A 72,089-nucleotide genomic window follows, 5' to 3' on the forward strand; every position below is an offset into this window, starting at 1 on the left:
CTTGTTTGCCTTTATGTTGATAATATTTTGATTCTTGATCCTGATCTTGGTTTAATCAATGACATCACAAATTTTCTATCACATCATTTTGATATAAAAGACTTAGGTGAAGCTAATCTAATTCTTGATATGAAGACCATTCATACCACTAATTCAATCTGTTTATCCTAATCTCACTATACTCAAATAGTTATTAATAAATTCAGATACTCTGATTACTCTTTTATGTCTACTTTTTATAATCCATCCATCTATCTATTAAAAAACACAGAAAAATCTATGAATCAAAAGATGTATGCTTAAATCATTGATTCTTTAATGTATTTATCTAATCAAACTAAATTTGATATTATTTATGTTATTTTCAGACTCAGTAGATATATTAGTAATCCTGAAGTTCATTGGACTACTTTAGAGAGAGTATTCTAGTATCTTAAAGGTACTATTGATTTTTTTCCTATATTTTATGGATAATCCAGATGTACTTGAGAGATATTGTAATTCTAATTGGATCTCTAATATATTAGACATTAAATCAATTTCTGGCTATATTTTTTTTCTTGGTGGAGTATTGCTTCTTGGCAATCTTTTTTTTTCTTTGATAAGGGTTTCTTGGCAATCTTTCAAATAAACTATTTTAGTTAAAAATACTTTGGAAGCAAAATTTATTGCCCTTTATTCTATTTATTCTAAAGCTGAATGGCTAAAAAAATTTCTATCAAAGATTCCTTTAGTGTCTTCCCCTATTCCTCCCATATACGTTTACTATGATTCAAGAGTGGCAATAGATTTTTATAAAAGAAACTTATGAATATTAAAATAAATAGATATATTGAACTAAAGCAAAAGTCTATAAAAAAATAAAGAAAAACTTCAAATTATTTTTTTGAATTATGTTGCAACTAATTTTAATCTTGATGATTGCCTTACTTTAGGCTTAAATAGGACTAAGATCCTAGAGTCATCAAAAGAGATAGGTCTTAGCCTATAAAAGACCTTCCAGCAGTAGGAATCTAATCTCAATGATTCGAGATATAAAAGACCTTCCAGCAGTAGGAATCTAATCTCAATGATTCGAGATTCCTTGAAGGAGGTTCAATATAGTAATAATAAGCTGATTGGTTGATCAGAGAGCAAATATAGTTTATCTGATATAGAAGTCATAAATTCTAATCCATCTCTATAGTGATTAATGCTCTTATGTAGTAGTTAGAAAAAATTTTTCTCTAAATAAGATCCAATAAATATTCCTCAAGATGTGACACTACACACATCTTTAGAGGGGCTTACCTATATGAGAATATCCATATTTAGTTATAGCTATAGACATAAGTAATCTCTAAAAACTCTCATAAAATAATTAAGATACCTGCATACAGCCATTAATGTGCAAGCATACGATATAAGCTTCTATATTGTGGGTGTAATAAAAATCTGAGACAAAAAAAATATAGTTCAAGACCTAATTTATTCTATTTCCTTCATATTGATACTATTAGTACTAAGTAAAGTTAAGTCATAAAAGATATTTCACCTATTGCATAGTATATATATCTAGCAAAAAATTATTTCATATTATTAAATTTTTAAATTTTAATTATTTCAAAAATTTTAAATTTTGAGGGAGATTGTTTGTGTTTTAGAAGAAATTGAAAAACTCAAAAATTTCCTCCAACCAATTCTCAATCTTTCATTTAGTCTCATATTGGATTGGAAAAAACTTGAGAAGGGGTTTATAATGAAAATTCTTCTCTTGGATTTTATCAAAAGTTGAGTAATTTTGGGCCAAACCGCATGAGCGTGCATGCAGCCTAGCTTGACCTAGCTCACACACAATGTGGCAGGGCCCACATTTTATTTTTTCTTAATTTATTTTTTTAATAAATATTATCATTCCTTATTTATTTGCAAATAAATACTATGTTTTAACATTGCTTAATGTTAATCATTCGATTAATATTTTATCCATTGGTTTTCTATCCATTAGCCAATTAAATATGCTTTTAATATTTTGACCATTGGATTAGTCCAAAGACTAGTTCTTGGGCCTATAAATTAAGCCCTTGGTACGAGTTGGAACATGCAAAAAAAATTTGCACTCTCCTCTCCTAATCTAATGTCTTTCTTTTATTCTTCTAAATCCTCTTCTTGTCTCCTACATTCTCTTCTTCCAAATTTTTTTGATTGATTTTTTTGCTGCTTGGTTGAAGCTCTGTCATCCTCTCCATAGGCATACCCGTATGAATGGTCTTCAGTTGTATCTTGGGATAGAGTTCTCGAGATTGATACCGCACAAGTGTTGGAAATCATCTTAAGATAGTACACTGCATGCCTTCAAAAAATTGTATTCCCTGATCTTTTGTAAGGTTTTAATTGACTTTAATATAAATTTGATAATACAATCTAGTTATTTGTTCGATTAAATTGCAAACGACTGTCGTGGGAAATAAATTTATATTATACATTCCCAACAGTAATTTCCAAAAGCAAATATACAAGCCTCTTGGTAAAGAAAAAAATTGTATAAATTTCTTTATTTTGTATATTATTAAATTAATAAAATCTTCAAAGTCATATATATAAGTCATAGGATGCGAGCTCTAAAGAATGTAGTGCCACTTTAGCATATGACACCTGTCTAGTAAAATCCAGGATGCCTTTTGACTATATCATTTAATAAAATTAAATGAATTCTTTTATTCAAACATACTTATTCAGTAGTTACATAAAAAATTACACAAGAAAAGTCCTATTTGGCATTGCTTTTATAAACTTATTTTGTATTTCAAAAATAAAATTATAAAAATTAAGATAAAAATTTTATTTTTATTATATTATTTTTATTTTTATTTTTTAAAAATTATTATTATTATTTTATTAAAATAAAAATAAAAAATTTTTATATTTAATATTTAAAAAATAAGAAACTCATTTTTTTTCTATCACCATCAACACACCTCCATTACTACTGCCACTATCTATACCACCACTGTTGTTGCTGCTACTGCTTCCCTTATTGCCATTGCTATCGCCATACTATTTCTATCATCATCAGTACCTCCACCATACTACCGCTATCAATATCATCACTTCTGTAATATTGTTGATAACTTCACTACCTCTACTATTGCTACCAAAATTACTACCATTATCATCTACTCAGCCACTGTCATTGCTATTGTCTATCTTTATTATACAATTGCTAGACCCACCACTAATACCATCATTGCCTTCACTACCATTGTATACCTTCTCCACCATTATTGCCATGTTTGTTTAAAATATTAATATATTAAATATTTATTTTTTAAAAAATAAAAAATTAAAAGTGATGCCAAACAATACCTAAGCAACTATCTCTCTATAACATGATGTTTACTTTGGGGATAATTGACAAAATAAATATTATTTGGTGTTTGCTTAAGAAAAGCATTTCTATGGCTTTAGAGAAAAGAAACACGATATACATACATACATACTACATACATACATACATACATACATACATACATACATACATATATATATATAAGCATCCATGTATGTATATGTATGTATATATGTATATATGTATTTAAATGGTAAAATCATATATATTATTTTGTGTTATTTATTATTGCCTAGAGTTACAACTCAAGGAGGGAGGTGAACTAGATTTTCAAAAACTTTCACTAATTTAAATAAGAATATACTGAACTTGAGTGTGTATGCGTGGATGCAATGAATTAATATGTAAAAATATGAATGTTGAAAGTAAATAACTTAAGAACAAGATCATACACACAAACAAAGAGATTTATAGTAGCTCAGTGTCAATCTTCAACACTTGCATTCACTCTCCAAGCAGCCTTCTTGAAAAAATTTACTATAATCAACTGATTATAGTAAGATTATTTTCTGGGATTATAATATGAATCTAGTTGGTTTTATAGGATCACCAATCAAAATCTATCCCCAAGCCAATTCTAGATTTATACAAATCCAATTCAAGGCTTGGATGAGCCTATCCCTCAAGTTTCAAATCTTATTAAAACTTGAAATACAAATAGTAAGTGCAGAAATTTAAATACAAACACAAACTTCTTTAATGAGTTGATGTGAGATTTTGATATGTAAGATGAGAGGTTGGAGGGCTTTTGCAATGAATGCTCCCTTTCTTCACTTGAGAATAATTTGAATGCATATCTGGTTGAGTGGTTGCATGGAGTAAAAATTCTTTAAAGCTCACTTGAAGGCTGAATAGAATTTTTAAATGTATCTCGGTCCTTTCTTGTGTGTATGTTTGTTTTCTTGAATTTTCTTGCTTTAATAATGGCTTAAGCACCCTCTAATCTAGGTTAATTTTACTAAAACTGAGTTTGTAGCCATTGGAGTATGAGAAGTAGCCATTTGAAGCTTTCTAGATCAATTCTATAGTTTTCTAGAAACTAGCCATTAGAGCTGTCAGAACCTGTTGAGTCGACTTATCCAATTCTTGAGTCGGCTTAAGCAATAGGATTCAGAAATAGCTTCTCTGTACCATTTGTTGACTCTGGCATAGGGTGAGTCGGCTCAAACAGTAGGATTCAAAAATAGCTTTTCTATACCAGTGTCGGTCTGCATATTTGAGTTGACTCATCTTATGCCAGAGTCGACTCAAGGTCTGTGCCAGATGTTGAATGCATGCCAGAGTTGACTCAAAATCCTCCTGAGTCAGCTCAAGATCCTATATTTTTGAAAAATACTTGGCTTAACCTCTTTAAATCTTTCTTCTTTGAATCTTTCATTCAAAATCATTGAGCTTCACTGAGACAGGGCCTTAGTTTCTTAAAACTTCTTTTTAAATACTTAAATAATTTATTAGTACCAAATATATACACTCAAAGATTTTGTTATTCATCAAAATCAAAACTAAGGTCAACATTTATACTATCCATTTTTGACCACTTGTGCATAGGCTAAGAGTATCAAAATCATATGATTTTAGTATATAAGTAATTTAGAAATAATAAATCACATCCAACGACTCAAATTATCTATATGGTACCTTCATCATCTAATTCAAAGAAGTTATAACTCTATACAATTTACATTAGATCTAACTCGAACTTAACCTTGCATAAGTCAAGAGTAAGTTATACCTTAAGTAACTTCATGAGTTATATCTCTTTTTGAAGTAGATAATAAGGATCTTATATCGATGATCCAAGCAGTTGGTTTGATCTACTATCTTTAACTACCTAGAGACCCCTAGCCTATTTATAAAGTGGTCAAAAAATATGTATTAATTGTTTTGTGTTATTTAAACTATCTAATTTTTGACCTATTGATGCATCAGCTAAATATCTCCAAATCATATGATTTATGGTGTATAAGTAGTTTACGGATATCTAATAAGTTGCTCTTCAAATAGACTCAAGATACTTTTGTAATGTATTATAATAATTATATTTTATAATATTCTTGTTCGGAGAACTAACTTTGTTTCTTAAAAATAACTAGCTTGCCTTGTTTAATAGAAATGAATTTAGAGTGGACAAACTTTCTTGTTTAAAAAATATTAATAATTTTTCTTTAAAAAAATATACTATATTTATCTTTTATCAACACATCATTGTTAACAACAACAATAATAGTAAAGATTAAAAACATCGAAGCTACATGTTAAGAGTAATAAGAGTAATAATCCTATCTCATCTTTTGATGATAACTACTTCACAATCATCACATGAATGGATCAAAAGAAACACAATGGGCCTTTTGTTGGGTGACATTTGTTGCATCAGAAAAGTTACGGTCTTTGCTGCCAACCTCTTGATTGGATTGTTCTAAAGACTTCTTCTTCTTCACTTTTCTAGTCCATTGTTATGTCTCACCAACTTGGATTTGAGTTTTCGTGGTTTTATAAATGAGAAACTATAACTACCTTGATGTTGGAGCAAGTCTAGCATGAGCTGATGGACCAATCCAATCACGAAGCAATACGTATAAATATTTGTGTATTATGCTATTTCTGTCTCTATATGTATTGCTTTATAATTGGATCGGTCCGTTGGCTCAGCAATGGATCTAGTCTGACTAAAAATTAGTCTTGCTGTTGCCCTTCCAATAAAAAAAAGAGCAAAAAAAAAAAAAAAAAAAATCAAAGCATTCTATCAGGTTATCAGTAGATATTCCTATTGTTTTACATCCTTTCATCCCGTATGGGAGTAATCGCTTGCTATAAAGGTCCCAACAGAACTAATTCAGTAGGATCAACTGTCCACAAACCATATACTAACTAAGAAGCTAGCAATATTCTTGTCATAAAATTTCAGATATGAATGCTTTTGAAATTAAGCTCTAGTTTAGCTCGACTGAGTGGGTGTATGTTTTGCACCACAGAGAACTGTATAGTTTTGAATAACCACTATGTAGTATTCGTCTTAAAGAATGATAGGTAACATTCAATACATGATGCATCATGCTTGCTACCAAACATGCCCTACCTTTGGTTTTGAAGATGAATGACGACCGTCCATCTTCAAGATGGATCATGGATGTGGTGGCTATTTGAGGCTGTATGCTATTCTAGATACAAAGTTATACACTGCAAAAGATCCGAACCTCTGGCTTGAACCCCTACGAGGCCATGTATTTTTTTGGTTTTTGTAAAGACTTGCCGACCACGGAACATTAGACTTTTTAAAAGCGTAATTATTATAGTGAGGCAAGAACTTCAAAGCACCCCAGTGAGGAATTTTTTTCTCTCTGCCGAAAAGTCATTGGTGTTTGGTATCAAGCTTTGGCAACCCGCGTGGTCCTCAACTACCCTGAATCTAGCAACCTTCGAACGCTGAACGTTCGCTGCTCCTCTTCATCATTTACGTGAGCTAACCACGAGGTCAGACAAAGCCTATTATAATATATGTTACCTTGTTTGAAGATCCTTAGTTTTAGCCTCTTCTTCTCATCAGTTCCAATTAACTATTAGGATCCTTTTCCCATGGGAATGTGCTACCACTACGACTCTAGAATGGGTGCCCTGACTCGTGCAAAAGAAGCCAACATGTTTAGATGTAACCATTTTAATTTTTTTTCTCTCGATCGTTTGGGGGGTTATAACCTGGTAGTCGAGCTGATATGTCATAAATTTAGGTCCATATAACCAATGCTTGGTGATAAGATGGTGATGGACATGCAAAGAATACAAGAGAAAAGTGTGAATTAAATTGCTTTACAACCATCAATAAGACGATGTGTGTGGTAGTGAAATACTTGTACCCAAGTGGAAGGAATTGGGATGACAGATGCTCTGGTGGTTTCAAAGGCAAGACAGAAACGTTCCACAAGGATGAAAGCCGTTGAACGTAATATTGTTGTTCTGCTTCCCATTGGTGATTTTTGTGGTCAACGGTCACATCGCCGTATTTATACCGTTGCCGGAACGGATTAAAGAACTGATAGAAGCGACAGGTAGTAGCACTGTTGACAGATATTGTCATAATTATAACGTCTGAAAATGACGATATTTGCATAAAAAAATCATTTAAAAAATGGAGATTCAAAAAAGAACAAATTTGCAAGTATAAAGAGAGGAAAATATTCAACATGCTTATAAGATACCAACAACCATACAATACCTAACATCATAAGAAAAGTGTTTTTAGGGCTCGATGCTTCGTTGCTTGGTCTATGGGACGACTTCGATCTAATAGGTGGGCATGCATCATTTAATCATTTGTTTGTATACGGAGTGAGAAGGCCGCAGACAATTCAACTAGGGGAAGCACATGGAGACCAACGCTAAGTCAAAGTTAGTGATTTTTAAGTAAAATTCTACTTAGATTTTATAATCATGTACGAGAAATTCCCCATGATTGACATCAAATCGTGTGCAACTTCTTGCACCCATATACTGGTATAGGAACCATGAGACATTGACCATCTTATGCTCCACCACCTAGAAATAGCTTATGCATGGAAAATAGACTTGGTAATTACATCCAATCCAAATGGATCCCGATCCGATTCGATCCTAATGAGTCGGGTTGGTCAACGTATTGACTGAATTTTGATCCGATCTGATTTAAATTCGATAGATTTATATTTCAGATCAGATCGGATTCAGATAGTGGCCATCCCAACCTATTATCCGATTCAAATCTAAGTCGATCTTATGTATATATATTGTTCAAATGTGGATTGATTGTATGAAATGTGGATTTTATGATCTTTAAGCTTGATTAAGACCCCAAGGACTGAAGAGTGATGGTAGACTATTGTTCAATGCTTATATTTTCATTTAGAAAATCTCATTTAAGCCGGATGAATATTCGATCGGATATAATCCGATATCCGATTGAATCGGATATGGATAAAAAAAGTGTTGATCTATCAGATCATGGATCATATTTAAATTAAAATATTAAGATATTGGATCGGACTTAGATCGATCCAAATTCATATTTGATCTGATCTGACTTGATCTATTGCCAAATCTAATGAAAAGTGCATACTGTTTATGAATCTTCGATCCGGTCTGCTTCAACTTGGGCTCATTTACGTGGTCAACCTCTAAAGCACGCATAGTGAGGGGAGATCTGAAGATAGTGCGCGTAGAAAATTCAATAGGATCCACCTTGGTCCAACTACGCAACCAAAATGCCAAATTTACACTGCTCACACGTCTCTTATTAAGTTCAATAAAAATGATTTTTCTTGGGTATTATTAGAAAAAAGCAACAAAAGTTTTATAACGAAAGCACATGGAAATAAATGCATAATTTGGAGCATTAATGGCTACTAAAACTTGAATTCTCCCTAGCCAGTAGGTCTGACATGCTTCTATTCTTTCAACCATTGTGAGAAGAAAAACAAACATTAAGCTCAAAAGATTTTTGGCCGTATCTGGTGCATCAATTCTGTGCAGCTGCAAGGGGTTAATGGTGTGGCACCGGAGGGACAGGTGGTGTCAGTTGGAAACGTGAGTACCATTAAGCCTCACTAGATAGGTTCAGTAATTGAACTGAAAAGGGCTATATACTAGGAAATAATATCAAAGGAACCATTTCAACATATACATTATATGGAGATAAAAAATTAAAAATGAAAATATTAATAAAATGTAGGAAACTCCCTTTCATTAGAGTTGGCAATCACAAAAACCGCTTTCCATGGACAGGCACGGATCATGTCCAGTTCTGTGAGGGAAAAATGATGCACTGTGGCCCGATGAGTCGAATGGTTTGATCAAACCGGACAACCCACAAATATTAGAAGGATTTAGAGGGAGAAGCCCTTCTACTTTATCCAGTTTTACCGTCTCTTCTTCTCTTTTTTTTCTTCACCACCTTCTTAGTTAACTCCTATCTGGCATCCTGCAATCTTCCATTCTCATGCATTTGGTGTGGATGATCAACAAAAAATCAAAAATAATATAGATGGAGTTATGAGATCATTATATTTTATAGTACCATCATGAATCTACGTGACAATGATCTCATATCATCTTCATTCTTTAAATTACCATTCAATACAGTAATAAAATATCCACCCTTAAAGTTAAAAATCTAAGATCACTCTCGGACATTGATCCTCAGCTTAAAGACAAAAATACCACTCAATCTAGTAAAAAAAATTGATATATCAATATCATTAATATTTTATATATATATAAATATTATATATATATATATTTTTTTGGTATTATATGTATTAATATTATATATTATATGTATGATACAATAAATTATAATACATTATTGATCATATTATTGGCATATTATAATTCAGTGATAATTTTAAATTAGAGTATAAATATCTTATTATATTTTATATTTATATAATAAAATTATTTAATATATTATTTTTATTTATCTTATTTTTATAATTAAAATTTATTAGTATATAAATAACATATTATAAATAAAAATAAAAATATTAATTTTATGATAATAATTAATATATTTTTATAGTATTAATAATTTATAGGACTAAATTTATTTTTATAGAATATATTGATGATTAATATATTAACAAATATATTAATATTTTATTATAATATATTTTATAATTAATAATATATTTTTATGAAATATATTATAGATTTATTTAGTATTATATGATCAGTGATTTGAGATTTTTATGAAATACTAAATAGATTACTCATAAAAATTTAGAGATTTTAATTACCGGATCATGACCTATCAAGCATAGTAATTTTTGAACATTAAGTTCATATCGTCTCAAATTTTAGATCATCAATGATTTTAGAGTATCATGACCATCCTATTTAGGTCATCAAATACGACCCTGCCTTCTGCTGCAACTGACATCTTTTCAATGTACAGAAGACTCCGGCCAATAATTCACCGTGTGGAGAGAGCACTGGAAAACCATAAACTTGAAAATCTTAAGAGCATTGCTCTTGCCTAAAGCATACAGCTATAAAAGCTTGTTTAATAGCCACCGCCCTTTGCTTCTAATAAAATCAAATTTTCAACCAGAAGAAAGATTGATAACATATCTTTCAGGAAAATATGATCAATATTGTTAGAATCTTTCCTTAAGGATTACATACGATTGAGAATCCATTTGCAATTGAATTTTTTTCTTAAATTCAAGAGTCTTCTGGGTTTACAAATAGCAGAGGGAGATGAGAAGAGAAGAGAGGAGATTATTCCGATGACCTCTCTCATTTTTAGATCCCTTTTTATTTTGAAAAGCTTATGAAAATTATAATAACTACTCCAAGTAATTATCACCGTTTATTAACTCCAACATAAATCTGGGCTTGAATCGAGTTTAGGCATGCCCTCGTCAGCTTCCAACCTTAATTTCCAACAATTTCGCACGTTCATTAGTTTCAAAGAGATGATAGATAGGACTAAGAGATTGGAAAATATTTTGAGGGAGGAGGGGCTTAAAATAAGGGATAGGAATCACTCTTGTTGCGGCCAATCCCCTCATCGCCTAGTCGTCGGAAATGAGCGCCTGCAAAAGAAAGTCCACACTGACCGGAGGTGGCTCAGGCGGGGACCCTCCGACGGTCAAGTCAAAGAGGAGACTAGGCAACAGTGAAAAAAAAACAAGGAGCTCAACGAGAGAGAGAGGAGGGGTTCAGGGGGTTTCGAATCGACCTCTAGCACTGTTGCCTTCCCCGATATATATAGTGGAGCATGGTATGGCGCTGTCATTAATGGCGCGGACAATTGAAGAATTGCCAACTCACTGAAGACTGTCAGAGTCACCGTGAGGGTGTCAAATCACCGTGAGACTGTCAAATCGCCGTGGGGCTGTCAAATCGCTAGGATTGACCCATGCCTTAGGTGGGATAATGCCCCTAGGCGGCAGTGCCGCATGCCGTTGTTAGGGCTGACAGTTTCTGACAGCCGTACGGCATTTGGGGGAGCCGATCGACTATAGGTCGGCGGCTGGTTGAGGGACGTCGGATGGAAACTCGGGGCCCCTTCGACAGTCAGTCGGGCGCGTTGCCAAAGTCGGGTGTCGGACTCCATAGTGCAGCCGATCAAAAGAGAGAAGAAGGTCCGCCCGACCGATGCATCCTTGGTCGGTCGGCAGCCGTCGGTCGGCGGCGGCGGCCGTCGGTCGGTCGGCAGAGTCGGGCGCCGGTCATGTAAGCCCGACGATGAGTCGGCATGAGTGGGGTCGGTCGGTATCCCCCAACAGTTGCCCCCCTCCACTCCTGAGTCGGACGGTGCGCTGGCCAATGTCTTTGTTTGGGCGGCAGCGTCGAACGAAAGGAGTGGATTCTCACCGTATTAAGTTCTGATTCTGACGACCGTACCGTGGGCTGATATGGTGCCATGCGCCTCATGAATGCCAGGCGATTCGCCGGCGTCAGATGTCCCGTCGGTGTCCCATCGGTGTCAGACGTACTGTCGGTGTCAGGTGTCCTGTCGGTGTTAGGTGTCCTATCCCATTAGTGTCAGACGTCCTGTCGGTGTCAGGTGTCCTGTCTCATTGGCGTCAGACGTTCCGCCTCTTTGGGAATGGAAACCGTCGTTCCTGCCGCCCCTTCGGGGATACAAAACATCACGGCCTCTGCGCCACATGGCAGGTTGCTGTTGGGCCGGGTTTGTTCGAGCGGATGGAGGTGATGTGGCTCGATCTGAGGATGGGTGCGTCGAACCATCGAGCCGACAGACGGCCCGGATGATGCCACATGGCACGATCTGAGAATCCCTCGTTGGCCGTGCCTTCATCTCGACCGTCGGGGGGTACTATATATACAGGGTTGCCCATATCCAGATTTCTACCCCGCCCATTTTGTCGTCGAGACTCTGCCCGTGTGGTCCCCTATTCCAGGTACTCATCTCTATTTTCCTTCTTCTTAGGAGTTCTCTCTTTTTCTTCTGAGGGCATTCATCATCTTCATCGTCTTCTCCCTTGTCTTCTCACAGTCTCTTCCTTTTTCTTTATTTCCTGTCTTCTGTTTTAGTCCATGGCCAGAACATCTCCAAGAGGAGGTCGGTCGGGAGATTCGACTGACGACCCTCGATCGACCCCGGAGGTAGAGGCCTCTTCGCTTTCGGGGCCGAACGTCGATCGGCTCCAGGAGCAATATTGCATCCCGGAGCAATTTCAGCTGTTCGCCCCTGGTGCCAATGGTCGGGTCAATAGCCCGCCTGAGGGCCAGGTGGCCTTCTACGTTGAGGACCTCCGGACCGGCCTTCGCTTTCGGTTCCGTAGTTCGTCCGAAACGTACTTGACTATTACGGGCTATGCCCGGCGCAACTCGCGCCGAACTCGGTTCGGCTAATAGTCAGTTTTACTCTGTTGTGTCAGCTTTTGCCGACTGACCATCGGATTTCCCTCTTTCGAGCCTTCTTCATCCTCCGACCCCACCCTAAAGCCCGAGGGTGGTGGTACTTTAATCCTTGGAAGGGACTTTCTTTCATCACCGGTCTTCCATCGTCAATCAATGGATGGAAGAACCAATTCTTCTTTGTTTCCTCTTCCATCCCTTGGGGGTTCCCTGCCCGTTGGGAGAATCCCCGAACCCAACCGAACGAGAACAGTCGGGTGGAAGCCGAGGACCGGAAAGACTTCCACCGTCTGAAAGATATTTTGGTGCCGAAGCAGAGGGAGCTCGTCACCGAGCAGGCACTGTATGACGTCGGTCTCAGCCCGGTCCCTCGCTTAGGTCGGTTTTCTGTCTTCCTTGTCCTTCCTTCTTTCCTTTCTTTTATAATGCTAACCGTGTGTCATCGTTTGCAGATATGCCACCGAGGTCGAGACTGACGGCAGCCGACGTATGGCAGTACGCCGTACGGAAGAGGCCGGCACAAGGGGCCGGGCCGTCACGGCCTCCCAAGAGGCCCCAAGTAGCTCTGTCGGGCAAGCCGACTGGGTCAGAGGCAGAGCCCGTCATCGCACTATCGGCGCCGACGGTGCTTGTCGAAGTTCCATCCGAGGGATCGTCGGGCGAGGGCGCAGCCTCGCCCGAGAGAAGGGCGGCCGACGATGCACCGGCTACTCAGTCGGCAGAGGAGGATCGGGAGGAGGTGCGCGAGCCCGAGCAACCTGCACCTGCTGCTGCCGCACCTTCGGGGGAAACTCGGTCGAGCTCAAGCTTGCCGTCAACCTCCGACATCAGGGCCTGGGTGTCCAGCCGAGGGAAGGCCCCCATGACGTCCGGCGACGAAGGAAGGTCGGCTCGTAGTGGGGGGTCGACCGACTTCCCACTCCCCGAAGGTGCGTCAGGCCTGGTCAACCATGACTTGGCCAGAAAGCTGTGCCAAGCGCTCCTTCTCCCGGCTGACATTGAGGCTATGAAGAACCAGTGGATCTCCGATATGCTGTCTTCATTTTACCCGATGATGATCCGGGTGAGTTTCTCTCTTCTTTGTTTTCATTATTGTTTCTGTGAGTTCGGTCTTCTGACGGTCGGTCTTGTTTTGTGCAGCTGGTTTACAACATATCCGAGCTAAAGGCCGGATATCGAAAATTCGATGATCTGTGCGCGGCCTGGAGAGACAAGATCACGGCTGCTGAAGCCGACAGGGTCATTCTGGTGGACCAGCTGCAACAGTCAATCGACCGGGAGGGCCGACTTGAGGGGGAGGTCTCCCGACTCACAGAGGAGGTCTCCTGACTCACGGGCGCCTTGGCGACTTCAAAGTCCGAGCTGCAGTCGACTCAGGACGACGTCAAGAAGAAGTCCCGAACCATCCGTCGGCTTCGGCACGAGAGGGACAGCTTCGCCAAGGAGCTGAAGGCCGAACGCGAGCAGCTCCGAGTAAGTCTCGGGAACCTCGCTAAGGCCGAAGAAGGTCTGTCCGTCGCCCAGGCCGATGCAGACATCGCGAGGGCGAAAGCGGAGTCGACGAAGGAGGCCATGGGTCGGGCCATAGAAGACTTCCGCGACTCGAAAGAGTACCGGGAGGAACTTCTGGAGAGCGGCTTCCTCTCGTACCGAGTGGGGTACGAGGATGCTCGGGAAGCCGTTCGAAGCTTGTACCCGGAGCTTGACCTCGGCAGCATCGTTCTGCCAGAGCCGGAGGCCCCAGCTACGGAGGAGACGGCCGACCCATCACCAGGAGGTCTCACCACCAGGGCGGAAGCCGAAGCAGACATGGAGCAAGCCACCGAAGGTCAAGCGGCCCCGACTTCTGAAGCCCGAGTGGGTTCGTCGACCGTCCCTAGCCGTCATCCAGTGGAAGAGGCCGACTCTGAGGACTAGTCAGTTTTTCATTTTTTCTTTACTTCTGCTTGTCATACTTGTATTCGGGCTTCGGTCCAGTTTTGTAAACTTGACTGAACTTCAATGAAATCAAAGTCAAAGTCTTTTGGACTTGAACTTTTCTCCTTTGTATGTCTCTTCTTCTTTCATGTGTCGTGGAATGCTTTTGATCACATAAGTCGCTAGCCCGATAGATTAGTTAGGACGTTCGACAATGCGTGCCGCCACGAAGGCATAGCAAATCCCGACTTTGGACCAGCCTCCCGACCGTCGTGTAATCCGACGATCGAAGGCTTTAAGTCGGACGTCCGTCGCTCGGTTGTGAGTCGGGCGGATTCGTCGAGTCGAAAGCCGACCGACCACCGGGCAAGACTCGACAGTCGGATATCTTTCGACGCGTTCAGTCGAATGGCGTCCGGTGTGTTTAGTCGGGGAAGCGATGATAAGTTGGATCCCGATACCCTTATGTCGGGTACTTACGTCGCACCGCGTGATAGATGGTGGTAAGCCGAATATCCTTCGACCGACCGTAGTGCGGTCAGTGAGTCATGAACGTGACAGTGGTCGCGTCGTGCGATAGATGGTGGTAAGCCGAATATCCTTCGACCGGCCGTAGCTCGGTCGGTAAGTCGCGAATGCGACAGCGGTCGCATCGACGTTTTGCCTTTCTTGGTCGGGGCTGAGTCGGCGAGTTAGTCGATCGTTTGGCCCATAAGTTCGACCGTAGAAGGAGTGTGACTCCCGTGGTCATGGATGCATCGGCCCTTGTAAGCATCCGGTGCATCGTCGGCGATCGGATCGTCGGTTCCGAGCAGGACGTTAAGTCCGAGTCGGGACATAGGGCCTCGTACTCCTTGGCGAGCGCCGACCAATAGTCGAAGAGTCGAGATTCCAGACTCCAAAATTTGAAGCTGAACTTGTATTCCGAGTGAACAGGTACAAAGTTCATTGGTGATACAACTTTAGGTTGTCGGCGTTCCAGGTCCGGGGAATGGGGTTTCCTTCCAGGGTCTCCAGTCCTTAAGCCCTCGGCCCGTAGGTGTCTGCTACCATGTAGGGCCCTTCCCAATTCGGAGCTAGCTTCCCTTGGTCTAGGGGCTTCGAGACTTCTGCCTTTCTTAGGACTAGATCCCCAGGCCTGAAAAGTTTTGGCTTGACCTTGGCGTTGTAATATCGGGCTACTTTCTGTCGGTAAGAAGCCATGCGAAGTTGAGCCTCGCTCCAAAGCTCGGGGAGGAGGTCTAGGTCGGCTCTCCGGCACTCGGAGTTGTTCGGCTCTTGATACTGCTCGACCCTAGTTGATGGCAGCCCGATCTCGAGCGGTATCATTGCCTCCGTCCCATAGGCCAAACTGAATGGTGACTCTCCAGTTGGCACACGGGGGGTCGTTCGGTAAGCCCACAGGACGGAGTTCAACTCTTCGACCCAGAGGCCTTTGGCTTCATTCAGTCGGGTTTTGAGCCCGTGTAGTATGGTCCGGTTGGTCACCTCGACTTCATCGTTGGACTGTGGGTGCCCGATCGAAGTCAGTCGGTGCGTGATGTGAAACCTCGCACAGAAGTCTCTGAAGTCCTGATTGTCGAACTGTCGCCCATTGTCGGTGATAATGGTATGTGGCAATTCGAACCTGAAGATGATGGACTTCTGGATGAAGTCCTCCATCTTTCGCTCGGTAATCTACGCCAGGGGCTCGGCCTCCACCCACTTGGTCAAGTAGTCGATGACGACGACTATGAACTTTCTTTGGCCAGATGCCGGAGGGAAAGGACCGAGAAAGTCGACCCCCCACTGGGCGAAGGGCCATGGGGCGACAATAGGAGCGATTTGGCTGGCTGGCTGGTGTTGTACGTTGGCGTACTTTTGGCATGGTTCACACTTTCGAACCAGCTCAGCCGCATCCTTCCTCATGGTGGGCCAGTAGTAACCCTGCCGCAGGACCTATAGGCCATGGATTTGCCCCCCAAGTGACTCCCGCAGATCCCTTCCTGCACTTCTTTGAGTGCGTAGTCTGCATCGGTCGGTCCCAAGTACCTGAGCAAGGGAAGGGAGAACGACCTTTTGTAGAGTCGGCCATCCATTATCACATATTGGGAGGCCGACCATCGGAGCCGCCTGGCCTCCGCGGGATCTTCAGGACTGATCCCGTCGGTCAGGTACCAAACAATCGGATCCATCCAGCTTGGTTCGGCCGTCAGTTGTAGCACCTCATCGACCTTGTCTATGCTCGACTGCTCGAGATTCTCCACGAGCGTCCGGCCCAAAGCGTCGTAAGCTGAAGTCACCAGTCTGGAGAGTGCGTCGGCCTAGGCGTTCTCCGACCTGGAGATATGGGAGATCTCAAAATATCCGAGGCGTGCCACAAGATCCTTCACTTTCTGGAGATACTTTGCCATAGTTGGATCTCGTGCCTCGAATTCACCTTTGACCTGCCCCACGATTAGCTGAGAATCGAAGAATACCCGGAGGCTATCGATCCCAAGTTCCTTCATCATCCTCAAGCCGGCGAGGAGCGCTTCATACTCGGCCTGATTATTGGAGGCTTTGAAGTCGAATCGGAGAGCGTACTCAGTGACTACCCCTTCCGAATTGGTGAGCAGGAACCCGGCCCCGCTCCCCTGAGCGTTTGAAGCTCCGTCGATGTGCAGTACCTAGGTGGACCCAAGGTCAAGCTCAGAGACCGCAGCTCCTCAGGGGTTCTCGCCTTCCGATCCTTGGTCGGTCGTCGGGCACTCTGCGATGAAGTCAGCCGGACCTGGGCCTTTAAGGCAGGTCTCGGTCGGTACTGTATGTCGAACTCGCTGAGCTTCATCACCCACTTCGCCAGTCATCCCGATGTGTCGGGTCGGTACAATATCACCCTCAGAGGCTGGTTGGTGAGGACCACAATGGCATGCGCCTGGAAGTATGGGTGGAGTCATTGTGTGGAGACGGTCAGGGCGAAAATCATCTTTTCTGTCTCCGAGTATCGAGCTTCAGCATCGTGGAACACTTTGCTGGTATAGTATATAGGTTGATGAATTTGGCTCTCGTTCTTTCGGATGAGCACCGAACTAACCACCTCGGAGGAAGTGGCCAAATAGAGGTACAGCGTCTCCCCAACCTCTGGCTTCACAAGCAGCGGCGGAGAAGCCAGGTACTCCTTCAAATCCTCGAAGGCCCGTCGGCACTCGTCCGACCAAGAGAAACCCTTCACCTGCCTCAGGGTCTTGAAGAATGGGAGGCATCTTTCAGCTGACCGAGAGATGAACCGACTGAGGGCGATGATTTTTTTATTCAGCTGCTGGACCTCCTTCTTGGTGTTCGGGTGGCGCATGTCGATGATTGCTTTGATTTTCTCGGGGTTGGCCTCGATTCCTCGTTGTGAAACGAGGAACCCGAGAAACTTCTCCGAGGTTACTCCAAAAGCGCACTTAGTCGGATTCAACTTCATTCGATATTGTCGTAGAGTGTGAAAAGCTTCTTTGAGATCTCGAACATGATCTGCAGCCTGCGCACTTTTTACCAGCATGTCATCCACATATACCTCCATATTGTGCCCGATCTAGTCTTTGAAGACCTTAAGTCGTTGGTAGGTAGCTCCAGCGTTCTTCAGTCCAAAGGGCATCACTCTGTAGCAGTAGAGGCCCTTGGGGGTCACGAAGGCAATGTGCTCCTCATCTTCAGGCACCATCCGGATCTGGTTGTACCCGACGAAGGCGTCCATGAAGCTAAGCAGTCGAAATCCGGACGTCGCATCCGCCAACTGATCGATTTTTGGAAGTGAAAAGCTGTCTTTCGGACAGGCCCGATTCAAGTCAGTGTAGTCGATGCAAATCCTCCACTTCCCGTTGGCTTTCTTCACTATGACGACATTGGCGAGCCAATCGGGATATGTAGTTTCTTTGATGAAGCCTGCCTCGAGTAGCTTGTCCACTTCTTCGTCGATGGCCTTCTGTCTTTCAGGAGCAAAAGACCTTTTCTTCTGCCTCACCGGCCTCATCGTTGGGTCGATGTTGAGTCGATGCGTTATTGTCTCCGAGGGGATGCCCGACATATCCGCTGCCGACCAAGCGAATATGTCGGCGTTGGCCTTCAGCAACTCCGCCAACTGTCGTCGTTCTGGGTCGGGTAGTTGAGACCCAACCCATACCTTTCGGTCGGGGTTCTCCGCTATCAAGATGGGAATGAGCCGTTCGGCCGGTTTACCCCGTTCTTCCTCCTCCCGTTGGTCTAGCTTGTCGATCGTCAGGGAGCCCTTCAACTCCTCGCCTTGAGTGGAGATCTGGAAGCATCGGCGAGCGAGTTGTTGGTCTCCGCGCATCTCCCCAACTCTATTTTTGGTCAGAAATCGAAGCAGGAGATGATACGTCGAAACTATCGCCCTGAGGGTGTTTAGTCCGGGCCTTCCAAGTATGGCGTTGTAAGCCGAAGACACTTGGACGACCGCAAAAGTCAAATGGACTATGCTCTGTCGTGGTTCGGTGCCAACCGTCATGGGCAAAGTAACTTCTCCTTCCGTCGTGACAGCGTCTCCAGCAAAGCCTATCAAGGGTGTAGAGACCCTCTTGAGTCGGTTGGTCGATAGTCGCATCCGGGAAAAGGTCGAGTAAAACAAAACGTTCGTTGAACTTCCATTATCTACAAAAATTCTTTTTACATCATAGTTCGCTATTGTTGCCGAGACAACAACAGCGTCGTCGTGGGGAGTTTGGATGCCCCGAACATCTTCTTCTGTAAAAGTAATTGTGTCGTCCGGGCGCGGCTTCTTCGTCGGCTCCCCTCCAGCAGACGTCCCTGGGCCCAGTCGTTTGGAAATCATATTGATGACCCCGGTCGTAGGTTGATTAGTCGTCGCTTCTTCAGTCGGCTGGGGTCGTCGGTCGGCAATGGGTTGAGTCGGCAGATTCCTCCGAAATTTATCGAGATATCCCTGGTGGATGAGAGCTTCGATCTCATCCTTGAGCTGGATGCATTGCTCGGTATTATGGCCGTGGCCCCGGTGGAATCGGCAGTACTTCCGTCGGTCGAGGCCCTTTGCCTTCAGAGGCGGAGGCCGTCGCAGGTACTCTTCCCCTTCGATCTCCATCAAAATCTGCGCACGAGGAGCAGAGAGAGGAGTGTAGGAGTTGTACCTGGGGCGTGTCGGCCTTGGGCTCCGCCGTCGGGGCGACCTCTGGTTCCGCTGTGGGGGTGAGACCCGACTGTCGGTCGGGGGCCTGCTGGGCACGGCAGGGTCCTGACCCTTCCTTCGCTTTTCCTTCGGGCCCTTGAACTCGGTCAAGCGCCGGTCGGAGGCTCCTTCATCCGCGCGCATGTACTTGTACGTGCGCTCCAATAGTTCGGCATACGTCCGGGGGAGGGTCTTGTCCAGGCTGTAGGTAAATCGGGATGCCCTCAGCCCGTGCTTCATGGTCGAGATGGCCATGTCTTCGTTGAGGTCCCGAACCTCAAGCGTGGCCGCATTGAATCGCATCACGAAGTATCAGAGCGTCTCATTTTCTCCCTGTTTAAGAGAAAAAAGGCTGTCCGAGGTTCGTGGCGGCTTCCGACTGGTGCTGAAGTGGGCCACGAAAAAGTGCTCGAGCTGCCCAAAGGAGTGGATACTTTCCGATCGAAGATCGGAGTACCAGGCCCTGACAGCTTTGCGGAGTGTAGCGGGGAAGCCGATGCAAAGAAAAGCGTCGGTTGCCCCTTGGATCGTCATGAGAGCTTTATAGCTCTCCAAGTGGTCGATTGGGTCGGTGGAGCCGTCGTAGGGCTCCACGTGCGGCATCTTGAACCAACTGGGGATCGGTTCGTCGAGGATGAGTCGGGAGAGAGATTGGGCGGTCTGGAAGTCGACGTCGTTTGAAGACTTCTGCCCGTCCACCTGCAACTGGGCAAGCCGACGGTCGATTTCTTCGAACCTGCATTCGTAGTCGTCGATCCGTCGGTGCTGGGAGACCCCAGGAGTGGAGTCTCCGGAGGAGTCCGAGAGAGAGGCGGACGGCGTTCGTGGTCGCTTCTCCTTCCTTGCTCGTTCCAGCTGGGAGGGAGAAGGCCGTCGAGACCGATGGGTGTCGCACCGCGGCCGCCCCTCCTCCTCTCGGTAGGAGCGCTGTGGCAGGTGCTCTTGCGGAGGCGATGGAGACCGATGCGTGCATCGACGGCTGCTCCTGGAGGGCATCGGACGTGCCGTCGGTTGCCCGACAGGTGAAGGCGGCAGTCGGACCGGTTGTTGCTGAAGGCTTTTGACCGCGTCTGTCAGCACGGTCATCTGCCGCACGATCGCTGTGATTTGCGCCTCCATGGTCACCGCGGGGTGCGGAGAGCTAAGTTCCGCCATGGAGGGTGGAAGAGAGGCCTCTTCCCGACGGGAAGAGCGCCTCGCCGATCCAGTGACCCTCGATCGCTGAGCTCTTGTCTTTGTCATCTTGGAAGATGTTTCAAGTTCCGTGGGGGTCGCAATCCCTGGTGCTGTCAATGAAGCACTAACTTGTCATTGCGTGCCCCTACCTGGCGTGCCAATCTATTGTGGCCAATCCCCTCGTCGCCTGGTCGCCGAGAACGAGCACTTGCAAAAGAAAGTCCACACTGACCGGAGGTGGCTCCGGCGAGGACCCTCCGACGGTCAAGTCAGAGAGGAGACTAGGCAACAGTGAAAAGAAAATAAGGAGCTCAACGAGAGAGAGAGAGGAGGGGTTCAGGGGGTTTCGAATCGACCTCTAGCACTGTTGCCTTCCCCGATATATATAGTGGAGCATGGTATGGCGCCATCATTAATGGCGCGGACAATTGGAGAATTGTCAACTCACTGAGGACCGTCAGAGTCGCCGTGAGGGTGTCAAATCGCCGTGAGGCTGTCAAATCACCGTGGGGCTATCAAATCGCTAGGGTTGACCCATGCCTTAGGTGGGATAATGCCCTTAGGCGGCAGTGCCGCATGCCGTTGTCGGGGCTGACAGTTTCTGGCAGCCGTACGGCATCTGGGGGAGCCGATCGACTATAGGTCGGCGGCTGGTTGAGGGACGTCGGGTGGAAACTCGGGGCCCCTCCGACAGTCAGTCGGACGCGTTGCCAAAGTCGGACGTCGGACTCCATAGTGCAGCCGATCAAAAGAGAGAAGAAGGTCCGCCCGACCGATGTATCCTTGATCGGTCGGCAGCCGTCGGTCGGTCGGCAGAGTCGGACGCTGGTCATGTAAGCCCGATGATGAGTCGGCATGAGTGGGGTCGGTCGGTATCCCCCAACAACTTTTACATGCTCAAAACGAGTCATGGGTTTGTATTTGTTTTTACAAACTAATTATATTAATCTATGTATGTGCAGGATTGGAATAATCAAAAATTATGTATTAAAATCTGATAAAAAAAAAAAGGCCAGGCTTTTGGTTCCGCCTTTCCTTTTTTTTTTTTTCCTCCACAAAAGTTCGAGATGTTGGCATGCTGCACAGTGCACAGAAGGATCCGGGGTGCTTGTTCCGGTCGCTTCATGCTGCGTCCTAAGCCGGTTCCCTCCACTGGGGGACTGGGGACCGGGGACCACCATCCGACTTGGATTCACTGTGTTGCTCTGCACAGCAGGCATTTTTCAATCAACGGAGCGTTCCTTCTTTGATTCCTTCCCTCCTTCCCTCCCCGAATTCTCTCATTCTATTTATTTTTAATTCTTCCCCTGTAACCATTTCTCCTGTTCTAGGGTTTTGACCCCCACATCTTTGTCCGGATCGAGGAAATTTCAGCGCCCGCAACGAAGAGCTGCCGATTTCTTCAACCTCCAAAGCGTCAAAAAAGGTGTCTCCTTTGTTTTTCTCGGTTGGAAGGTATTGTATCGCCGCCTTTCCTCCCTGGGTTTTCGATTTCCAGTGCTGAATTCCTCCTGAGTGGCGAAAAGATTTGATTTTTGAGTTGGTTTTCGCCTTCTCCTCCTCTTGTAAGACCTTTTGGACTGATTCTGGAGCCTAATTTCGTGCAAGAAAGGCTTCAGATTTTCTGAAAGCATCAAAATGTTGGACTTTTCCACCCCTTTCCATGTATTTGAGGTTATAGCTGCCAAAGTTGCTGATTTAAACCGTGAAGATAGGATCTTGTGGGGTTTGAAAGCAGTACTTTCATCTAATTTGTGGTAGAATAGTGAGTGAGAGCCTGAGATTCGATTGCATTAGCTTAAGAAATCTCTGATGGAGGCGGCATTGGAGAAGGATAGCTGGCAGGAGATGTTGAGAAGAAGATTGCCTCCAGGGACCCCCATCCCTGAGGCGCCGACCAATCTTGACTACTCGATCGCCATCGAGTATGATGGCCCGCCGGTGTCCTATGAGCTCCCGAGGGTCGATCCTCTCGAGATGAGCTCCTCGGCAATCCCGACAGCTGAGCCAGTCGGAAACTCCCATAGGTCGGTGAACGGCGCCGTGCTCCTCGTGGTTGACCCTATACCTTTGCCTGTCTCTCGGATTGCCCGCTGCACTGATCCGCACTCTCAATGCCCCCAGGCATCAGAGAGCTTGGAGTCTGTGGTGTCTGTCTTGCAGAATCAGGAGTTTTCTGATGATGGTTCGCAGTCGGAGTCTGCCGGCTCCACTCATAGTGTTCCAACTAGACAGACCAAGCAGTTGGCAAGTGAGGCAAAGAGAGTGTCTGTGGTCACATTCGAAAATGTCGAGAAATCAGAAAGTAAGGAGCTTTATGAGGAGGTATCGGCTTATCCTCAGTATGTTGGGGTGTCCAGAAAGGAGAAGAGAAAAAGGGTGTGCTATAGATGTGGGAAGCGGAAGTGGGAGACTAAGGAGTCTTGCCTGGTTTGTGATGCAAGATATTGCAGCTATTGTGTGCTCAGAGCAATGGGATCAATGCCAGAAGGGCGTAAATGTGTCAGCTGCATAGGCCAGCCAATCGATGAGTGGAAGCGGTCAAAATTAGGAAAGAGTTCAAGGATGTTGTCGCGGTTGCTCAGTCCTCTGGAAGTCAGGCAAATCTTGAAATCTGAGAAGGAATGTCCAGCGAATCAGCTCCGGCCGGAGCAGCTTATTGTGAATGGATATCCACTCCGGCCAGATGAGATGGCAGAGTTGCTTAGTTGCCCATTACCTCCTCAGAAATTGAAGCCTGGGAGATATTGGTATGACAAGGAATCGGGTCTTTGGGGAAAGGTAAGTGCTAACAATCTGATATATTTGCCTTTGTTGGAAGCTCAGAGGACTCGTTCCTTTTTGGCTCAAGAACTGCTGATCCATGGCCTGCTCTTTCTTCTTTTGATAGGAGGGAGAGAAACCGGATAGAATCGTTAGCTCAAATTTAAACTTCATAGGAAAGCTTCAGTCCAATGCAAGCAATGGCAATACCAAAGTGTATATAAATGGAAGGGAAATTACAAAAGTCGAGTTGAGGATGCTCAAGGTAAGTTTTGATAAGTGTTTTGTTTTGTTTTGTTTTTTTAAAAGAACACTTTTCTTTAGTTCCTCTCCTCTGTGAAAGTTCTTGTTTGTATTTGTTTCCACATTACTTAGTTTTCGTTTTTTTTCTTGCTTCTTTTGAAAGATCATGAAAGAGGTGGACATGCGGACTAGTGATATCTTTCTTTTTTGTAATCTGCACTATAAACTCACTATGAAAAACTCTTTTTTGTGATCTGCACTATAAACTCACTATGAAAAACAGAGAAAGTAAGATTATGATGTCATCATGGACGTGTCCTGCATATCTGAATAAAATTAAGAATGAATGATTAAGTTTTTATATAAATTGTAATTAAGAGAATTTATGAACATAGGTAGGGCAGGACTGAAAAGTACAAAAAGAAGTGGTCACTCTCCCCATGCAACTGGAGTATGAAAGTGAATTTTGGTTATCTATATCAGAATTCCAGTTGTGCATGTGTTTTCTTCTGTCAACAGATTCTCTTAGAATCATTTGTATAATCATATATGGTGAGGTTATATCCCCTGTTGTAATTTTTAGTTCACTAAATTTCTAGAACTTCATTTTATGTTTGCAGATCGCAAATGTGCAGTGCCCACGTGATACACATTTCTGGGTCTATGATGATGGCCGTTACGAGGAGGAAGGCCAAAACAACATCAAAGGAAAAATTTGGGGATCGGTATATACTGCAACCAAAGATCATTATTTTTTTCACTTATATGTATTACTGAATCCAATTTATTTTCCTTATTGAAAATAGATTTTTGGGATTTGCTCTAAGTATCATGCACATCTTCTCTGCTAGACAGAAATTCACACGACTGGCATGTTCCTTGTTTTCACTGCCCGTGCCTCATGCAACGTCAAGTGGACCTAGGGATGAGGCTCCTTATTCAGCCAGAACTGACTACTTGGAGCGGAAAAGAATTCAGAAGCTTTTACTTCTTGGACCACAGGGATCTGGGACGAGCACCATATTTAAACAGGTGAGATCATGTTACTTTGACGTAATTCCTTGATGCCTAGTAATGAGTTGGTAAATCGATTTTCTTGGGAAGTTATAATTTAAAAGACTTGAATGCTATACGGATCTGCTAAATAAACCGTGTCTTGTAGTATGTGGTATTTTGGAACACCACTACTGGTATACTTCCCCATGTGCTGCTTGGATTTGTTTGTTGTAACTCATCATTGCTTTGGGATATATTACTCTCATGTAGCTTAATGGCTAGCCCAGTCAGTTATGTTCTAAATTGTACTTGATTTTTATTAAGTGGTTTTTATTACTATTCTGTTTTCCATACTTTTTTGTCATTTACTGCATTGATCAATTCCTTTGACATGGGACCTGTCCTTTTGCAAGATGACAATTCTCAGGGTTCTTCAATGCAACATTATAAAGGGGCCAACAAAGTTCTTCCTGCTTTCACTTTGAAGGAGAGCTCAAGCCTTGTGAATGCCATATGGAGTTTGAATTAGATTCTACACAGATTTAATGTGTAACTACCACTAGGTGTCCAATTCTATATTCTTCTTCTTCTGCACCATCACCACCACTAAGACTCATTCACACAGCATTTTCCCCCCATATTTCTGCCAAAACAAGAGACATCAGTTACCTTTTATTCAAGACATCATTCAGGCCTTTTCTCTTTCTTTCCACAGTCTGCCTCTTCTGCACCAGATGATATTTTTTTTTTTATAGTTTCAATGGAATCCTTGGTGGATTTTACATCATTAGCATTGCATTTCTACAATTGTAGTGATCTCTAAGTGATGCAAGACATCAGTTTAACATTTTAATCAGTAATATGCCAATTATATGACTGGCTCATAAACAGAATATACTGCCCATAAAAGATCTAAATGATCCATTCTATTTTCAGTACAAGTTCTATGGCTGGTGTCCCCAGAGCATGCACATTTTAAGCGGTTCCACACTAGGTTATTTGGTCTCCAAGTATTTGCATGGAGAGTATAGTTATAAGATGCATGTAGGAGTCTTATCTTTTACAGTGCGGTACCTTAACTCACACATACTTTTTCTTGATTATATTGAGGGTGCATTTGGTTCATAATCGCAATTGGACACGAAATTAGAATTGAAATGGAAATCAAAATGGCCATATTTTCCAACGCATTTGGTTCTTGACTAGAATTAGAGTTGGAATCGGAATGGGATTTGAATACTTGGGTAGAGTTCGGATTGGAATTTGAGGGATTGGGGCATTCCCATTCCCCCTAGAATCAGAATGAGAATGGGGCTCCTTCCAGCCAAATAGCGGGAATAGGAGTCATTCATTAAGATTTGCCATACCAATCGATATTGTACTGTATCAGGCATACCATACCATATCAGTACAAAACCGATACATAGTCTCGTACGACACCAACACTCAATATGTTGCACTATCTTGTACTGTATCATGTACTATACGGTACCAAACAGATATGTAGTCTTGTACCATACCAACACTCGATATGTTTTACCATCTCATACCGTACCATGTACTGACATTGTAATAGGATGGTACCAATATGGGATCTGGATACCGAGATGGTGAACTTTGCTCATTACCATTCTCATTTTAGAGCCCAATGCCCCCCAACCAAACATGCCCTGAGAAACATTTGCAGCAGAGATAGTTTATTATGTTGTTTATAATTCTTGAAACACCGCTGATTGTGCATTTGTTTCTAGCAACTATTTTGTAAATGGCATATTTATTTTTTTCTCTTTACATTCCTTTTGAGGGCTGTTTTTGCTTATTGTCAAATGGATCTAATGAATCACTCATAGCTTTCTAGTATTCTATCACTCTATTATATTACTTGTTATTTCAGATGTATTATGTTTTGCATCATTCTTACTATTTTCAGAATTTAGCTATAGTCTTAATAATTTTGTGGCATTTATTGAAGTTTAATGCCTGTGTTCATATAATGGCTTTGGGCTTTACAGGCCAAGTTCTTGTATGGAAATAAGTTTACTCAAGAAGAACTAGACAATATTAAACTCATGATCCAGAGCAATATGTACAAGTATTTAAGCATTTTGCTTGAAGGACGAGAACGTTTTGAGGAAGAAGCTTTGTCTAAGTTGAAGGCAACAGGCTCATTTGATTCATGTCCAACAGAAGGTAAATTCCTGCTATTCTGGTTCTTAGTAATCTAAATATGATCGTGCTCCATATTTTCCCATAATGATGCTTTGACAAGCTTGCTTTAGTGGTTGCCTTAATAAGGTGGTTTTCTTTGTGGCACCTAAAACTGTCTGTTAGTAAGGATATGCTTCTCTATATTCCTATCAAATATACTAAGAGAATTATGACAATTTGGTATGTATGTTTTAAAAAATTACATATGTGTGCAATTCCAATTGATGATTCGCTGGGAGGTACACTGCAGTTATAGTGCTTGCAGTGCAAACACATACTTTTTATTGTTTTTATGCCATGTTATCATGATTAATGGTCAAGAGCTGACTTGCTTGGCTTAACAAGATGCCTATTTTGAGCATCTGACTTAATCGAACAATATATTAACCATCTTATATCTAGATGTATGAATTAAATGCGGGTGAAATTACAGCGTCATGATTTATTACATAAAGCTTGCCAATATTGGTAGGTGATCTTTGGAAAAATATTAGACCATGTCACCAATTTCATGAGCTAGAAATCAATAACCAATAAGTTAAGCCACCATGCTTAACATTTGACCTTCTAGGATTTATGAGAGATCTTCTCTTACCAAAAAAAAAAGTTGCTTCGGCTAGGAAATTGATGCCAAATCAAATGGCTGATGCTAGCTGAAGATCTGGTCATAAAATGTTTTCTGACTTCGATGAGGTATACCTTGATCCACATTCCTGACGTTATTTTAGTCGGATAAGGTTTTTTGGTTGAGACCATCATATAGGTGTTGTTTACTACATCCTACATAAATGGACCTAAAGCTTTCACCGACAAATAATACTTGTCTTTATATAAATATTGAGTTAGGACATTTTTTTGAATTTCTTGGTATTCAGAATAACCAAACAAGCATGTTGATTATATTGCACATCTTGTTATATTTATATCATTTTTTTTTTTTGGACTTTATCTTGTCCCTGTCCACTTACTGCATTGTATAAGGTGAAAATGTTGGTGAGTGTGACAAATGTTTTGGTTGGAGTATCAGGTGAAAATAATGGTGATGATGCAAGTGGGTCAACTCATTGTGTTTACTCCATCAATGCAAGGTTAAAGCAGTTCTCTGATTGGCTTTTAGACATCATAGCAATGGGAGATTTAGATGCTTTTTTCCCTGCTGCAACACGTGAGTATGCTCCATTGGTAGACGAGATGTGGAAGGATCCTGCCATCCAGGAGACATATAAGAGAAGAAATGAGCTTCATTTTCTTCCAGTGGTTGCTGAGTACTTCCTAAGCAGGGTATTCCTTAATTATGCTTCAAATCTTATACCTTTTTCAAGTAATTTGATATGACATTTTTCAAACCTGTCATTAGGTGTTGTGATATAAAGCAAAGTGTGAAGTGCACAATTTTGTATGTTTCTCGAAAGTAGCTGCAGCACTGCAGGATAACATATGGTATACGGGTCCAAGTTTGTCTGACAAACTTGGCTTATACTGGGAGTTGATCTCATTCTCTACTTAAAACCTTTACAATCATCTAGGAGAACTTCAGAGCAAGAGCTTGCTGTCATTCTAATGTGATCTGGACATTATGGTAATATTAACATGAACCTTAGAGATTTGATAACTTTAGACTGATGTATAATACCTATGGAGATTGGATGACCTTGCCAAATAAGCTTTTCATTTCTACATCCATTTTACTTATCTACTTCATCATATTCATAGTGGGGTTCTCTCTACAGTGGATGCTTTCATCAGGGTTGAACCAGAAGAGTTTTTGAACAATGATCCTCTTTTTCAAGTGATTTACTATTAATAGGGGTAGTTTTGGCAATCTCATGATTGTTGTAGCCATTTTTATCACATGTTCTGTGTATTCCTTAGTACCTCACTTTCTTTACTTCTTGAATATTCTAATAGGCCAGTCAATCAAAAGAATGATCATTAAGCAACAATGATAAGTGTCTAAAAACATTTATTTTATCCTGATGAAATACTATTGGTTTCCAAATTATCCTAATATGACTCTCTAATTGGTTGGTTGAACCAATAAAAAAAATAAGGATATTTAAATTATTGACAAGAAAGCTATGCTTTAAGTTAAATGCTTTTACTATCTACCACTTTTCACCCATTCCTTTCTCCAGTCTTTCCAGAAATAGTCATTTAACCATATTTTATCCTTCCTCTAGATTGGCTTCTTGACAAGGAGGTAAATGCTTGATTCTCTACTCCAGACTTCCAGTTACCTTCATCAATCATGGTTGTCTTAAACTAAAAGATGTTAGGGGTACATGCATAAGGAAGTAAGGGCTTTTATCCACATGGGAGATGGATTGCACAACCATCAATGAAGTTGAATCAAATGGTGGAGTCAAGGGTTATGGAGAGGTACAGAGGGTTGTGTCTATAAGAGGGAAGATTGATAGGGTTTATACAAAAGAATGGTAGCTTGCTATGGGAATTTACTCAATAATAGTATCTGAGTTTTTAATTGACCAGGTATTTTAGATTATAAGTTCTCTGACAAATAATGAAATGCTACAAAATTATCCTGCCTTGGTTTTTCTGATGATCTGATCCATCGCCTCTATTTGGATGCTTAGGCATGTAGTCAAAAATGTTTTAATGTCCTTTCTATAGTGATTATGATCAGTAAATTGGAGGAGATTTGTACATTGCTTAAGGCGCCCATGTGGAAAATCAGTACCATTGGGGAAGAAATGGTTAACATTATAAAAAAAGTGGCTACAGAATCAAAAGGAAAAAGGTCATCTAGTGAGGAAACTTGATAGGAGAATAAGAAAGTTCACTTGAAGTAAAAGAGAGTGCTATAGACAACTACCTAAATGTGGGAATAGAGAAGCATGTGAGAGCTAAAAAAGGTGGCTAAGTAGGAAGTCAAGAAGGTGGTATGAGAGACTATGTTCTAAGTATATGAAGCATTACATTTCAAGTTAGAAACCAAGACAAGAAGAAAGATAAAAAAATAAAAATAAAATAATAATAATAAAAATATATATATATATATATATATAAGATTGTAAAACAAAAACTAAAGACTTGACTCAGATCAAATGCATCAAAGATGAAAATCAACATGTTTTGGTCAAGAAGGGCGAGATCAAAGAAAGATAGAGAAGTTATTTTGATAAGCTATTCAGTCAAAGTCCTGTTAAAAATTTAGGATGCCCTGCTAGTTCCGCTAAGAGTATATCTGGGATTAAAAAAGACCAAATTAAACAAAAAAGCGTTTGGAATTGATGGAATCCCTATTGTGGTTTGGAAGTGTTTTGGTGATTTGTGAGTAACTTGGTTGACTAATTTATCTAATAAGGCTTTAAAGATGAAGAAGCCTGATGAATAGAGAAAGAGAACTATAGCATGATTTATAAGTGAAGGCAATATTTAAAATTGTTCTAACTATTATGATATTAAACTCATGAGTCATACAATGAAACTTTGGGAAAGTGTAATTGAGCATTGATTGAGATCTGATACGAAAAATATCAAAGAACCAATTTTGTTTTATGGTAGAAAGCTCGGCTATGAAAGCTATTTTTCTCCTTTAGAGGTTAAATGAAGAAATGTAGAGAAAAGATATAAGATCTTCATATGGTTTTTATTGATTTAGAGAAAACATATGATGGAGTCCCTGGAGAAGTCTTATGGTGCGTGAAAAAGATAGGTCTTATGGTGGGTGAAAAGAAAATAATTTCTGTTAGATATATTAATGTGGATATACAATGGTGTGAGTACTAGTGTGAGAACCACTAGTGCTAATCTAGTTAGTTTGTAATCACAACAGGTTAATATCAAGAATCTACTATTAGTTCTTACCTTTTTGTGCTAGTTATAGAAGAGCTTACTAGCCGTATTCAAGAAGATATTCCTTGGTGCATGCTATTTGTGAATGATATAGTCTAGATAGATGATACTAAGGTTGAGAGGAGGGAGGGTTTATCGTAAGCTGGAATTATGGAGAAACGGATTAGAATCCAAGATTTTAGGTTAAGTAGGGCCAAAATGGAGAACACAAAATATAGTTTTAGTAGGATTAGAAATAGAGATGAAAGTGGACTAAAAATTCAGAATCATATCATTTTTACGAGTGATTATTTTCAATATTTAAAAACGATTATTCACAAGGAAAGATTGGAGAGGATGTTATCTATAGAATTAAGATAGGCTAGATAAAATGGAGAAATGCAACTAGTATATCATGTGATAGGATACCTACCAAGTTGAAGAGAAAATTTTGCAGGCTAGTTATATGACTAGCTCTACATTATAGTATGGAAATTTGGGCGATTAGGAAACAAAATGTGTAGAAGATGAGTATTATCGAAATGAGAATATTGAGATAGATATGTGGTAATATTAGCAAAGATAGAATAAGAATTGAAATCACATCTTAAAAGGTAGAGCTAACACCAATTGAGGATAAACTGTGAAAATGAGAACTTAGATGGTTTGGACATAGACAACATAGGTCGAGGGATGCATCAGTATGGAGTATTTGATACATATAAAAGGAAAAAGGGTAGAGGTAAGCTGAAATTCATATGGGATTAAGTAGTAAGGAAAGACTTGATATCTTTATATCTTTCAAAACGTGTGTCCCTAAATAGGGCGGAATGGAGGAAGAGGATTTATATAGCCAACCCCAGGTAATTTGGAACTAAGGCTTGGTTAAGTTGTATTCATCAACTATAACTATTCATTGATAACTACCTTCGATGGCAAATGCAAATGCAACTAGTGAAGACAAAAGGGATGTTCTTGTAAAATATTGTAAAATGCCTCCTATGGACATGTATTCACATGATCCATATTTCCATATGGCTTTCCTTTTCCTGACACCAACTCCATCCCATAAAAAAACCAAATACTTTGGACATTAGATTTTTCAGATTTAAATAGGGAAAATTCCAAACAGGATGAAATTAGATTTTTCATATTTCCCAAATGGGGAAGAGTTCCAAAAAAGATGAGAGGCTTTCGAGAGTAGATAGGTGAGGTTGATTTGCGAAGTTTTAAATACCTTATTGTTAATCCTTTACTTTTGATTCTATTAGACTCCCCATCATGCTGTTACAACCCCACAACAAAGGCGATGCCGATTAAAAATTGAGTTAGAGAATCTATTGCATTTTTTCTGAATTTTCCATAAATCATCCAAAGACTCAGATTTTTATGAAAAACCATTTTTCTTGCAGGCAATCGAGGTGTCAAGCAATGAATATGAACCTTCAGAAAAGGATATATTATGTGCAGAAGGAGTAACCCAAGGGAATGGTTTGGCTTTCATCGAATTCTCATTGGAGGACCGTAGCCCAATGTCAGAGCCATACATTGACAATCCTGATGCTCACTCTCAACTACTTACAAAGTAATTTTCTTCTTACCTTTGGTTTTAATTCATGTTTTATACAACTAACTACCTTAAAGAAAGAGGCCACTTTTAATTGTCATTTCATGCTCTATTGCTCTATCAAGCAGTGTTTATCTTCAACAATGTCTAGTCGTCGCTAGCAAAAGTTGCCCAGAAGTATTACACAGAGGTTATAATGCTACATAAAAGCTAAAGAAAAGAATTTCAAGGAAAAGAAAATAACCGAAAAGTTCCAGTCAGCCCAAGTAAAAGTTTATCACAATGTGAAACATAAAGGATCATAGCTTATCAGTGATAAGCTACATTGAACTTAAGGAAGTCCTCTCACTAAGTACCACCATGATTCATGGTTTCTTGAAGAAAATTTGATAAAAAATGTGTAAAAGGTCCATTTTTTGATCTTGGGATGCTAACCAATCATTTAGCAGCACATCATGGTAATAAAAATATACTTATGGATAGATGGCCTTAAAGCTAACACCAACTTTTATCTCGAGTTATTTAACTTTGTGCATGTTAAGATTTCCTATTAAATTTGGAACCAAATAGCATGATCCTTGGTGTAATGGTAAGGCTGCTCTATTATGATCTAGAGGTTATGGGTTCAAAGCACAAAAACAGCCTCTCCACATGCAGGAGTAAAGCTGCATACATCTAACCCTTTCCATATCTTGCAAAGGTGGGAGCCTCATGCATTGGGCTGCCCTTTTCTAATAAATGTTGGAATTGAAATCTTGACAATGTGAACATGATGATCTACTTCATTTATTCCGAACTTTTAAAGCAAAGGGCTGAGTTATGAGTGCTCTTGTTAAGATAGATATTTGCACTACAACTATCATCCATACCCAGTTCTGTTCCCAGTAATCTTTTGTCCTAGAAGTGGCGGAATGGGGTCAGACCTAACCTTTAGCATTATTTTACACAAAGTGGCTGCCTTAAGACTTGAACCCCCACCATTGTGCTTATCAGCCCAATCTTTTGCCATTGAACCAAGCAATGGCCCCTATTGCATGACAACTATAATAGTAAAATTCCCAATAGTTCTAAGTAACTAATCTGCCTCAGTTGAAATGGCTCCATCATGTCTTTATCAAATGAATGGTATGACCTTAAGTTCACATTTCTTATATTTCATATTTTTAATTTCTTGGCCACCCTTAATTAATTTGCCATGTCAATTTAAAATATTTGCTACACTCAGCTATAAATCAATAGCATATAAATCTGTAACATTGTTCTCATGTGCATTCTATGAACTTATTAGAGTACTACTGAGCACTTGCTCTGACAGTATTACCTCTTGCCCCTCGGGCTAGAGGACAAAGGTTTGATTCCAATTTGTTATCGACCCACTTCAACCCCTGATTAGCAATCCCTTGGTTTCATCAGCTCTAGCATGGTCTATCTGGGGGCATAGGATTCGGCCTAAGGGTGGTGGTGGTTACGAATTAGAGTCCATGCTGATCTTTAAAAAATTAAAGAAAAAAAGCTTGTTTAAGGAGTTGAATGTGACATGATAAATTTACGTGCCCTCTTTCTGTAAATTTATGATGTAAAAATGGTTTTCTTAACACTGATTAGCTCAATATGAGATACAAATAAACCTTTTGTAGTAGTTGTTACATGTGATAGATAATACTATAAAATATAAATACTTGTTTACAATCATTTCTTTTCTCTTCCTTTATCTGGAAAATTTGCAAATCTTATCTTATCAATTGATTGATTAAGTTCGGTCTCATGAATTGCACTTATATGTATTTTCCAAATAGATATGTGTCTTTTCCGAGCTTCTACATGTATTCTTAAGCCCTTTATGCATTAATAAAGTATTACCATTAATTAACATTTTTTTTTTTCAGATGGATGAACGACCTGGCATGATCCAACAAGTTGTTGTATTATTATTGTTTCTATTTGATTTCTTGAAAACAATTGCCAACAGATATTTTATACAACCTAACTTTTCGAAGTTTCATCCACCTTGATTATATATCTTGATTTTTATAATAAAGCTTCCAATACTAGTTGAAGAAAATTTGAATCTGAAAGATAATTTTTGGCTAGGTATAGCAATTAGAAGAAAATATGCAGTAAAGTTAGTTGCTACACTTTGTTAAAGTTCCAGACTTTTGCATGACTATCATGTACAAAGTCATGATATATTTTGATTTGCAGTTCTTTGTCTGCACACAACAATCAAGAACTGTCCCAACTATTTGGAGATGACTTCCTGAATCTGTGTTAACCCACCATTTAGGGCTACCTGATGTTAGTGGAAGCTTTCAAAATGTCCATCAAGTTTTAATTTGGTCTCCATGAAAATAAAGAAGCTTGAAAAAAAAAAAAAAAAACAGAATCCGGATATTAGTACTCCTATTTACATAGCATTACTATTAAACAATGATCGTTGTGCATTCCTAGGAAAAAAGAATTATTATTATGCTAACTTAGTATCTAGTCAAATGGCCTACTTAATCTACAGTGCTGTGGAGACTGTTAATGGTTTTTCGTATATGACAGAGGTATGCAAGCAGAAGCCTGGCCTGGATAGAATGGCAATTATTCATGCACGCTTACATGCATCAAACCTCATTAATCCTGTTCTTTTTATAATCTCAGATCTTCCTTAGCTGTCCCACCCACGCCGCCCCCAGCTCTCATATTTAGTTCTCATATTTTTCTGATTATTCTTGCCTCCAGATACCAGTTGATTAGGGTGAGCGCCAAGGGGATGAATGAGGGCTGCAAGTGGGTGGAAATGTTTGAGGATGTGCATGTGGTAATATTCTGTTTGGCTCTCAGCGATTATGACCAGTTAGTGGCCCCTGCAAGTGGCAACAATAAGCCCCTCCAGAATAAGGTGATGCAAAGCAAGGAGCTCTTCGAGGCCACAGTCAGGTAATTTTTTTGACTCTCTAAATAGTTCAGATATTAGTACTAAATTCATTTTATGATGTACTTTTATTTGATTTATTTGTTAATAAAGTATGAGTTTCTATTGATAAAAGTGGGAACTCTACCTTTGGTGGTAATAAGAAAAAATTTCTACATATTTTGTTTAATTAAAATTAGACAACACTAGGTTTTCCCATAAGTCATTCATTGAGTGTTGTATCTAATACTTTGCATATAGTTTAGAGGTTCTGAGTTATAAAATTGCCAGTAAAAGTTGATTCTCTGGAGTTTGCACCAGGCAAACGTGCTTCTGTGACACACCATTCGTTCTTGTGCTCAACAAGTATGACCTCTTCGAGGAGAAGATAAACCGTGTGGCATTATCTGCATGTGAGTGGTTCAACGACTTCTGCCCTGTGAGAACTCACCACAACAAGCAGTCATTGGCACACCAGGCTTACTTCTATATTGCTATGAAGTTCAAGGACCTCTACTATTCCCTCACGAAGCGAAAGCTATTTGTGTGGCAAGCACGGGCTCAGGACCGTCCATCGGTGGATGAAGGCTTCAAGTACATAAGGGAGGTGCTTAGGTGGGAGGATGAGAAGGATGAAAACTACTATCCAGAGGACTCATTTTATAGCACCACAGAACTGAGCTCCTCACCATTCATCAGGCAGGAATAATATACACAGAGCTCCTATAATTAGGGACTCCGATGTGAGTAGACTCTCTTATAGAGATTCCTAATAAATGCATATTATAGAAGTCCTTCAGCTTGTTGGTTCGTTTTATGTGTCATTGAGTTAAAAGTCTAAGGTGTTTAATGATGTGTTTTGGTGCTAACATAAATGTGACCTTGTGCTCCCGTGTACCAATCTTCGTGTTCGGTAAATATGGCATTTTTGTTAAGCCGCACGTTTGCTATTGTGAAATTAGTCGACAATGGATCAAACATTATCCAGTTTCAGTTTTCAAATTTATCGAATATGATTACAAATTTGAGCATCCTACTAATATCCATATCCACAAAAAAAAAATAGATTTGAATATGGATAGAAAATTATTCAGTATGCATACAAATATCTGGTTTGGTTTATAACCATTTTTATTTTTATACAGCTCTTGTGAACTCTAAAGAAGCATAGGTAATAATTTTATTGTCTGGCTTAATTTTCTTTCCATGTTGTGATGTCCTAGATTTGGTTCATAAAATTTAACTATTTGATTTATCTGTATTATTAATATTTAATCTGTATGTGTTTGTTTAAAATAAATATGGATATGAATTTTAGTATCTAGTTGGTTTCTTCATCTATACTTATTTTGTCAACTAAAACTGAATATGATGTCAATGTATGATTCAATCCATATTTTCAGCCCTACAAGAAATAGAAAAGACACTTATATTTAGCATTGAAGTAGATTAAATAGAAACAAGGAATCTGTAGTGTTATATTTATTTGGCATATATTGTCTTTGGATTTCTGAAGCAAATATAACGCAACAATTTTAATGTTGTGAGTTTTTCCAGAGAAAAGTTACTTTCATGAGATTATAGGGCTGGCAGGCATTGATACCCACTCATTTGCACTATACCCTTGAGGCATTTGAGACAGACCTGTTGCGGTGTTGCAGGATTCATAAGATCAATTTCGAAGGGCCAATTAATGTCCTGTCTTTTCTTTTCTTTTCTTTTTTTTTTTTTTCTGAAAGTTACGGGTACATACTCTCTGATTTGATTTGCACTCAAACCCCTTTTTCAATTGGGCCCTTTGAGTTACCACACTCACTCAATATGATCCCTCCACCACCCAATGCCATTAGTCTATCGTCTGGGAGACGAAATTACACTCCCTCCCAGGGGAAGGCCTGTCCTTCCTAGAAGGGTGCATCATTGGTGCTGACCTTAGGATCACCCCCTTGGCTTCTAGTTGGACCCCAATTTAAGATGCTACAATTTCGTAGAGGTTGCAGCCAACTGCTCCAGTCTGCTATACACTTAGATCCAATCTACATGGCTTAGCTGATGCAGGCTCGGTTTTACTTAAACCGATCTAGTTCAATCCTTGTATTCGGCTATTTCTCTAGCTGGATCTCATTTCCTATGAGAGAATAATCCAATGTATGAGAGAAATTCCAGGTCTTTCTTAATCCAATGTATGAGAGAATAGTCAACCAAAATCTCAATCCAATTGATCTGGACATAGATGACATATACTAGGCGTGTTACTGAGATGCGTCGATTCAAATTTCCGCTTATTAATGACCGGCTACATGGGATAGCTCTTCAAGGCTGCTTAGTCACATTAGCTACATGGTCCGATATTAGAATATGGTACCCATATTGTATTATTGGATCTCTTGGTGAATCAGATGAAACCTGTTGGTTTTCCTATTCTTATACGAGCTATATTCTAAAATTCAGTCGCCCATAATTCCACCGTCCCTTTATAACCATTCAAACCCCTTATCCATGCACTACGTAGCCTAGAATCCTGGATCATGTAGAACATCCTTTTATACAAATCATTCATGTGAATCCATTTTGAAAATAATTAATATTCATTACAATAATTTTTCAAAATAATTATTTTCAAACCTTTTCAAGTTATTGGATATTTGGATCTATTATGTCTAACCATGTCCCTGTTTTAATGTGGACACCATGTTGTTATGATGCTATCTCTTTTGGACAGTCCGATCCTTGCTTGTATCCAAATCCAGTAATTAAGGACAAAATCAAGGGTGTCATGGTCAAAAAATATGTTTGGTTGCAAATTTGCTGGTCTTCGAGTATAGCAAAATGTATTATCCTTCACATCAATGGACCACTTACAAACTTGTATATCCAATTCGCATCTCTACTCCTGATAGTGATTTCTGTAGTGGATTGCTAGAATAGATCATTTGGTATGATCACAAACATGGATGTGAGCATAATGTTTGGTCTTAGTGAAAAAGGAACTCCACACCATCATTATCTACCCTGACAGCCTTATAGGTGTAATGCTAACCTTATAGATAATCATGTGCAAGTCTTGAGTATATAGGTCTATCCAATCCTCTCCTTGGATAATGCTCCATCTGGTTGGATAAACTCCGACAGTATCCAAGCACTATTTTTTATCTCTATAGGTAATGGGTAACACATAACTTGTATGTGTATGACTGTATGGATAGGAGATAACAATAATTTCTCAAATATTCCTAGTATTAAATATGCAAATGGCTGTCAGCGTATGCCCCACTTCCAACAATCTCATACTTGTACTTGAAGATATTTGGGTATTTAACCCTTATGGCTATAATGTAGTGCATGCTCACATTCCTATGGCCTTCATGTTCATGATAATTTTTGGTAGCATAAACTATCTTGACAAATACCATTGCCTAATACAAGAAATTATCTTATAATATGGAAGTGGCTGGAAAACCTCATGGTTATACTTAAGTCATCAGTGAATCAATATTTTATTTACAAGGATCCAAAAAAACCAGTGATTTGGGCAAATAGGGCTGATAGATCTCAAATTCTCCCATGCTTTGACGTATATAGGTGCTAGTTATTCTCTAAAGAATATAGCACAAAATTGTGAAGGATAACAACTCTCACTCAATATGTGGGTTATCTTTGAACAAGGAAAGTCTAACTTTCCTCCTAGGCCTACTTGTAGGCTAAATACACCCACTGTGGTTCAACAATAGCGGTCCATATATAGCTAGAAATGTCAATTAATTAATGGTTATAAAATCATCATCTCTGAAGATGGAATAATAGTTTTCCGCTATCATATAACTTTTTCTACTATAAGCTAGGAGAATATATCTAAAGATACAAAAAAGCACTTGGTCATCTCCCTTGTCTTTTATGAACTTGTAAAGTAGGAGACCTCTCACTAAACATATTAATTGAAGTATATTAACTGACTAGAAGCATGTATTCAAAACTTGACTCATGAAAGAGTCATAATCCAGGTTGAACATGTCATGTCATTCATAGTAGAATAATCATTGTAATTAAAGAAAATTGATTAAAATATTATTCCTCATTCATAGAACAAATATATAAAATTAAAAAAAATCTAAATAATATTTATAAACGTATCTGTAAACTATGAAAGAATAGTGCCCTACAAGCCAATCGCATGGGGATGCAATAGGGACTTTCTTGTGTTATCTTCTTGCTCATTTGTGTGACATTAGTTATTTTATTTATGAGGTATTGTGTTTTATCATTTGCTGCATCATATTTTTATGATTATGATAAATCCCATATATTAGAACAATGATTTTTAGGGCCATAATGGGATCATGCCAGTGAGACCTAAAATCTTGATAAATATAAAATATTCCCAGTCGTTGGATCATTGAGTCAGAGATCGATGATACCGATAAGACTGGTACATCCTATGTATACTCGATGGAGAGGGTGGTTGATCTCACAATCACTTGTGTGGTGACATTAATACAAAGATGTTGGTGCTCATTAGAGAATGAGTTCACTGAACTGATCCGCAGGAAGAATATCTGATGGAGCCTTCAGCATGTTGACAGATAATTCTCCAGTGGGAGTGGTGTAAGTGATCCTTTGACCTGAGATCACCATGGTACCTTGTGTACATGGATCTTTACTTTGATTTATTCCCTAACATGCCACTTTGAGATGTGTGTGGAATATTCTGGGTATGGTGAAGTGTGCATGGAGGTTGTGAGTAGTCAATAAAGAATCGATCACTCTTTGTAGGACGAGAGAACATCCTATGTGATCTCATAGGATGATGACTCTAAGGTTACGTTTGGTAGCCGATAATCTATCCAGATTACTGGCAATTTAAAGTGACCCACCATATTACTGTATTTAGTATACTTTTTGGATGGCAATCTAGATTACCTCTCAAGAGGTAATCTGGATTACTTTAGGGAGAGGTCGCTATCCAGATTACCACTTGTTTGGCAATATTGTAAAAAAAAGTTTTGGACATAATTATCCTTAAAAAAAATCATACAAAATCCATCCCTCCACTCCCCTTCCCCGATGACTCTCACCCTCCCCTTATTATATACAGTAATATGATATAATATATTATAATATAATATACTATTATGATATTTTTATAGTAACTATATTGTATTACAATAATATAATATATTATAATATATTATAATATATATTATATAAATCCTATTATACATAACAATAAATTATATTGTATTATATTATATTATTATATTATATTATATTATATCATTATTATATTATTACAATATTATATTACTATATATTATTTGATTATTATTATAATATATTATAATAATATATTATACTATATTAATATCTTATATTAATATAATATAATATATAATATTATTATATATAATAATATAGTATATTATATTATATTATAATAATTTATTATTATATAATAATATATTATTATATATTATATTAATATATTGTAATATATATTATATAAATATTATTCTATATAATAATATATTAATTATATTATTACATTATTATATTATAATATATTATAATATATTAATATATGAATATTATAATATATTATAATAATATCTTTTATTAATATAACATAATATATAATATAATATTATTATATATAATAATATAGTATAATATATTATATTAATATATTATATTAAAATAATATATTATATTAGGTTGTAATATTTTATTATAATATTATAATATAATATTATAATATACTATATTAAAATATATTATATTATATTAATTATATGAATATCATTAATATTATATTATATATATTATTGTATTATTATTATATATTATAATAATATATATTATATAATATTAATATCTTATATTAATATAATATAGTATATAATATAATATTATTATATATAATAATATATTATATTATATTATATTATATTATATTATAATAATGTATTATTATATTATCATATAATATTATATATTGATATATATTGTAATGTATATTATATAAATATTATTCTATATAATAATATATTAACTATATTGTTATACTATTATATTATAATATATTGTAATATATTAATATGTTAATATTATAATATATTATAAGAATATCTTTTATTAATATAATATAATATATAATATAATATTATTATATATAATAATATAGTATAATATAATATATTATTATATTATTAAAATGAAATAATATATTATATTATATTATAATAGTTTATTATAATATCATAATGTAATATTATAATATACTATATTAAAATATATTATATTATATTATAATAATTATATAAATATTATTATATATAATAATATAATATAATATATTATTATTATAAGGTTAAGGAGATATTTTAGAAATTTGATTTCATATTACCGATTGTCAGGCTACTGCCCCCTCCGCCTATAAAAGGGGGCTCCAGATACGTTATTCTATAAGCTCTAATCTTTCATCTAAAAACTCTGCTAAATTTTTCGTTCGAGCACTCCATTCTTGTTGAGGCAGAGAACTGACTTGAGCGTCGGAGGGTCTTGCCGGAGCAATCCCACCTCCGATTTAGACTTCCTTTGCAGGTCCCGACGGTGACCGCGACTTTCCCGACTCCAGCTTCTCCGGCGCAAGCGGATTTTTGCACCAACACATGTATATATATTTTGGATGTGCATGAGACCTAAGTCCCTCATTAAATTATATTAAGTCATAATGACAAAGTGTTAAGAACACTACCCATGCCTTCATGCTAAGCTAGTATTATGTCAAGAACCATAGTAGGCTTGTTGTGCTATCCACAAGGCTTGCTGTGGGGACTGATTTGATACTGTCTTGGTGCATAATGAAGCTAATGATACTTAGCTCATACTAAGTCAATAAAGTATGTCAAAAATTGTAGTGAGTTTATTGTGCTATCCACAAAGCTTGCTATAGGGATTGATATGATGTTGACTAAGTGATGCTTATGGAATATTTTGGTAGTGCTGTCTTGTTATGCTATCCACAAGGGTAGTATTATTCAGATATGATCATATAGGATTGAAGGATATGACTTAACTAAAATACTATAGTTTGTTGTGCTATCCACAAGACTATAAGTATTTTAAAGGCAAAAGTTATGTTGAGAGTTACATGAGATGCAATAGGTAAAGAGTTACTTATCCTTGAACTCATAGGAGCTTGTTGTGCTATCCACAAGACTTTTTATGAGAAATTGAGATCTCAACTCTACTAAGAAACTAGATGATATGTTTCCTCATTTTCATATTGAGGGCTATGAAATTCGATAAAATAATGGAAGACACATTTAGATAAAAATCTCATCTAAATTATGCATGTCATCATGAGTAGTCCTTTTATATTCTTATATATATATCTGCATCTTCACTATCACTGCGTGATATTTTTGATATTTTTAAATTAATCAAACTTCATGGAATGGTTGAGAAATTTGAGAATAGTTCTCACATAGGGGATAGTCTCCTATTCTTCTGATTTCGATTTATTCAGAGTTGATACTATAAAGAAGGAAAAATCACAAATGCGATATGATGGGGTGACAGTATGACTGTCAAATGTATCCTAATTAACTTAATCATACGATTAAGTCATTATCATGGATGGTGAGTTAATCTAAGATTTGATCCTGCTAACTCTCCCAAGTTCCTTCTTTAGCATCTCCCAGGAGAAGAAATGTGAAGATTATCTTCACTATGGTTATCAATTTTTATTATAGTAATTATGAGCATTAGAGATAAATTATAAGAGTTGTCTTGCAAATGTGAAGCAATAGCAGGATACAAAAGTTGCATCTAATGGTTCGTATATGATACAAACTAGTTAATCATTGAGTGTTTCAGTATTAAATTTTTGGATATGTGATACCTCATATAGGTCTCTCTTATGCAAAGTGTTGTTGGATCGAGAGATGACTACATACTTTTTGGTACTAATGGATAGTCCATTCATGCTAAGGTTATAGCAACCTATGTTACCTTCTAGCAAAGTTTTGAAACTAGTAGATCATTGTCATATGCCTAAATTTATCTGAAACATTATTTCAATTCTTTTGTTATTGTAACATAGTTTTGAAATTAATGTAAAGAGTATAAGTTACTCTTCTTCTGATAAATTTTATGGTTATGAATTTATGATAATGGTCTCATATTTCAGTCACTCAATGAAGTTGTTCTTCATGATTGATGAGAACAAGAAAAAAAAATGTGATGGTCACATATTTCTGGCATTGCCAACTTGGTCATTTTTGTGAGTCAAAGATAAATAAGTAATACAGAGAAGAATTCTTTGATCTGTATGATTTTTAGATTATATAAAACTTGTAAATCTTATCTCATGCATAAATAAAATGATCAAGATCCCATTTACTGGATATAGAAAAGACAAGCAAGGTATTAAGTCTTGAACATATAGATGTTCAAGGGCTAATAATATCTCGACCCAGAGATGGACATTTCATATGAGATATGGTGTGTTTCTTAAATTACTTCACAAATCTCATTCTGGAGATATATCCTAGAAATTGCTGCATGTGTTTTGAATTAGATACCGTTAAAATTTGTTACTAATACTCTATATGAGATATAAAAAGAGACAGGTTGCCCAACTTATGTGAAAAGAGTTGATGTATATAAATTTTGTACTAGATCAGATTTATATAAGTTTATAGGTTATCCTAAAAAGTAGTATGTGATACTACTTCTACCACCCTACTAGACAAAAGGTATTTTATTAGTAGGTATGCCACCTTTTGGAAAAAAAATTTCTATGAAGGGGATAGTGGGAGGATAATTGAACTTGAGAAGTTCAAGACTTATGAACTTTTTCATCAAATTTGTGGAGTGTCCACATGTTGATCCTCGATCAGATGTACTCGTTGATGAAGCACAACCATGACACATATTTCCTCACCGAAGGTCAATCTGAGTGTATAGTGTACCACTCAAAATATGAATTTGTCATTATGAATGACTGTACACCATACATCATCTTGACCTATTTCGAGATAGTCATGAGTAGAGACTCTGACAGATGCATGATATCCAAAATGAACTTCCTGTACATCAACCAAGTATTGACAATGGTTGAAGCACCTATGGGTATGACCCAATAAGCTGCTAACAGGAATGTCAATCCAAATTTATGCTTGCTATTGCCACACACTATCTAGAGAGTTTGTTTCTAGTGGGAGAACAAATTCATTTATGGATTATAGCAGATATTGAAGAGTCGGTACTTCTATTTTTGATGAGATAGTCAAAACATTTGACTTTATCAAAATATGAATGAACTATGTGTGTACAAGAATACAAGTGGGAGTCCCACTAACTTCTTATGTATATGGAAGACATACAGAATATTGAGAAGGTAGTCCTGATATTTATAGTCGGTCAATGACATGTTTATCACAAAAATTTTTATGAAAAAGACTTGGGTTAAGCATCCAATATACTAGGCATCTATAGGAATAGATGTAAGTGGATGTTAGGCTTGTCATGGTCTAGGTACATGGATTTTATATTGAAGGGGTTTAACATGACTGGGTGTAAAAGAGTTTACTTACCCACATATTCAATGTACCAAGCCTGATGTGATTTATGCCTTGTGCATAGTCATTGATTTCAGGCAGATCCATGATAGGATCTTTTGAAAACTGTGAAAAGCATTCTTAAAATACTTGAGAAGTACTAGAGGAGCAGTGAATTGGAAGAGTTCCAAACAGCAAACTGTGTTTGACTCAGTTAATTTCTGTGAGTAAAGATTGCTAAGAAAAGTCACTTGATGAAAGCATTCATCACTGAGTTGGATATGTTCTCATCAGGTACCCACACATATCCTAGGCACTTTCACCTCATTCATGATTAGATCATAAAATGAGTTGATATTAAAAACAGCATAATAGATCAGTTCACTAAGCCTTTACACAACAGCAGTGTGTTCGCCATTCTGATTGCATAGTCATCAGGTATGGGACGATTGGTTTTAGTGCAAATAGGAGATTGAAAGAATAGTACCCTACAAGCCAATTGCATGAAGATGCGATAGGGACTTTCTTGTGTTATCTTCCTGCTCATTTGCATAACATTAGTTATTTTATTTATGAGGTATTGTATTTTATCATTTGCTGCATCATATTTTTATGATTATGATAAACCTCATAGATTAGGACAATAATTTTTAGGACCATGATGAGATCATGCCAGTAAGACCTAAAATCTTGATAGCCCTAATCTAAAATATTCTCAATCATTGGATCATCGAGTTGGGGATTGATGATATTGGTAAGACTGGTATATCCTATGTATACTCGATGGAGAGGGTGGTTGATCTCACAATCACTTGTGTGGTGACACTAATACAAAGATATAGGTGCTCATTAGAGAATGAGTTTACTGAGCTGAGTCACGAAAAAAATATCTGATGGAGCCTTACAGCATGTCGACAGATGATTCTCCAGTGAGAGTGGTGCAAGTGATCTTTTGACCCGAGATCACCATGGTACCTTGTGTACATGGATCCTTACTTTGATTTATTCCTTAGCATGCCACTTTGAGATGTATGTGGGATATTCTGGATATGGTGAAGTGTGCATGGAGGTTGTGAGTGGTCAATAAGGAATCGGTCACTCCTTGTAGGAGGAGAGAACATTCTATGTGATCTCATAGGATGATGACTCTAAGAGTCTCTGGCCAGAGCAGGGATGAACAGTAGAAAAGATTTTTACTGATTCATCAATCGAGTCATCATCATCAGATCGAGATACATATGGATAGGTATTTGGAATTGACATGTATTCATGTTTATAGTCTGTCTGGGATGTTGTGTGATCGAAGGATTGAATTGCCTAGTAACTCACCATGGAAGGATAATTTTGATATTTTCACTAAATTTTAAATCTTTTGGATAATCATGACATGTTTCTAGACGTCAATCTTGACTTGTGGACTCGTCAAAATTAAAAGAGTTTAATTCGAGAATCAATTAGAAAGAGTCCTAGTTGATTGGGACTCTTGAGCTGACCTAATCTAATCGGATTAGGATTATATTGAGAGTCTGGGTCCACTGCTAACTAGATTTGGAACCCAATGGGTCACACACAATAGAGATTTGGTCTTGGTCCAATCTATTTGGATTTATTGTAAATCCAATGGGTTAATTAAATTGCTAGCACATGAATTAATCTAAGTTTTCAATTAGATTCAGTGCAAATGTGTTTGTACTCACCTTTGACTTGTTGTCTTGACCTAATGTGATTGGGTTTGAACCTATATTTAAATTGGTGGCTGTTTTGATTTTTATGAAGTATTTTATATCAGATCAACCTCCTCCACGTTAAATGCCACGTACAAAATAAAGGCACGCCCATTTATTTTTGGCATTAAGAAGGAGAGTCCTTCTTAACAAAGCTTCTTAGTTCCTTCCTTTAACAAAGCTTCTTAGTTCCTTCCTTTAATTTCACGCATTCTCTTAATCCCACGCACCATCTGATGACCATTGGGATATGTTGGCATGAAAGAAGAGGAAGAGTTCTTCTCTTGGAAGGAACCCCATGCCAAAATTTATTTGGGACGCCACACATTTATGCATTAAGAAATGGAAGAGTCCAATTCTCTTAAAACTCTTAACTTCCTTCCTATTTCTTCTCTTATTCCTTGCTTATTCTTAAAGACGGCGACATCAAATGGTGTCTTGGTTTTTGGATGCAGAAAGAAGAGTTTTTTTGCTTATAAAACACCTTATATTCCATGCCAATTTATTAGAGAATTTTTAATGCCAAGTATTGGCGTCTCTTGGATGTGTATGGCGCCCCTTCTTATCTTATAAATAAGGGGGTGCTACACTTGGTTCCACGTCCCATTTTTTGGCTAGTGATTTTGATGTGAGAATGAGGTAGAAAAGACAAGAAAAAATCTAGGATAAAGACAAAGAAAAAGGGAGAAAGAAAAATAGAAAGAAAGAGAGGAGGAAAAAAGAAAGCATATGATGCTTGTCTTAAAATCAGATTGTTCATGTGTTGAACATATAATCTGATATTTATGTTATGAGATCATTTAAGAAATGATTTCTAGAGTGGTCTTAGTGGAGGTCTCGAAGGCATACAAGTAGTGGTGCAATCCGTTCTTACAAAGGACGATCGGCAACGAACTTGCGAAAAAGATTGCAACACTACTACGACTGGGAAGAGTCCTGATCAGTCCCGTGTGGATCACCATTGGAGGGCTTCTACTTTGGAGTCTTGTAGAGATCTCAAGATTACCAGTTCATAGTCTTCATATTGGTATATGGTTTCTGATCTCTTCTTGTTATACATGTTTTTGTGGTTTGATTGTAATCATCAAGGTATTTCTAGGACTTTTGTATTCTGGTAGTCTAGTTTAATTGTTAAACTTTATTTTCAATTGTTGATTGCATATAAAAATTTTGAAATTCATATTCCGCTGTGTTACCGGAATCCAACAAACTCCACCTATGTCTCCTGTGATGTGACTATAACTACTATATATCTATATTATCTTTACTCCAACCAGAAGATCACATCTTCTTTAGCACTGCCGTGGCATTGAAACCTTCCCTGTAATAGAAGAAATCGTGGATCAATATCCATAGCCCAGTCATGGTTCAACCTCAACATTACCATGTGACCATGCCAATGCCTTTTCTAATGGTCCAGCTTGCCACAACGGAGGTCCTTTGATCCTTTCTTGCCTTTCCTTTTGGTATCCTGCCTAACCTAGTTCTACTTTGGTGGGTACTCCACCTATTGTTGCTGCCCCTGCTTAGACCCTTGAGAAGCTCCTTTCTTATTCTTGTTGCTATCCTTCAATCTCAATTTCCTTTAGGTCAAGGTGACTATCCATAATGCACTTCTAGAGAATTGACCTTTATGATTTTGCTACCTAAAGTTGTTGGAGTAGCCAAGCAAAGGTTAGAGACTTTCGATTCAAAATATAATTCATTTTAGGATTCTGGCAATACCTACAATATGGCATCAATTTAAATATCTGGATTGATCTCTAAAGCCTGTGAGTTTCAACCCCTTAATGTACCCAATCATCTTTTATATATTCTTAGTGACAAACCCACCTTTGGTAGCTTAGTGTTCTTTGAGTACCTTGAGGGTCTTAAGGTCTTCCATCTTTGCTGTCCATCGAACATCTCTTAAACATTGAATATAATTTCTGAAGTGATCTTGATCTTCGCATTCTGTGATATGAAAATATCTAATATACTCGCTAGAATAATCACCCTTGCCTTTTTATGAGCGCAATCCTAGTTCTCAAGTGCTTCCTTCTACTAATCCATGTGGTCAACACCACCAGCTATCAGGATATGTTGGTCTACCTTCTGTCAATACCTAGTTAAGATTATCTATAACCAAAATCAAGTCTAACTTACATCTTTATGTGACATAGATAGGACCAACCAACTTCTCTTCTCTCATGATTTCCATCAGGGGATTAAAATTATCTGAACTCATTTCTATATCAAGATACAGTACTAACAAGTTAGATGCATATAAAACACAAATGTAGTCATAGATAATAATTTTGCATGATCAAGAATTTTGACCATACAATATTGGTCTACTAGAGTCTAGTGCACCACCCAGTGCACTCACTCGATGATAGAGTCTGTTGAGTTCTTCATTGCATGGTATACCCACTCTCATATGCACATTGCAAGTGGGGTCAACTTGATGGAGTGAATAGTAACTATCCCTCCATCCTTTGGTGAATACTGATATTATGAATGGCATCATCAACACCAACATTTCTTAGGAAGGACACTCAACTTCCTGTCCCAGCCCAATGAAATATAATCTCTGATGCCTTAGGGTCTATACTTATCAAGTGTGTCCCACTATTTTGGTTTGTTGATTTTTAAATACGGTTTGGATCACCCATGTTGGCAAAACCCTATCCAGCTTGGAATGTAGTTCTTGGGAGTTACTTTGGTAACTTCTCATAACTGAAAATGCTAAAAAACTGTCTTGAAATGCAGATATAGTGTTCAAACGGGGTCTCTCAAGATACCCAACAAAACATTTGAAAAACTCTCTCAAAACCAAGAACACTCATCTTGGAGGCATTTGGGCTGTGGAAATCAAGTACATTTTATCATGTGATTGTACTTTTGACTCAGGAGTTGTGTGGTCTGATCGTGATCTGATTTGTGGGAAGAAAATTCAGTTTTGATTCTTTCGGTGCAAGATAATCCAAAACTTGGAGATTCTTAAATTTATTTTTTCAACATTGGTATCAGAGCTACTCATGATCGAATCCCTTTAGTCCTTGAGGTTTTTTGACATATTCGAAACTTGTTTATAGCCTAGAATTATAGAGTTGCATGAATTATTTGCTTAAAACCGAAATTGGACCTCTAATGGCATGTTCCCATGGACTGAATATCTAGGGTTAGTTTTAATATATATGATAGCCCTACTGATGTACAATAAGCATGCAAAATTTGGGATTAATTGGATGAGTGTGTGAGAAGTAATGGTCTCTAAAAGTTTAAGGTAAAGATGGTTGGGACAGTGACTTTCGGATCAATTTTCTCTCTCGATAATAATTCTTAGTCCCAAAATTAGCACCATTTAATAGTATGATCTCAGATCTTTCCAACGGTGTATGGAATGTATTATTTGGATTCTTGGTGTGAGAGATCGGAGCCTTCAAAGTTGGCTCAAGAAACAGTAAAATATGAAAAAGTTCTGTTTTGCCGAAGGTTGAAGACGAGTGATCCCATTACGTGAATAGTCTTCCCAAGGACATTTTGGTCCGAAACTTTTTCAGACCATGTTTCTGAACATTAGTAAATTATCTGTCTATTTTATTTTTTTCTGGACAGAGAGATAATTAATTTTAATTTATCATTTTTGCAATGATGAAAATCCAATAAATTTATTGAATGATGTTAGAAAATTTTAAAAAATTACAGATAAATCTGAAATTATTAGATCAAAGGGGGCGAGGCTCTGTTTTCGAGTTTTCACGGCAGCAAAGACCCTATACTCTCTAAAATGCCATTATGTACTTATCAAGAAATAATTTTAAAAGTTATTTTCCTTCAAAAAAAATTAATAATAAATTGTATACTACTCAAAAAAAATATGATTCCACTTCTGAAAATTTTCTTATTTATATATTTTCTCTCATATATTTTAATTAATTTAAAAAATGTCATATATAATTTATTGCTAATACATGGTTATTTGTTTTAAGTTGGAAGATGGTTCAGACAATAAGGACTAAGAAGATTTTGAGAGGAATAATTGGAGAGATGAAATGGGCACCTATCAAGGATTATAGGATAAGTCCCGAATATGACATTGTGCAACATATTCAAATTATTGAAAAAATACTTAAGAAATTAGAAAATAAATGATACATTGTTACAAATGGCATGAAGATCAAAACACTACTTAGATCTTTACCATACGAGTGGTCTGAGGTACTACGAAGATTGTATGAGTCAAATGAGAGTCTACATTATAACAAAATCATAACTATTTTGAAGATAAAATATGAGGAGAGTCGCTTTATTATGAGAGCAGCTAGACGGACCACCGTCTTATCGATGTCTCCAAATCTTCATAGTGAAAGACACACTAATTTTGAAAAATTAAAAAGAGGCCTTCTGACCCACTAGGTTCAAAATGTGGAAACTAGACTCGCTCTTGAGAAGATTTTATTGAATATTTATTTTATGAAATTATAAATATTTTAGTTGTTTATATTGCTATGTTATTTCAAGCATGATGCAACAAATACTATATATTTATGTCATATATATTGCTATGTTATTTTAAGCATGATGTAATGAATGCTATATATGTTTAGAGGTTAATTCATTTTGTAATTGCTTAATTAAGTGGGAATATTTTTTTATGGATTTACCTAAATATGTTAAATTATTGATAATTTAACATTTGTATACAGATGATGATAGGGAACGTGGTGAACTTTCGATTCTATTACTTGTGTTAGGCTATCTTTAATTTAGTATGTTTCTTATGACAAATTAATACATATGTACTGATTCATTTATAATGCTAGTTATTTATTTGGAAACAATATCTCTATGTAATTATCACTAAATATGGCATCACCAAATATCATAATTGACTTGAACAAAGGTGAAAAACTTAATGATGAGAATTATAATGTCTGATAATTGAAAATGCACTATGTTCTTGAGGAACAAAAGGTGTTTGAGACTATTCACAATAACATGGATGACCCTAGTGAGGGTACTAGTGGGTAGAATAGGAGAGATCAAGAAGTTTATCAGGTTTGGAAAGAGAAAGACCAAAAAGCTCACGGTATTTTGGTAAGCTCTAAGGTTGATGATCTCATTTTTGATTATCAAAGTCTTCCTACTGCACATGATATGTGGGCATTTGTCAAAAAAAAATTTAGTGATACCACAGTGATAAGATTGAGACAACTGACTACCAAGTTTGACATATATAAGAAGCATCCAAACCATACTGTTAAGGAACATCTGAGAATAATGTCAAACATGATAAAAGATTTACAAGCTGCTGGTCATATCCTCATCAATGAACAAGTTCAAGCTGTTATAAGATCCCTTCTTGATAATTGGAAATATTTAAAAATCAACTTAACCCACAATGATGGCATCGAGAAGATGAACGGCTCTGGGCTGCCAAACCTAGCTAGTGGACAAGCTTATATGGCTAAATCCTATTCTCAGCGAGCTTTGGGCTCAAGGTATAAGAAATTCAAGAGAAAGAATGAGAAAGGGAAGGAGATGAGTCAAGGCCCCAAAAAGAATAAATTTAAGAAGAACATGAAAGGCAAATGGTTCTGGAAGAAGAAGGACCTGAGCAAGATTAAGTGGTTCAAGTGTGGCAAGCTAGGTCACATTGCTCATAATTGCACCGAGCAAGAGAAGGTAACACTATACTCAATTTCTTTACATTCTATTTATGTTTCCAGTACTATTTTACTTGCTGATTCTTATTCTATGTGGATTGTAGATTCAGGAGCAACAAACTATATAGCAGAAGATTGAAGTACATTCGTAGAGTACCATCAAGTTCCAGCTGATACTAGGTGGATTTATGTGAAAAATAATGCTAGAGTGGAAGTCAAAGAAATTGGCACTTGCAAACTTATTTTGTATGGTGGCCAAACTCTAATACTACATGATGTCCTATTTGCATCAGAGATTTGATGGAACATCGTCTCTGTAACTATTCTTCTAGAATTAGGTTATGTTCTTAATTTTTATAGTACTTATGTGGATCTATATTATGATACTATTTATTATGGTACTGGACGTCTGTTGAATGGTTTTCTTGTATTGGATTGTGAACATCATATATATAATTATATTTGCAATTGTTGTTCAATGCTTAGTTTCATGAGTAATTCTACTATAGATGTTAATATTTGGCATGCTAGATTAGGGCACATTGGGCAAGACAGAATGAATAGATTGGCCAAAGAGGGTCTTTTGGGTTCAATTGATAAAATTACATTGCCTAGTTGCAAACATTGTCTAGGTGAAAAAGCAATCAGAAAATCATTTAGTAAAAGAACTAGGTCAGTATTTTCATTACAATTAATCCATTCGGATATCTATGGTCCCATGAATGTTAGAGCAAGGCATGGGACCTCATATTTCATCACATTTATAGATGGTTTCATCTATTTTAATTATGTATACCTGATTTCTTATAAATCAGAGGTATTAGATTACTTCAAACATTATGTTAATCGAGTTGAGAACCAGTTAGAGAAAACTATCAAAACTCTAGAACTGATCGAAGAAGAGAGTACTTATCTAATCAATTTAAAAAATTTTATGATGACAAGGGAATAGAGAGGCAATTGACCATTCCTAGAACACCACAATAAAATGAAGTTGCTAAAATAAGAAATAGGACCTTGTTGAAAATGGTCAAATCTATGATGGCAAAAGTGAATCTACAAATTTCATATTAAGGAGATGCTTTATTCACTGCCACATATATTTTGAATCGTGTGCCTTCTAAATCAATTACCTCCACTCCTTATAAGTTATGGATAGAAAGAAAATCCAATTTATCTAATTTACGATCATGGGGGTCAGCAACTTATGTTCACGATTCCTCTCACAAATATGATAAATTGAGTGTTAGAGGAAAGAAATATATCTTTATAAGATACTTTGAACACTCAAGGAGATATGTGTTCATAGATGAACATGCTGGTGGAGATAAAATTGAGGTAGAATCTCGAGATGTCATATTCTTAGAACATGAATTTTCTAGCATGGGAGAAATCAATAAGAACCACCATCTATATGAGATGGAAGACCTTGATGATATAACAATCCAAGATATAAAAACTCTTGAGGACACTGTAGTATCTTAATCTCTTGCACCAACTGGGAGTGATATAGACATTTCACAAAAACCATAATTAAGAAGGAGTACTCATAAGAGTATTCCAAGACATCGCTTCAAGATCGAGGCTGAAGCTTTTATGATAGCTTCATATGATGAAGCTGAGCCGAAATCAATTAAAGAGGCTTCAATGAAAAATTATAATAGAAGAGGAAATGGAGTCTATGAGAATCATTAAGTTTGGGACTTAGTTGATCTGCCTCTGGATCATAAAGTTATTGAGAATAAGTAGGTTCTCAAAATTAAGCGTAAGATAGATGGTTCTATAGAAAGATATTCGGCTTGCTTGGTGGTGAAAGGTTATACTTAACAAGAGGGTATAGATTATGAAGAAACTTTTTCGCTTGTGGTAAGATTCAACTCCATTTGCCTTATTCTAGCTATAGTGGCTTATATAAATTTAGAATTATACCAAATGGACGTTAAAACTATCTTTCTCAATGGAGAATTGGATGAAAATATTTACATGGAACAAGCTTAGGGGTTTCATAGTTGAAGGTCAAGGAGATAAAGTATGCAAACTTAAAAAATCAATATATGGCTTCAAATAATCATCCAGACAGTGGTATTTGAGATTTCATGATGAATTATCATCTTATGATTTCACTATGATCCATGAGAATCATTATGTTTATGTCAAATATCAAGATGACAAATTTGTAATTATATCCTTATATGTTGATGACATACTATTAGCTGGAAATGACAAAGAGTGTATTAATACCATTAAAAAATAGTTGTCCACCAATTTTGAAATGAAGAATATGGGAGAAGCTGTATATATACTTGGAGTGAAATTCATAAAGATCATTCTAAGAAAATGTTGACACTTTCACAAGAACCTTATCTTAAGAAGGTTCTGGAACGACTTAATATGCAAGATTGTGCTCCTATAGATACTCTTGTGGCAAAAGGTGAAACTTTAAATAACGGTATGTGCCCTAAATCTTCTAAAGAAAAGGATGAAATGGCTAAAGTTTCTTACTCGAATACTATTGGAAGCCTAATGTATGCCACCATATGTATAAGACCAAATATATATTATACAGTAAATTTAGTGAGCCGCTATCAATCAAATCCTAGAAGGATGCATTGGAGATAGTTTAGAGGATCCTCATATATCTTAAAGAAACTATAGATTACTCTTTGTGCTATCAAAAGGGTGATTTATGTTTGGAGGGATACTCAGATGCTAATTGGGTAGGAGATTTAGATGAACACAAGTCGACTCTAGATATACTTTCTTATTGAATAATGACGCCATATCATGAAGAAGCAAGAACAAAGTTGTATTGCCTTGTCGATGATGGAAGCTAAATTCGTAGTATGTTTAGCTGCAATCTAAGAAGCCATACGGTTAAGGCGATTCTTACAAAGCTTGAAAATTATAAAAAATACCTTTAAGCTAGTGAAAGTTAATTATGATAATCAAGCAGTGATTGGTTATACGAAGGATCCAAAATATCATGGTAGAACAAAACATATTGATATTAAGAATAGTTTTGTTAGAGATATTGGGGTTCGAAAAGAAATAGTCTGAAAATATATTCCTACACATTGGATGGTAGTTGATCCATTTACCAAATTGGTACGAAGAGACTTATTCTAATCACATATTAGATCTCTTAGATTGCGTAGAATATGAGACTATATATTAAAGACTTGTAAGACAATGATGTTTATATATTAATGAAGTTTATCTTTATTTACTTTTATGAATTACCAAATAAATTTAGACACAATGAACTAGCACTAGCACATATATGAATATATATTGAATAAAAAGTATGTCACTAAGCATGTATCGGCTCTTTCACACGAACGATAGCCTTAGATGTTATAGATGACAAGCTAAGATGAGACACTTGTGCACTTATTAAAACCAAAAATATAATTGAGAGAATATGAAAGTGTACAAACAATAAATGTGTCACTTTGATAACTATTGAGATGAGGTCCTGAGGTTTAAGAAATCATCACTTGGACCGAACATGATGATCCCACAATCATGTAAGCCTGGAAGGTATATAATGCCATATATGAATTCTCTGAGAGATATGCTAATAGATGGCCTTAAAGAGAACTCTAGATAGATGTAAAAAAAATGTCTAGATTGAGATTTATATGATATTGATATAAAACTTGACATATGCTCCTTAAAGGAGAGTCTATCGTAGCACATGTTTTCATACCACGTGTGCATATGTGACATATGAGGAAGTAAGAATCATTGAAGATTGAATTCAATGAATCCCTACTTTCTCACTATGTGAATTCCTCAAGGCTTAATCGTTAAGAAAGCCTCATTGGTGCCCTTAAAGACTTTTGACTATATTCTGATGTGATGAGCTAATGTTTGCTACTTTAGTATGCTTTCGATGGTGATAAAATAATGTAGCCTTATGGAGTATGTCTAGAAATATGATTAGTTCAAATCTGATGAATATGAGTACAGAAGGAAGATATATTTGGATTATATCATATATGTATGTGTATTCATCGATCGATCAGTTATGTCATTTCATTAGAAATTAGACATAATTGTGAACACATACCTTTTTTTTGAGAGAAAAGAGATTAAGTCTAACTTTTAAGGGATTTAGATATGCTTGATTCTTGGCATAACCAAATATGTCTAAGGCACAGCTAGATATGGAATTATTTGATGTTGTTTTTGATTTCTAATTTACAATTGCTATGTATCTCTAATAGGCACATGGTTAGGTTTGCAGATCACAGATCACATAACTCATTTGTCTATATGAAATTATCAAGATGATATTAATGTTTTGCCCATCATGTGTGAGTGGGAGATGTTGGTTTTTAAATATAAGTTTGGATCACCTATGTTGGCAAAACTCAATTTGGCTTGGAATGTAGTTCTTGGGAGTTACTTTGGTAACTTCCCATTACTGAAAATGCTAAAAAACTATCTTGAAATGCAGATATATAGTGTTCAAATGTGGTGTCTCAAGATACCCAATAAAACATTTGAAAAACTCTCTCAAAATCAAGAACACTCATCTTGGAGGCATTTGGACTATGAAAATCAAGTACATTCTATCTTGTGATCATACTTTTGACTCAGGAGTTGTGGTTTGATTGTGATTCAATTTGTGGGAAAAAAATTCAGTTTCGATTCTTTCGGTACAAAGTAATCCAAAACTTGGAGATTCTTAAATTTATTTTTTCAATGTGGTTTATAGAGAAAATCTCATGGCAACCTCTAGTAGGCAGGAACTCCTAGTCCATAGCTCCTTCCTAATTCATTCCTGATTATATGTATACCAAAACATGGGGGTTGACTTCTATGTAGACATATGGCTTGCTCCCATTGCTTGCTACCAACTTATAGAGTGCATGGTGGAGAGCCATGATGGCTTGATACATAAGCTCTCACATACTCTTAATATTAGGTCTCACTTATGGATAAATAAGATTTAATTATTAATTGTTAGATTACCATCCATCCATGAATCAAAATGCTGAGGAAGAAGTGAAAAAGAAGAAGACGATCACTCTGAAATCATTGGCCGTATAAGATTTAGAAAGTAAAACAGCAGAAGAATCTGAGAAAGATGATGAAATGGCCATGATTACAAGAAGATTCAGAAAGTTTATGAGGAAGAAGAGATTTGGCCCCAAGAAGAAAAGATATACCATAAGGAAAGAAAGCAAAGAAAAAGAAGAGAAAAAAGAGAAGGAGCAATCTATCATCTACTATGAGTGTAAAAGATCTGGACACTTTAGAGCTGACTGCCCCTACTCAAAAAGAGCTCCAAAAAATTCATAAAGAAGACTATGATGGTAACTTGGAGCACTGATGAGGACTCAAGCTCCAAGGAAGAAGATGAAATAAAGGAAGAAAAAGCAAATTCCTACCTCATAGCTTATGAGGATGAGGTAATTGAAAATAATTTCAGTGATTTTACATTTGATAAATTACATGATACTTTTTATGAGTTGCTTGATGATTTTAAAAGGATCTCTCTTAAAAATAAAAAATTTAGAAAGCTAAATCTTTTGTTGTCTGAAGAAAAAAAAATTCAAAAAGAAAATGAGAATCTTTTGAAAGAATAAAATAATTTGATTGAAAAGAATAAAACTTTGCAACAAGAAGTTGATAAGTTAAAATCCATTGTTGATAAATTTACTCTAAGTTCATAAAATTTATAAATATTTATAAAAAAATAAAAAATAATTTTTGATAAGTTTGGATTCAATTTCAATACATTTACAAAACAAAAATTTTTGAAAAATGTATTTATGAAACATATACCTAAAAAAAATAATTACTTGTTTCAAATGCAATAAAATAGGACATAAGTTTATTGATGGTAATATGTTTAAATTTAAAAATATTAAAATTAAATAAATATAGATTCTGAAAAGAACTATTCAAGCTAATCTCAAAAGATCCAAGTTAACTTAGATACCTAAAAAGACTTGATGATTATTCTGCAGGTGTGCGTGGCATCCCTTGAGTCAATAAGAAAGTGGTATCTAGAAAGTGAATGCTTAAGGCACATGATGAAAGATATGAAAGAAGAGTGTCCTACAAGCCAATCATATGAATGATGCGATGAGACTTTTTTTTCTAAAGTTCCAACTCATGTAATGACATTGTTCATTTATTAATAAAATTAGATATTGATTCATCAGTATAGCTGCATCTTATTTTGTTTAAGATTATGATGAACCTCATGGATTAGGACAATGATTTTAGGGTCATGAAGAGTTCATGCCTGTGAAATCTAAAATTCTAATATCCTAATCCTAAACATTCTTAATCGTAGAAATATTGACTCGGAGATCAATATTTCGGATAGATTAGCACATCCTATGTATACTTGATGGAGAGGATGGCTAATTTCACAAGTCACTTGTATGAGATACTAATACAAGGATGTGGATGCTCATTAAAAAATGAGTTTACTAAATTGACTCACCGATAAAGAATATCTTATGGAGCCTTACTTGCATGTCAAAAGATGATTCTCTAAGTAGAAGTTATGCAAGTGATCCTTAGACCTGAGACCATTATGAAATCTTATACACATGAATCCATATTTTGGTTCATATTCAAGCATAGCATTAAGATATTTATGGGATGTTCTAGATATGGTAGAGTGTGTATGGAGGTTGTGAATCGGTCAATAAAGAATTGATTAATCCTAGTAAGACTAGATGACATCCTATACATTCTCATCTCTAGATGACTCAGAAAGTCTTTGACCAAAGCAGGATGAAGATTAGAAAGAATTTCTAATACTTTATTATTTGAATCATCATTGATTGATGGAGAATCGATATAAATATATGTTTGAGTTTGATATAATTTCATACTCATGAACATATTCCGGATACGGGATGATCGAAGGATTGAATTACATGATAACTTATCACTGAAGGGTATATTTGATATTTCTACCAAATTTTATATCTTTTGATAGTCATGATATATTGTTAGATATCAATCTTAACTTGTAGGTTTAATTGAATTAAAGAGTTTAATTCGATCGCTAATTAGAAAGAGTTCTATTTGTTGAACTCGAGTCGGCACGGTTTGGACCTTAATCAATTAGAAAAGTTTTAATCAAATTAGGTCAAGTTATATCTGAACCTATTATTGGCTAGATATAGAACCCAATGGATCATACACATAAAAAAATTGATGAAAGACCTATTTGATATGGTTGATTAAAATTTTGGATCCAATTGGATTTCTGATGAGCATGCTAGCACGTGTAGAAACCCTAGCTCCTTGAATTAGATTTGAATCTTACTTCTTGATCAAATTAAATTGAGCCATGGACTAATTTAGGTTTGGATCTGAGTGTCGCTATCATTGGATGGCACCATATAGCCTTGTGGGGTGCTATACCAAGAGTTCAAGCTTGGTTGGACTCTAGGTGCGTAAGTGGTTGTGGGCGTGCGTGTTTTAGTGTAAAGAAAAATCAAGAGCCCTTCTGCTTTAGGATTAAGACCCATGTGGTAGCCTAAAATGCCCTACACTCTTTGGCACACATCTCAAAGGCTGAGATGTATTTTTTCTGGACTTAATATGCTATGGAGAAAACTTGAAAAGAAAGGCATGTGCACAGAGGAATGATGTCACGTGATGGTTCACGTGAAGAATCCTTCTACCAAGGGGCAGAAGGAGGTGGTCCCCCCTTGGTTATCCTGCTATTTGAATTAGATTCAAAAGAGGATAAATCATGATATTTTTTTAGAATTATCTAAAAGAGGAAGGGATGCTACAAATGCCCCTTTTTGTGCGTGCACGCACAGTGATGGGTGAAGGATCGCGCTGCTTCTGTAGTGAAGTCCTTCTGCCATGGGGCAGAAGGTGGCGTTCCATATCTGAAATACCTACCATTTGAATCCTTATTCAAATAAAGATAAACATGACAAGTTTTCAGGCTTATCTGAATAGGGGAAGGATGCCAAAGAGTCACTTGATTGCAGCGCGCGCATGGGGAGTTGTGAAAGGGGCGCGTTGCTTCAGAGTCCTTCTGTTTAAGGGAACTCTCTCTCAAGACATGCCACCTTCTGAGGATGTGAGGAAGAGTTGTGACTCTTCCCCACACACCCTTTGGTCATCTATAAAAATCCCATGGGCGTTGGATTTTAGTGCATTCTAATTTTGGTCAGAGTTCTCTCCTGACAAGGTTCTCTCCTCTCCTTTCTCACTCTTGTTTAGGATAAGGCTTTCTATATTTAAGAAATGCTTTATTCAGATCCAAATAACGGTAAAGGAAGTTTTGAAGAAGAGGTTTAAAAGTCCAGATAAGTATCTTTGAGAGGGTGAAGTCAAGTTCTTGAAGAAATATGATTAGATCAAAGCAATTCGAGTTCTAGGGGCTAGAACTCTTGAAGCAAGATTCACGAAGGAGCACTGTCCTTGGATTGATTCCTTTGTGGATCACCATTAGAGAGCAAACACTTAGATACCTAGTAGAAATTAAAATTAGTGCTATAGGTATTCTTCTTATCCTGCTTTTTTATATTCATGCTTAGATTGCTATTATCAAAGATTTCTGGGCATTAGGGTTTCAGTGCACCTAGATATTTGAATGAAAAATTTTAAATAGCTAAGCCTTCTACTGCATTATCGAAATCCTATAGTGGTATCAGATCCTATCTTGATGAATACAATCAAAGGTTAGAATGTGATCTTGATGGTGATCAAGCTAGGGTTTCGGTTTGGTTCAAGTCGAACCAAGAGTTGAGTCCGATTGAACATCCAAACCCTAATCTACCTTAGAGATATGTTTAGATGCATTACTTTAAATTATATTGCCATGATTTAAGTATGTTTATACATTATCATGAATAGTTAAGATAGGATGTGCATGAGACCATAAAGCCCTCGAAAAAAATAATATTAAGTTGTAGTATTGGAAAACCAATAGCTAACCACATTTCAGATTCATTGATCAATTGGTGTCTAAGACAAGTGCCAAAGGTGGTTACTTAATTAGGACTGTTGCGAATACACAAAGAGCCTCCCACCTACTTACCTAGCTAATTTGATCAATTGACTTTCGAATTTGGGTTGTTTAGTGTTGAGGACACTATATATGCCTTCCTTCATGCTAAGCCAATACTATGTTAAAAATTGTAGTAGGTTTGTTATGCAACCACAATGCTTACTATAGGGATTGATGTGCGATTGTCTTGATGCATAGTAGATGCTTACGGTATGTTCGGATGTATTGCTTTGTTGTGCAACCACAATTGTAGCATAATTCAGATATGACTGTATAGAAATGAAGGATCTGATTTAACTAAAATATTATAGTTTATTATACAACCATAAGGCTATAGATATTTTAGAGACAAGAATATGTTGAAAATTTCATAAGATGCAATTGGAAAGAGTTTTCTACCTATGAACTCATTAAAAGTTTGTTGTGCAACTACAATGCTTTTATGAGGAATTAGGATCTCAACTCTATTAAAAAATAAATAGGTTTTCTCGCTTACCATAGGTGAGGGCTATGGTATCTGATAAAATAGTGGAAGATAAAACTAGACAGAAGACCTCATCTAGTTATGTATATCATCATGAGTAGTCAGCTTATGCTATTATTCTTAATTCATGTAGATTAATTCTGTATTATGGCAACTTCACTCTCACTACGTGGCATCCTTGATGCTAATAAATTGATCAATCCAAACTATGTGGACTGATTGAGAAACTTATGAATTAGATTCGCATAGGAGAAGATTTCCTATGTTTTGAATATTTCTGACCCAGGTCTAATCAATGATAATGCTTTCAAAAGGATGAAGGCAAAGGATGTCTTCGTAGATATCACCTATTATTATTGTGGCAAGATAGGATATTAAAAAAAAATTTACAAGAACTATATTGCAAGTTTGAAGCAAGATGCAAGTATTACATAGAAAGGTGTGTATATGTTACAGACCTATTTTTCATTGAGTGCTTCAGACTATGATACTTGAATATTGGATACTGTCTGTGGTTCGCATATCTGCTATTTATTGTAATGACTACAGAATATCAGAGGGCTGAAAAAGGATGATCTCGAGCTTTTCGATGCAAGTGAAGAGTCGATTACTACAGAGGCTATAGGAACCTATATGCTCAATTTACCTCAGATAAAATTTTAGAATTAGAAGAATATTATTATATGCCTAAAGTTATTAAAAATATTATTTTTATACCTTTATTATTAAAATAAGATTATGAAATAAAGTTAATGGGCAATGGTTGCTCCATTTTCTTTTCTAATGAATACTATAGTAGTGGTTATACTAATAACAATCTTCTAATTCTTGTACTCAATGAAAATAATTTTTATATATTAAAAAGAAAGAGAGAAGATGTGAATATCATATATCTATGGCATTGCCGCCTTGGTCATATTAGTGAGATAAGGATAAATAAGTTGTACAAAGAAGAGTTTTTTGACCCATATTATTATGAATCATTGAAAACTTACGAATCTTGTCTCATGGGTAAGATGATCAAGACTCCATTCGCTAGACATAGAAAGAGTACAATGGAGTTGTTAGCCCTAGTACATTCAGACATATGTGGGTCGATGACAACTCAGACTAGAGGAGGATACTCCTATTTCATCATCTTTGTGGATGATCTATTAAGGTTCAGATATGTACATCTTATAAAACATAAATCCGAAGTCTTTGATAAGTTCAAGGAGTATCAAAGTATAATTGAGAAACAAACTGAAAAAAATATCAAGATCCTTCGATTCGATCAAGAAGGAGAATACTTATCCAGTGAATTTTTTGATCATCTTAAGGTTGCATTTGGTAGCTGATAATCTATCTAGATTGCTGGCAATTTAAAGTGGGTCTATTAGATTACTGTATTTGGTATGCTTTTTAGATGGCAATCCAGATTACTTTGACAATCTAGATTACCTCTCAAGAGATAATCTAGATTGCTTTGGAGAGAGGTGGCTATCCAGATTACCACTGATTTGACAATGTTGTAAAAAAATTTTTAGATAAAATTATCTTTCAAAAAAAATCACATAAAATCTATCCCTCCACCCCCTCCCTCAACAACTCTCACCTTCCCCTTATTATATATAATAATATGATATAATATATTATAATATAATATATCATTATTATATTATTATTATAACTATATTATATTACAATAATGTAGAATATGATAATATATGATAATATATATTATATAAATCCTATTATATATAATAATAAATTATATTATCTAATATTATTATATTATATTATATTATATTATTATAAAATTATATTACTATATATTATTATATTATTATATTATTATAATAATATAATATAGTGATATATATTATATTATATTAATATCTTATATTAATATAATATATTATATATTATAATATTATTATATATAATAATATAGTATATTATATTATAATAATTTCTTATTATATTATCATATAATATTATATATTATATTAATATATGGTAATATATTATATAAATATTATTCTATATAATAATATATTAATTATATTATTATATTATTATATTATAATATATTAATATATGAATATTATAATATATTATAATAATATCTTTTATTAATATAACATAATATATAATATAATATTATTATATATAATAATATAGTATAATATTTTATATTATTATATTATTAAAATAATATAATGTATTATATTATATTATAATAATTTATTATAATATCATAATATAATATTATAATATACTATATTAAAATATATTATATTATATTATATTATATTATATTATATTATATTATATTATATAACATGTAATATAATTATATAATATAGTATATAATTATATTATGTTATATGATATAGTATATATAATTATATTATATTATATTATAATAATTTATTATTATATTATTAGTTAATATTATGTATTATATTAATATATTATAATATATTAATATTATAATAAATTATAATAATATATTTTATTAATATAACATAGTACATAATGTAGTATTATTATATATAATAATATAATACAATATATTATATTATTATATTATTAAAATAATATAATATATTATATTATTTTAGCTTATTACAATATCATAATATAATATTATAATATATTATATTAAAATATATTATATTATATTATAATAATTATATAAATATTATTATATATAATAATATAATATAATATAATATAATAAATTATTATTATTATGTTAATAGGATATTTTAGAAATTTGATTTCATATTATCAGTAATTTGATTGTCATACCAAATATGTCAATCAAGATTTTCAATAATTTTATTATAATATTATCTACATGTACCAAATATAGTAATCAATATTATTGATAATTTAATAGTGGCAATCTATCTGAAGGCAATCCAGATTACTTTCCAGGATTGCCTGATAATGCACCAAATACAACCTAAGGTTAAAGGTATTCTGTTGAATGGATCCCTCCTTATACACCACAGCTAAATGATATAGCAAAAAAAAAAATCGCACACTATTGGATATGGTGTGATCCATGATATGCTTCATCGATATTTCAATATCTTTTTGGAGATATACTCTAAAAATTGCTGCATACATATTAACAAGTGCCTTTGAAGTATGTTGCTAGCACTCTATATGAGATATAGAAAGGAAGGAAGCCTAATCTTAAACATCTTAAGATCTGGGCTGTCCTACTTATGTCAGAAATATTTTTGGACATAAGCTAAATGCTAAATCAGATAATTATAGATTTATAGGGTATCTTAACGAAACTAAAGATACTACTTTTATCATCCTACTGAACAAAAGGTATTTGTTAGTAAGTATGTCACTTTCTTGAAAAAAAATTATCCAACAAGAAGCAAGTGGAAGGAATGTTGAACTTGAAAAAGTTCAGAACCTGCCAACCATTCTAGAAATACCTATGGTTGGACCATAAGGAGATCCTCAATCAGAAGTATCCAAGAATGAGGTACATCCATAATACACATCTTCTCTTCGAAGATCAGATAGAGTGCGACAGGCATCTTTAAGATATGATTTTGTCATTGAGAATGATAATGAGATCAACATCATTTAGGATGATGATCCACTGACCTATTGAAAGCTATCATAAGTAGAGACTCGGACAGATGGCAAGACACCATGAAATCCAAAATAGATACAATGTACACTAATCAAGTATGGATTTTGGTTGATATGCCTGAGGGTGTGCCCTAATAGGGTGCAAGTGGATCTTCAAGAAGAAAATTAGAGCAGATGGCTAAGTTGAAATCTACAAGACTAGGTTGGTGGCGAAAGGTTTCAGATAAAGGCAAGAAATTGACTATAATAAAATCTTCTCACCAGTGGCTATGCTCAAGTCCATTCGAATTTGGCTTGCCATAGCTGCATACTACGACTGTGAGATCTAACAGATACATGTCAAGATCATTTTTCTTGATAGTAATCTTAAGAAAGAGATCTATATGACTCAGCAGGAGGGATTTATCTTAAGTGGGAAGGCAAATCCAAGTATGCAAGTTGAAGAAATCAATCTATGGATTGAAGCAAGGTTTAAGGAGTTGGAATATCCATTTTGATATGACAGTCAAAGAGTTTGGTTTATCAAAAATAAGATGAATCATATGTGTATAAGAAGACAAGTGGGAGTACTATTATCTTCTTGATTCTATATGTCAATGACATACTACTCATTGAAAATGATGTTCCAATATTGCAATCGGTCAAGACTTGGACTATCAAATTAGTTTTTCCATGAAAGATTTGGATGAAGCATCCTATATACTAGGTATAAAGATCTATAAGAGATAGATCTAAAAGGATGCTAAGCCTATCTCAATTTCAGTGCATAGATCTTGTGTGAAAATGTTCAACCATGAAGCAAGTAAAAGAGGTTATTTGCTTGTGAGACATAGCATATGTCTCTCCAAGAAAATGTGTCCTAAGATATTGAGGAGAGAAAAAGATGAGTGAAATCCTTTATGCTTTGGCTGTAGGATATATGTTTTGGTTCATACCCAAAACATAAGGACAAATATGGATTCATGTGCCATGTTGTTGCTCCTAGATTGATTTTGATGATTACAAAGCAGATTGAAGGGATACCAATATTTTATTTGAAAAAGTCTTTGTGCTCTTCAGGGCAAAAAATCATAATTTTACCAAATCCTGATTTAATAGTATCATTTGGTAGAACAAAAGTTTATGATTATTGGCAAAAATTTCATTATTTTTGGACTTATATTTTTGAAGTTATGAATGGTTTGAAATCCATGAGTCGACTCATGAGTCAGCTCATGGCACAATGAGCAGCTTGGCACGCTGAATTTTCAGCTTGACACGCTGAATTTTCAGTTTGGCACGCTGAATTTTTGGCTTGGCACGGCCTGTGGGTCGACTCATGAGTCGACCTTGAGGCATGAGTCGACTCATGAGTCGACCCCCTGCGATGGGATTTTTCCGCAACGGCTAGTTTTTAACCCGTTTTAAGTGCTTTAATGCTCATTTAATATGCTCTAACGGCTCTTTTTCTGCCTAGAATGTTTTCCTCTATTTTCTTATAGCTATAAAAGGATTCAAAAGGTGAGAAATATATAAGAGATTGAAAGAGATTAAGAAGAGAAAGAAAGAGATTTGAAGAGCATTCAAGAGAGCATTCAAAAGAGAAAGGGTTCCTCAAGCCAACTTTTCAGCCCTAATCAAGAGCTCATTTAAAGTCTTCAAGAAGCCAACAATCAAAGCTCACCAACTCCTCAAGCGCTCAATCAATTCTTCATCCACTTTGAGGAAATCCAAAAAGGGGCTTCTTCTCTTGAGTAAAGTGTATTTAAAGTTATATTCGCTCATTAAAGGAGCTTTTCTTGTACTTATTTGTGCTATAAATTATTTTACTCTTTTGAGTGATTGTTTTTTTGGAGGGGTTCCAAAATAAGGGAAGGTTGATCCGAACCTGAAATCGGAGTGTATTGGGTTGGCTTGTACCCGAAAAATAAGTGGACTAGCTTGGGATAGCTAGTGTCGGAGTTTCCGACGTTTGTATTCGGGTTGAATACAAGTTAGTGGATTGGAATTCCCAAGTAGGAGCTTGGAGAGTGGATGTAGGTGCAAGTTGGCACCGAACCACTATAAATCTTTGTGTTGTGTGCATAATTGTTTCTCTTTAACTCTTTTTATTTCCTTGCTTTCTTGCCTTTAGGCAATTAATCTTGAACTAAGGTTATCCTCCTCATTCATTTAGCTTTGGACAAACATTTTCATAAGTCATTAGTTAAGCCTAAAATTTTTAGAAATCCAATTCACCCCCCCTCTTGGGTTGCATAGCTGGGCAACAAGTGGTATCAGAGCCCGGTGCTCTAGCCCTCTTGATCTAAACAATCAAAGAGCCAAAGATCATGGCAACCCACGTCGGTACTTCTCTAGCCGAGGGGCAATCCACCAACCGACCTCCACTTTTCAATGGGTCTAATTACACCTATTGGAAAGCTCGGGATGAAATATTCATTCAAGCACTCGACTATGAAATGTGGAGTATCATAGTGAAGGTCCTCACATACCCACTAAAATTATAGATGGTGAGGAATCAACCAAACCCGAGAAAGAATGGGGATGAGGTTGATAAAAAGATGGCCCAATTAAATGCTAAAGCAATGAATGTACTTATGTGCTCTTGAGCTAATGAATTTAATCGTATTTCTACTTGTTCATCTGCTAAAGAATATGGATAGGTGAAGTAACCCATGAGGAACAATCAAGTAAAAGAGTCTAAAATAATATGCTTGTGCATAAATATGAATTGTTTAAAATGGAGCATGATGAGTCCACACTGTAATGTTTACTCATTTTACTGATATAATTAATGGTTTAAAGAGTCTGGTAATCCATACTAACAGTGAGCTTGTAAGAAAGATTCTCAGGTCATTGCCAAGAACTTGGGGAAGCCAAAGTGACTGCCATCCAAGAAGCGAAGGACTTAACACTCTACCTCTAGAGGAGCTTCTTGGATCTTTGATGACTCATGAGCTAAGCATGAAGCAACATCAAGAGGATGAAGTCAAAAAGAAAAGAACCATTGCCCTCAAATCCACAGCTCATCCTGATGAAGAAACTGATGACACTGAAGATGAAGAATAGGATGAAGAGATGCTCTCATCACCCGAAGATTCAAGAAATTTAGAGAAAAAGGAAAACAGGGGATGAGAAAGAGCCATTCACAAAAGGGAACAAAGCAAAGAAAAGAGAAAGACCAACCCCTTATCTGCTACGAGTGCAAGAAGCCGGACACTTCAAATCCGAATGTCCACAACTGAAGAAAGGTCCCAAGAAGTCAAGAAGAAGGCAATGATGCCACATGGAGTGCGAGTGATGACTCAAGCTCCGATGAGGAAACCTCAACCGAACAACCAACCTGTGCCTTATGGCACACGAAAATGAGGTAATTTCTGAAACCCCTAGAATTACATTGAAGAATTGCATGAAGCATTCTATGATTTAGTTGATGAATTAAAGAAACTAGGGATGAAAAACAAAGAGCTGAAATTGAAAAATCAATCCTTAGTGAAACAAGCTGAAAACTTTTCAATTGAAAAATCCACCTTGCTTCAAGAAAATCAAAGCTTAAAGAATGAAATTGCCAAGCTGAAACCAATAGTAGATAAGTTCACCTTAAGTTCAAACAAACTCAATATGATTCTTGATAATCAAAAAGCCGTATATGATAAGGCTGGACTTGGCTATAACCCCTTGAAGAAAAAAAATATCTGAAAAATATTTATGTAAACTCTTTAAGTAACAAGTCTACCAATATTACTTGTTTCAAATGTGGTAGAGTAGGACATAAGTCATACACTTGCTTCTTTAACAAATCTGCAAACTCAACTATAAAGAAAATATGGGTTCCAAAAGGAACCATTTTGACTAACCAAAAAGGACCCAAGAAAGCTTGGGTACCTAAAACAAAAACTTGACTTTTGCTTGCTGTGTGTCTAGCATCCCAAGGAGGAAACAGGAAATGGTATCTTGACAGTGGATGCTCGAGACACATGACTGGTGATGAATCACAATTCATCACGCTTGATGCTAAGGATGGAGGGATGGTCACCTTTGGAGATAATGGCAAAGGAAAGATCATCGGGATAGGTAACATTGGTATCACTCCCTCCAAATACATTGAAAATATTTTGTTAAATGGTTTAAAGCATAACTTACTTAGCATTAGTCAATTTTGTGATAAAGGTATAAAGTTATTTTTGAATCATCTGTTTGCATTGTGACTAGTCCTATTAACGATGGCATTAAATTTATTGGACATAGACATGGCAATGTTTATATGGTAGATTTAAATGATTTAGCCAAAATAAACATGCAATGCCTAGTATCCTTGAATGCTAAAGTTAATGAGACTAGTTGGCTTTGGCATCGTAGACTTGCACACATTAGCATGCATTCTCTTTCAAAATTAATTAAGAAAGAATTAGTTCTTGGCTTGCCTAAACTGAATTTTGAAAAAGATAGAATTTGTGATGCATGCCAACTAGGTAAACAAACTAGAGTTTCATTTAAATCCAAAAATATTGTTTCAACTTCTAGACCTTTAGAGCTTTTGCATATGGACTTATTTGGACCAACTAGAACCACTAGTCTAGGAGGAAAACGATATGGTTTTGTAATTATAGATGATTACTCTCGTTTTACTTGGGTTTTCTTTTTAGCACACAAAGATGAAACTTTTCATATTTTCACTAAATTTTACCGAAAAGTCACTAATGAAAAAGGATTTTCAATTCAAAATATTCGAAGTGATCATGGAACTGAATTTGAAAATCAAGACTTTGAAAATTTTGTGATGAAAATGGAATTGGCCATAACTTCTCTGCTCCTAGGACACCCCAACAAAATGGGGTAGTTGAAAGGAAAAACAGAACCTTAGAAGAAATGGCCCGTACCATGCTTTGTGAAAGCAACCTTCCAAGATATTTTTGGGCGGAAGCAATTAACACAGCATGTTACATTTTAAATCGTGCTTTGATTAGACAAATTTTAAAGAAAACCCCCTATGAACTTTGGAAAGAAGAAAACCAAATATTGCATATTTTCATATTTTTGGTTGCCGATGTTTTGTATTAAATAATGGTAAAGAAAGACTTGGTAAATTTGATGCAAAATCAGATGAAGCAATCTTTCTGGTTACTCCTCCACTAGTAAAGCTTTTAGAGTTTTTAACAAAAGAACTTTAGTAGTTGAGGAGTCCATACATGTTGTTTTTGATGAATCTAACGATCTTCCTTCAAGGAAGAATGAGGGTGTTGATGATGCAGATCCTCTAATAGAAGGTATGAAGGAGATCACTCTGAAAGATTCAACAACTCAGAGGACGAGGAACAAGAAGACAAACAAGATGAGAGAGGTGAAGAAATTCAAGAACAACCTCAAGGTACAAATGACCTACCCAAGGAATGGAGGTATGTTCACAATCACCCTAAGGAGTTAATTATTGGTGATCCTATGCATGGGGTAAAAACTCGTTCTTCACTTAGAGATGTATTTAATCATTGTGCTTTTGTATCTCATCTTGAACCAAAAACTATTGAAGAAGCTGAAAATGATCATAATTGGATTAATGCAATGCAAGAGGAACTTAATCAATTTGAAAGAAATAATGTTTGGACTTTAGTATCAAGACCTAAAAATTATTCAATAATTGGCACAAAATGGGTCTTTAGGAACAAATTAGATGAGCATGGTAATGTAATTAGAAATAAAGCAAGATTGGTTGCTAAAGGATATAATCAAGAAGAAGGAATTGATTTTGATGAGACCTTTGCACCTGTTGCTAGATTAGAAGCCATTAGACTTCTACTTGCATATGCTTGCTTTATGAAATTCAAATTATTTCAAATGGATGTCAAAAGTGCATTTTTAAATGGATATATTGCTGAAGAAGTCTATGTAGAACAACCCCCGGATTTGAAAATCATGCTTTTCCTAATCATGTTTTTAAATTAAATAAAGCTTTATATGGATTAAAACAAGCACCTAGGCTTGGTATGATAGGCTAAGCAAATTTTTACTAAATAAGTTTTTCAAGAGGTAATGTAGATACAACCCTCTTTATTAAAAGAAATCAAAATGATATGTTAGTAATACAAATTTATGTTGATGACATAATTTTTGGGTCTACTAATGAATCTCTTTGTCAAGACTTTGCTAAGCTCATGCAGGGGGAGTTCGAGATGAGCATGATGGGAGAACTTACCTTCTTCCTCGGACTCCAAATCAAACAAACAAAAGAGGAATCTCCATCACCCAAAGCAAGTACACCAAGGAACTACTCAAAAGATTTGGAATGGAGAACTCCAAACCAATTGGCACACCCATGAGCCCCTCATGTAAGCTTGACAAGGATGATGAAGGTAAATGTGTAGACTTAAAATACTATAGAGGTATGATTGGCTCTTATTATATTTAACTGCAAGTAGGCCTGATATCATGTTTAGTGTTTGTTTATGTGCTAGATATCAATCTAATCCTAAAGAATCTCATTTGAATGCTGTTAAAAGAATCCTTAGATACTTGAATGGTACTCAAACTCTAGGGTTATGGTACTCTAAGGACTCACAAATTGATTTATTAGGATATTCAGATGCTGATTTTGCTGGATGTAGATTAGATAGAAA

General features: G+C 36.7%; 1 protein-coding gene and 1 long non-coding RNA gene across 2 annotated transcripts; both read left to right on the top strand.

The window, feature by feature from the left end:
* Positions 1-22,322: 22,322 nt before the first annotated feature.
* On the top strand, positions 22,323-36,492 carry LOC105060649 (extra-large guanine nucleotide-binding protein 3). The gene is made up of 9 exons (XM_010944439.4): positions 22,323-23,771; positions 23,881-24,018; positions 24,617-24,721; positions 24,852-25,028; positions 27,005-27,182; positions 28,228-28,481; positions 32,408-32,580; positions 35,290-35,487; positions 35,783-36,492. Exons 1-9 carry the CDS (start codon positions 22,803-22,805, stop codon positions 36,168-36,170), a joined length of 2,580 nt encoding a protein of 859 aa, XP_010942741.1. The 5' UTR covers positions 22,323-22,802; the 3' UTR covers positions 36,171-36,492.
* A 10,879-nt stretch (positions 36,493-47,371) lies between these two features.
* On the top strand, positions 47,372-52,875 carry LOC140854328 (uncharacterized). The gene is made up of 3 exons (XR_012137536.1): positions 47,372-47,772; positions 51,437-52,415; positions 52,501-52,875. It is a non-coding gene; the product is annotated as an uncharacterized lncRNA (long non-coding RNA).
* The last annotated feature ends 19,214 nt before the right edge of the window (positions 52,876-72,089 follow it).

Source organism: Elaeis guineensis, chromosome 16, assembly GCF_000442705.2.
Source record: "Elaeis guineensis isolate ETL-2024a chromosome 16, EG11, whole genome shotgun sequence".
Lineage (NCBI taxonomy): Eukaryota > Viridiplantae > Streptophyta > Magnoliopsida > Arecales > Arecaceae > Elaeis > Elaeis guineensis.

Coding starts and splice junctions, on each gene's coding strand:
- LOC105060649 (XM_010944439.4), top strand. CDS start 22,803: ATGGAGGCGGCATTGGAGAAGGATAGCTGGCAGGAGATGTTGAGAAGA. Junction 24,019..24,616: donor TCGAGTTGAGGATGCTCAAG/GTAAGTTTTGAT, acceptor TTATGTTTGCAG/ATCGCAAATGTGCAGTGCCC. Junction 32,581..35,289: donor CACTCTCAACTACTTACAAA/GTAATTTTCTTC, acceptor TCTTGCCTCCAG/ATACCAGTTGATTAGGGTGA.